The following is a 72,089-nucleotide window of genomic DNA, read 5'->3' as shown; positions in this document are numbered from 1 at the left end:
ATTGTTTTCTTGCTAATCATTTTCATCTGGTGTTTGTTGATCTTTTATAATAAACTCACCTTGCAATTTTGTTCTGTGTGGTTGGTATCTGTAATGATCGCGAACCTTTGTTCGTGGGAGCATATGAGTAGCAGTAGGTGATGTTGGGGGGAGATTCTCTTGTTGGAGCCGTCAAGCCAACGTGATAACATTGGAATTTATTTTAGGAGAGAGTTGTGTTTTGTTACCAACTCTTCCTTAGTTGGTTCCTTTATTTTTTTTATTGGGCGTGTAAATCCCAGGTTTAGATACATGTAAAAACTGAATTATATTCTGACATGTGAATGAAGTATAGTGATTTAATATATATGTATTTGTTCTCTTATTTGTGTGTTGTTTGGTGAATGTATATCGCAAAAAATTTACCCTTGTTTTCATAATCAAATTAATGGAGTTTTTACTTAAAATTGAAATGTTGCATTTTAAAGTAGTGATATCATAGCGATGAGACGGGTCGTTACAACCATTATCGCCTCCACCATTCCACCACCATTGCACATCACATTTCTCGCCTCCACTACAACCACATTGTCATTGCCACCACAACCACCACCATTGCTGCTGCCACCATTCCACTACTTCCATCGTCATTGTCATCGCCGCTACCACTATTTTACCGCACCACTGTTGTTGCTGCAACCACCACCATTTCACCACTGCTATCTCCACTACCATTGCTGTAACATCCCATTTTTCATAAACTAATTTAAAAAGAATTTTTATTTATAAATAAATAGAGTTTTAGAAAAATGATCAGGTTTTTATAAATAAATAAATAATGAAAAATATTGATTTGAAGGAAAAAAAAATTGATTTATTCATTTGATAGAGAATAAAATAGAGTTTCTTTTTATAAAATATTAAAAATAAATAAATAGAGTAATAATAAGTTGTGTGTACCCTAGGTATAAATAACAGCAATGTTAGGTCAGTTTTCAGACTGACGATGCATCCTCTTTCCCTCATTTTCGTTTTTCTCTCTTCTCCTCCCAAAACTCTCTCTTTTTCCCATAGGCCACCAAACCTGTCTCAGAAAAATGACGATCTCGAACTCATTCACCATTAGATCATCGTGAAATTTAAATACCAGGTTTTCAACCCAATTCCGAGAATTATCACCGTTGGGAATTTTGATATCATTTCTGAACTGAGAGAAATACCCTTTGCATCGTAGCCTTTTCCTTTCCCATAGAAACCCAGAGCTGTCTCGGTAAAACTACGGTCCCGGTTTCGTTAACCGTTGGATTATCATGAAAGTTTGATATATCGTTCGAAATTCAATTATGCACACCTTCACCGTTGGGATTTGTATGTTAATATTCGCGGAGGGAGAAAAAGGAATCGCATGAAGATAGTACAAATGGAGACTTCAATCACTTCTCAATCTCTCTAATGTTTGGGAACCCTATCAGAGCAATCAGAGAAAAAATTGATGAATCTCAGGATATTGCTAGAGATACCTCTATCGCTGTCGGAAGACACGTGAGTTCGCTTAGAGGTAAGGGATAAGTTATTCACAATTGAGGATTAGTGAGAATATGCGTAAGGATCCTTAGAGGGTCAAATTGGGATTTATTTTTGGATGTTTTATTATATTGAAATTCTTCTTGTTGATTATGTGGAATTATGTGAGGGATTTTTACTCCCCATGGATTGAGAAATATTCTTGTATAATTTGTTTGTGCTTTGAATAATATTAGTGTAATAAATAGTTATATTAGAATTATGAAATTATGATTGAAATTGTATATAAGTGATAAATCGAATATACGATGAATTGTAGAATAACATATTACTTTGATATTATAATATTGTTATAAAGATTGAATATAAGTGCAAATTTGAATGTGTTAAATTGTGAGATACACGTAAATATAAGATGGTTGATTATGACATTAATTGTGTTGTGAGCTGTGAATTATACAATAATTTGACCTGTGTTTATATTAAGAAAAATGTTTATGCACAGTGTTAAAGAGAAAGTGTAGGTTTCCTATTTAAGAACCAGTGTTAAATTATAACGCAGTGTGTTAAACGTGTTTGAAACACGAGTGTGAGGTTGTGAATATTGTATAATTCATTAGCAGTGTTTGTAAATGAAATATGTGATGAATTGTGGAATAACATGTTGCTTTGAGATTATGGTATTGTTATTGAGATTGAGTATAAGTGCAAAGTTGAACATGTGTCAATTTATGTGATACGTGTAAACTTGTGATGGTGGATTGTGACATTATGAGATGTGAAATTGTGAATGAATTTTGGTTGTGAATTAGTGTGTGGTTAACACTTGATGTGACATTACTTGTGTTGTAAGCTATAAATTGTACAATAACTCGACCAGTGTTATCTTGAGAAAAATGTTGATGCGCAGTGTTAAAGAGAAAGTGTAGGTTTCCTATTTAGGAATCAGTGTTAAATTGTAGCGCAATTGTGTTAAACATGTTTTAAACACGAGTGTGAGGTCGTGGGTATTGTACAATCCATGAGTAGTGTCTACATGCAAAAATTATTTTAGGGGTTGGACCTGAATTAGGAAGGAGTGGCCCTGACGGACTCTTTAAAGTGTAGGCCTTGGGGGTCACTGGGTTTGAGTGCTCCTTTAAGCCTATGCTGATCCCATATGGTTGGAGAATTCTCGCAAAACATCGTAACCCTGACTGGTCTCCCTATGATCTTACTTAGTGAGAGTGACCTGACAAACCCATTGTGTGGTGTGTCTTGTTATGTACTCCTAAGCGCCCCAGGGTGGTTTTTCACTGACATGGTACCACATTGCATATAGGATTGAGTCTTAGCATAACTGTTATATACGCTTGCTAGTTTTTTATTATGAAATTGATGTGTTATTATGTCTTGATCGGAGTGTGTGATTCTTGTGTAAGGTGATTGATGATTGAAAGGTGAATTTTGAATAACAAAGTGGTGGAATTATGTGAGTTATAGTTAAGTAAGTTTTATTTTGTTTATATGATATGTATATCTAGTTGTCTTGCTTCTCTATTAGTTAGGAATGTAATAACTCACTCCTTGTGTGTTGTTTGTGTTTGGATCCTGTGATGATCTTGAATTTTGTGTTCAGGGAGCAGATGGCTAGATGAAGTGCTTTAAGGAACCTTGTGCTGAAAGACGTCGGGACACAATGCTCTGATAGGATGTGACAGTGGGGCATAAGTTTTTATATTAATTGCATGATGTTAGTCTATTTTTATTTTCTCACTGATTTAAAAAAATATTTTTGTAAATTTTGACGGCCTTATTTTGAGCTGAATATGTTTTAATAAGTTTTAATTGATAATAGTAAAGTGAATGTGAACCTTTTACCCGTGTGAATTTGGTTATCGATATTTTTATATATTTTATTTATTTATATATATGCCAGGGTAGAGGGTGTCACAATTGCCGCCATCACCACCACCACCACCACCACCACACTGTTGTCGTCACCACCATCATTCCATTGCTACTACCACCACCATTCTATCGCCTCCATCATCATTGTTGGTGTCATTACCACTATTCCACCCCACCACCACCCATAGTTTTTAAAACCATATTGGTGATTTACCTGGTCAGGGAATTAGGTGATTGGTCGAACCAATGGGTCACTAGTTGACTTACATGACCTTGTCTTTATTAAATTTTTGTTTTACCCAACCTTAATTGACCTGCATGACCCAGTATGTTTCTTTCCTTTAGCATGACCTACCCTGGGTCAGTGGGTCACTAGTTTAACTGCAATCCTGGTCAAGTTATACCAAGTTCAATGCATGGTTGATCTAATACGCAACTTGACCCAGTCAAACCTTTGGGTCACGGTTCAACTAGTTCGACTAGTCGGATTAGTTTGTGTTTTAAAACATCGTCATCATCATTCCACTGCTACTACCATCACCATCATCATTCCATCACCACTACCACCGCCATAACTGTCACTGTTGCCACTCCCATCCTGCTACCTCTATGTTGCTATTATTTTATAGTAGAGCAAGATAAGATAAAATGGTTGACTCATTTTATTTATCTTCAACTTGTAACATCTTTCTAAAAACTAAGAACAAAGAATAAACCAAAACTCAAAACTGATTTTGATTTTTAAAAATTTCAAAACTAAAAACGAGAAACCACCCCAAATGGGGTCTTAGTTTTTAGTTTTGGTTTTTGATATTTTGCAATACCAAACATGTTTAATAGATGTGACATTTGTATTGATTGTTTTAGTCTAGGAATGGGTTTGGTAGATTAGTTTAGACTTTCTACATGCTTAGATGATTTTCAAGTGTGATTTTGGATTGAATGATTCACTAAGTTTTTAGAGCAATACATGGTCACCATAAGGTAATCGATTACAAGTTCATGTAATCAATTACATTGTGTTAAAACAACTACAAGAAATTTCTTCTATTGAAATTTAACCAAGTCGCATCGGGATAATTGATTACAACATATCGTAATCAATTGCAATGTTTGTTTCAAGAAGAAAGAAAACTCTATACATCGAGATAATTGATTACCACTTTCAGTTATCGATTACAACTACTTCTAAAGAGTTTTGTTTGCTCTTTGTTGATTGATATAATTGATTACTAGTTGGTGTAATTGATTACCACGATCCTGGAAATGCAAAACAAAGGGTATTTGATTGAAATAATCAATTACAAGATTTGGTAATCGATTATAGCGGTTTTATCATTTAAAATCTATAAATACCCTCTCTTGTTTTTTCTCTCTTATGAGTCTTTTTGCGATCTTATCTTCTAAAATCACTTTTAAAAGTCAACAAAGGAGATATTTCTGAATTTCTCATGAGAAGCAAAGATGCCTAAGGATCATGCAATCATCATCATGGTTAAAGCTTGAAGAGGTTCAATCTGAACTATTAGGTGTATTCTATCCTTTAACTGATTTCTTTCTTCAAGGTTGATCCTGGTTAAGGTTACCAAGCATAGAGTTGATAGGGTTTCAACTCTTAGGGTTCTCCAGTTTTAGGGTTCAAGTTTGAAGGGAGTTTTTGAATTTCTTTAGGTATGTATTGTGTTTGTAGTACATTGAAATTCATAGTGGAAATATCCAACTAAGGTTGTTGGATATAATTGGATGTAGGTCCTCTTGAGGACTGAATTAGTATAAATATTGTCTTTGACTCTCCTTTTCTTTATCCTTAGTTTTGTAATCAATGTTGACAATTGAAATTGAAATTCATTTTTGATTCAAACTTTGATTTTCAAGGTTTTTGTGTAAATTGATTTTCCTTGTTCATAAACTTTGTTTGAGAATCAATTTTTGAAAATATTATAAGGAAATATTATTATCAATAATCATCATTTTATCAACATCACCACATACACCTCATCATACAATGTTTATATCATCATCATCAAGAAATCAACCAACACGACTCATGACATTCATCAATCACCATAATTATCTCATCACCAGTTTGTTTCATCTCATAAAAAATAAGAGCATAGGCCAATCAAATCATATAATTATGCATCATTATACCGATATAACAACTTTCCACTTCATGTTTAAGGTTATCAAAACATCTCATAAGTTTTAGGTTATTATCTCATTTGTTTTCTATTATGAATCTATGACCTTCATAGCTTATAAACATGATAAATAAATATATAGTAACTCAGTTAAGTTGGTTGTTGTCTCATTTTAAAGCTAAGAATATTATTCCCAACTTTTATGTTCACCCAAAGACTTAGTTTGGAAGAATACTAAATTACAATCTATATGAATCTTTTACTTATTATCGAAAACTTGACCTTTCTTCACTAATTTAATTATTTCTAGAGTTATACACAATATTTTCAAGTGAAACTAAAGCCTAAAAGCTAACATCCAGGGCTACAACTTTCATGAAGATCATCTTCCCTAATTTCCACTGAAAGATTGAATTTTGGTCCATTTAGTTGACTATGTATTACTATAGTCGACTAAATCTAGCAGAATTGTTCCAAGGGCTTTTACTTATATAAATAGTCGATTATCAATAAACCACTTTCTGAGTGGTATTTTATGTGATTTTTTGTGCAATTTTTGCATGCATTTTCTTGGCAGAACTCACCTTTGGACATTAGTTTTGTATTGTAGAAGTACAATCGCTCAGTTGAGTGAAGGAGTTGAAAATTGCACAAATTTATGAAGATTTAAAGACTCTGTACTTAATCACTACCATGGTCCAATCACCGCAACCGTGGTAATCAGCACAACCATAGTAAGATGATAACAACCCTCCCAAAATAGCCCCAAGGATTCAATAACAGTTGTGGTAAACTCGCCATGGTTGTGGTCAATTCATGAGGGTCGTGGTCAACCAAGAAGGTCATAGTCAATCCATAATGACCCAAGGCTTTAGCGTCACTTCTGACCATAGTCATGGTGGATTCACCACAGGCATAATGCGCCTTTTCATGCAGTTATCTCTAGGAAGATATATATATGGAGGTCTTAATTTTTATACAAATCATCTTGAGATTTATTTTTATCTTTTGCGAATTTGAGAGAACCTTGAAGATTTTTTAGAGTTAAAAAATGTGAACAACATCACTAGGACGGATTGTGATCATCGTTCCTACCTATTGGTATGTCTATGTCTACTTTTTATAGCATTGCTAGTTTTGCTCTGATCATGAGTGACTAGTCTCCCTAGTCTGGAAGTTATGATGTAACTATCCAAATGTACTTCTCTTTATGCTCTTAATGGAATTTCTCATTGTTTTATGTTAGTTAATTTTCTTTCATATTTTAATGTATATTTGGAACCATCCATTCTAATACTTAATAAATTATATAGTAGTGATTATCTGCATGTAATTGGTAAATCTAGGTAGAGAATGTTTTGCACCAAATTGCATGATCAAACTGTTTGGGATATTGATTTAAGGCAAAAAGCATATTCTAACCTTGATCATAAGCTTTAGTTTAGTTGATTTTGGGGATAAGTAATTATTTAAGGAAGGAATTTTATTAGGATTAGGATTGGGGAAAAATTGGTACTAACCCCTGGTCACTCTTATTATAAATCAAAACCTTTCTTTATATCCATTTATTTGCTTTCTTTTAAAAACCAAAATCATAAAAATATCAAATTCTCATTTTAATAATCTCTATTGTTAGTTTAATAAATTTGACTAAATTGGAAATACAACTGATCTTTTGGGTTAAATATCCGAACTTTCAAGTCCATTATTACTATTGCGTAGGACACCCTTGCCCTTATGCAAAAAAACATATTTTATGCATTAATTATCACATCAAATAATTGACTATTTGCGAATCTCATTTAGAACACAACCTCTGGAACTTCAAATAGTCAATTACCAGGCTACATAATCAACTATTTGTGTGAGCTAAACCAAAATTCAACCCATGGAGCTCGTTTTAATAGATTATAGAACATTATAGTCAACTAAAATAATTCAAGGGAGCAAGGGCTACAAATTTCACACTAAAAACCTGAACTTTCTCAAACCTAATACCATCCCACACTATGTGAACATCACCACAATGAATTCAAGCATGCATAAGAAATTCTCAATCATCAAATTCCATTTATGTTCATACATATCATCAAATCAACACCCAAATCTCAAAATCACATATATCAACATCAGACCATCAACATAATACATAATAATCATTCTAATACATCACAAGGCAGCAAAAAACAAGAACAAGGTTAATTTCCCTTACCTCTATAAACCAAGGAGCAACCTTTGAGAGGAAGAAAGGGAAAAGGTGAGGGCTTTGGGTCCAAGATGAGACTTTTCCTACTACCACTCAGTCACCACATACCCAGAACACATAAAAAAATAGAAACAACATTAAAACCCCAAAAATGAGTACTTTTATGAATCCTCATGGGTGCTCTATGAAGGAAAACAAAAATAGAGTCAAAGGGAGGAAGAAGAGGTGCTTACCCCTCCATGACTTAGCCAAACAACATCAAAGGGAGAGAAAAAAAGGGCATCCTTTGATCACTAACACCAAACCTTAAGCTTCTAGCATTTGGGTTTCTCTTGGAGAAGAAAAAGATAATTTGTTGCAAATGCAAATATGAATTCTAAGGGTTTGGGAAGGTTTTATGACTCCTACAATTCTCCTTTCCACACCCAGGTTTTCTGTGAGCACACTCACCCCTCAACATATATTAAGGTCCATCATCTAAACTCACTAAATACACACAAACATAAGCACGACATCATCACATAAATAATTAATTTTCTTCAAGCACTAAATTTAAATTTAACTACACTTACTAATTAATTACGGTTACTAAATTATGCATTATGAAAATCACAGTGTTACATTAAAAAATAAACAAAGGAAGTAATAAAACCGTATTTGCTCTTCATTTAAAAGTAAATTTATTACTTTATCGAGTGGGTATAAAATAATGAAGTAATTAAATATTAACAATTTTTTAAATAAAATATGAAACTTGTCAAGGACTTGACAAGTTAATGAGGAGCTCTCCCGAATCTTATTCTTTTAATTGTTTTTAGATTCTGCTGTCGTAACAAATATCTGTTGCTTACATTTTTGTTTTGATTGTAGATTTTTGTTATTCCTTCTTCTTCTGGGGGGGATCCAACCAACTCTTCAACATCCACTGACACAATATTGGAATTTTATTATTTTAAGAATTATACTATAAATTTTTAATTACTTATATATATTTTTTAAAAGTTTGGTGCACTGATTGAAAAAAAAATATGATAGAAAATTGATTAAGATTGTTTTGATACATAGAGAAAAGGTCACAAAGAGACACTAATCAAAAGAATAGATGACATGATATTTAATCTAGTGAAAAGGATGAGAAAAAAAAATTGTCAAGACAAATTTTAAGTTAAATAATATTTTTTAAGTTTTGGTAGTCATGTCAAAAGATGTCATTTAATCTATATAGTCAACTTCACCTAGTATAAGATTTTGGTATTGATATTGTATTTTTAAAATTTTTCTTTTCATTTTTATGTTTTTTTTTTTAAATGAGTTTTAGTCTGAATAATTTCAAAATCATTATAATTCTTCCCAATTGTTATGCATAAAGTTTGTTTTTATCCCTAACCAATACCAGAAACCAATCTTCTGTACTTTTGAAACTATTAGGATTCAAAATTAAATTTTACAGCATAAAACCAAAACCAAAATTGAGAAAATTTACTAAGACAAAAATTTATTTTTTTAAGTACTTTTTTATTTGTTATAAAGACAGCTCTATCCTTGACCTTATGCACATTATACAAATCATTAGAATTTTTTTTAGTGGTCATGATCCTCTCGCATGAGGAGGCAGTATGGTGTACAACAATGCACACGTGAAAGTGTGGTGGAAGCAGATGACTCAGAGAGGCCCACAACACAGAGATTTGACCACAGAAGCATTGCATTTTGTTTCTTCCGTGAGCCAAATTAGGGTGGTGGTGTCTGCTGTTTCCAAATTTGCTTTTTTTTTTTTTTTCTTTCGAGTAGTAACGCGGAAAATAAATTTTTGAACCATTTCAATTTTTTTTTTCAAATAAAAGGTTGATTTGATGTTGTTAGGTTGAAGACAACATGCTCAACTCACATACTTATTATTACCAAGATTGCAAGACAACAATATCTGAATATCCATTAGTCGATCACATTCAATGTTTCCCACCGTATCCAACCATCATTTTTTTTCCTTCTTAAAGAAAACAAGTGCACAAATTAAACATGACAAAATATTAGAGATTCTTTTAATATTTGAAATTATTTAAGAGCTCTATCTATCTTATTATTACTTTGGTTAAATTATTTGGTTGTAACTAATTAATTGTCTTTATAAAAACCCCTTACATGAGTTGACTTACTTTGTGGATTTTTCATTCATGATGTAACATGACATCGGTTTGGTATAATTTTTTTTTCATTCATAACTGTCCTTTAATTCCATTTTAAATAATTTGCATTAAAATAAGTATTAAATTAATTTCTTAGCATCAAAAATATTTTTTAAAAAATTAAGTAGGTCTCTATATTCTAAAAGTTTGTTTAATTATTCATTTGATTTTCTGCACAATCTTTATCTTCTTCTCTTTACACTTGAAAACTATTCATTTTAATTCTTATGCATATATTTTTTAGTCTTCACACTTATATTTTTAAATTCATTTTATTCTTTACAATTTTGGATGATAATGACTAAAATAGATTATAAAATAAGTTTATAGAGAAGATTTTCTTATACATACCGACAGGAGTTTAATTCTCTAATTATGTATATAAAAAAAACTTTATTTAAAGAGATAAAAGTTACTTTAGTGATTTCTATACTTCAAGAATTAATCTCATAAATTTTGATTGTGAACATAATTATTATTAAAGAGGACCCAATAATGTTAACCAGTTCGAATGGGCTGAGTTGATTTCCTGATTAGATTGCTAACTAAAATCCTATAAAAATAAGAAGTAATAGCCACCCAAGATCAAACCCAGCACCCGCCCAACACAATCAGCCGGCGCACACCAACCACTAAGGCAAGACACAACAATTGTTATATTTTTATAAAAAAACACACACACACATACATATATATATATATATATATATATATATATATATATATATATATGGAAGGAGATTTTAAAAGGAAACTTAAACCCAAGATCTTGGGGTGTTTTAAATAACATCAAATATAACATGCTTAAGGATATAATATAAATTATAAATTATAGTATATATTATTCGTAATATGGTCTCCCTTTTATCGTTTATACTATATTAAAAATAATAGTAATAATACTATATGTCTATACTATAATATTATACTATAATTTTATTAAAATTTGAAGTGTGAAATCATCAAATTATGCTAATTATATTATTTTTTAATTTTTTTAATATATATCGTGTCAAACTAGATTAATTATTGATCCATCAACTTGATCACTGATTTAGTGTCTTAATCAAATTGATTTTTACAATATTGACAATAAAAATTATAACTAAGTAAATTAATAAATTATTTTAAATTGAGTCTTTAAATTAGAATGCCAAAAATCTAAACGGAATTTTTTTTTTATCTTATTAAAGTATAGGAAGTGGTTTAAATTTTTTTAAAATAATTGAAGTACTGAATAATTAGAGCAGTTATTAGTAGGTTGCCCCACAAAGACCCACTCTATCATTTCATTTTGGGTTTAAGCTGCCAGCACTTTGTGGATATGACACTTTAGGGTAGAGAGGGGAAAAAGAAAGTGGAATCCCTAAACTGTAATGTCAAATTAAAGACTGGCTAGCTGTAGCAGTTTCCACATTGCAGTCATCAACAAAATCTTCACTTCAAATGATTAATAATGGACCAACATCATTTACTAATTATTATAACACCGATTGCCATATTATTTCATATTTCTCTATGTACATATTATATTTGAATAATCTTATTTTAGCACCCTAATGCTGCCTTAATTCATAGCTTTTGCATAACTGAAAGGATACAAAACTTTACTTTTACCTGAAAGACTTCATTTACCCTAAGTCATTTCATGAGCCAAATCTTCTGTTCACACAGTTTTACTTAACAAATTATGCAATAATGAGGTTAGGACTAGGGACAAGTTAGGCAGACAAATGCTTTGAAAGATATACTCAAGTGTACAACTTGCTGCACTTCTGTGTAACTGTAGTAAAAAAACAAAAGGGTAATTCAAGCACTACTCTTTTTTCTTTTTCTTTTCCTTCTTTATTTATTTTTAATGAATATGCAAAAGCCAATCTATATTGGTGTTTTACTCTTCTTTCTCTTGAATCTTCCCTGCAAATCTAAGAAAACTGACAATTTTGAGAGATTCTTTCTGTTTGCATCCTCTGGTAGTTATGTGCTTGATAACATAACAACAGAACAAATCAAGCTTCCTTTTATAAAATTCTCACTAAAACTTGAAAGGTACATAAAAGATTCAGTTAAGAAAAATGTTTTGAGGGGACTGATTCCTGAATCAGTCTTCAAAATAACCATCACTGAGTTAACCCTTAAGTAACGTCCAATACCATATGCGTTGTTATCCAGATTCATAAAATGCACAATCTATAAACAAATTAAGTGAATTAATCAGATATATATAATATACCTTTCATGAATGCTTTTAGTCCAATGTTCTCTTGATTATACTACAAAGTAAACCAAAGAGGAAGATGAAGGTAAGAAAAGATGATGAAGGTATCATAATGACTATTCCAAGTTAATCAGTGCAAAGAACAAAGAGTGAGTAAGATGGATTTTGGAGATATGATTTGTTGATATAGCTATCATTATAATCCACGCTATTCCGATATACATATATAGCCCAGCCATGAAGGCCAGCAACCCCATAGTACAAAACTTGTTATACTCTCTCCCATGATATCTCGCCGTTTCTATTTACACTCCACCATGAATCAGAGGGAGAGAGCAAAGAAAGAAAAAAGGAAGAGAAAAAGAGGAAAAAAATAAACAAGGAATAAAAGAAAAGAAACATAGAAAGAAGAACTTTTCTTCCATTGCCATGCTGCTTGTGGAACTTCTTCAAGTCTTGAAAAAACTAGTCATGCCAACAGAGGAGCATGACAACACATCTTCTTATAATGTATAGCCTTGCCCTTTGCTCTCTGAGGACTCCTCCAATTCCTCTGTTGGATGATATCCTCCTCTTTGAGCCTGTCATGGAAGCACTATCCATCTTCATTTCTTCAATGAACTCTTTTAGAAATGGAAATAAGGGTGTTCTCTTTTCCCTTTTTTTTCTCCTCTCTCTAGAGCTTAGAACTTGTGTAACTTGGGTGTGAGACTTGGTTTAGAATTGGTGTGAGGAGAGGGTTCTTAAAGAGCCTTCAGGGTGTGGTCCTAACACACCTTGGTCTAGTAAAGGGCCAGTGATGGGGCATGAAAGGGAGTGCAGTGCCTCCAAACCCACCAGACAGACACCAATTGGACCCCACCCTCACCACTTTGGAATCCATACCCCAATAAGGGGGAATTGATGAAACAAATAAACAAAGAAATTGAATTCAAGCTTCTCTCTTTCTTGCATATTGCCATGTCTCACGCTACACTAATCCTACGTGTATAGGCAAGGCACTACCCACCAGCATAATGGGTCTGCCATTAAAAAAATAAGGTATTACAACAACAACATACCACATGGATCAACGGATCAACTCGCGTAAGATTGTTCCAACTTAATCAAATATCTCAAGTTCGAGTCTTGAATATACAACTGTGTTCAATACTCTAAGGGAGAACTTTGCTGTCCATAATGATCCTACCCAGTTCGATAAGATTGTCTTTAGTAAATGGTACATATGGTTTAAACAAATTAAAAAAAAAACTACCCTCAATTTGTGCATGGTAGATGATTTGTCTGGTTGTTCATGAGGACATCATGAGCATTATCTTTTTATTTTATATTTTATAATGCTTCTTGTTTTGTTTTCTTCTGCTTATCTTTGGTTGGATCCACATAATCAGGGAATTGACTGGTAGATAGGGGGTTGGTTTAGTTGAATCCTACATAACAATTCATAACAGAAATAACCATTAGAGAGTGCTTTCTTTTACCTTCATAATAATGGACACTCAAATGGAAAATTGAAAATGGCATGTATAAGTAGGGTAGGGGCTACGAACCATCAGCATCAAAGTTTGTATTTCCTTAGTTAAATAAAATTATGTTTATCCAGTGGTACAAAGTCCTGAAATTATGCACATGTTAGGTGATCACTCAAGACACAAGAAACCGAATTTTATGAGCCTAACCCCATAATAAGGAAAACTTGAATTTCCTTGACTTGTGGAAAGGAGGGGTAATAAGATCATCCAAACTACAGTATGACAGATAATTAGCTGCTTGTTAAAACCAAATTTAACCCTTTTGAATTTGATTGTTGAGGTGTGATCTTGCAGTTACAAAATGTTAAAACTCTACTCCATCATTTATTACTTTAATAATTCCACTCATTTGATGTGGCGCAGGTTTGGATCTAAATTTACAGAACCTCTTCACTGATAGGGTTATATACTGATGCTTAGATACTTCAGAATTGGTAACGTATCCGTATTGTACTTATACTAGATATATTATATACGCCTTCTTTGTATTAAATTAGTTTACTGTCTTGTCTTTAAACCTCTTAATGTATTTTTTTTTTCTTTGCATAATAAAGGGATCATTATCATAAGTTGAACATAACATATTGATTTAGATTTGACTACGATTATGCTTTTTTCCCGAAAATCTTCAAGAGATTGAAGATTAGAAATTATACCATGACAATAAAAAATTAATATAAATATCATTTATATTGAGAAAAATAAAGAAATAAAAAAAAAACAAAATGATAAAAAAATATAAGCAATTTATAGATGTAAATATATATTAATCAATATTTTGATGTATTCATATCTTAATTTTAAAAATAATTATTAGACCCAATGAGGACATATCATATGAAAAATATATATCTTAAATGAGATGGAGAAGATTAAATTTGAATCCTATAATTAACATGGATGACCAAGATTTAAAGTTAAAAATTCACATAATTATTATTTAAAAACCTCACATTTTTTAGTTGATAATTAAATCTTGAATGTTCATGTATGATTATACGGTTTAGATTTAATCTTTTCACCCTTATATAAAATACCTTTCTCTCATATCATATGTCCTTGTAGCCAATAGTCATATACTTGTATCCATGCAACATATTGATATGCAAATTATGTGGTTTAATATTTCAATTAGCACGATTTAAATTCTTTGGTCAATTGGCCTTTCTTTCTTTGTAAATACTAGTGGTTGATCATGGGATGTGTAACATCCCAATTTTTTCGTAAATAAGTTTAAAAAGTTTTTTAGTAAAAATAAATAAATAAATAAATATAGAGCAAATAATAGGCTGAGTACCCTAGGTATAAATAGTTATGTTAAGTCAGCTGCCTCCTTTTGGCCTCATTTTCATTTTTCCCCTTCTCCTCTCAAAACCCTTTCTTTTTCCCGCAGCCCACCAAACCAGTCTCAGAAAAATGACGATCTCGAACCCGTTCACCGTTGGATCGTTGTGAAATTTGAGTATTATGTTCGCAACCCAATTCTGAACATTCTCACCGTTGGGAATTTCACAATCATATCTGAGCTTAGAGGAAAACCCTTCGCATTGTAGCATTTTAATTTCCCGCATAAACCCAAAACTGTCTTGGTAAAACTACGATCCCGGTTTTGTTAGCCGTTGGAATTTCATGAAATTTGGATATGTTGTTCGAACCTTTCGGCCAGTGTGTTATGTGCTTACCATATTCTGGTGTGCACTCTGTGTGGTTACTTATGACTAGTTTTGTTGAACATGCTTGAATTATTATTTGTATTTTCTCCTACATGATTAAATGAGACTTAATAATAATGCTTGTATGTGCCTTGCATCCTTAATGTCTACTATACCATAAATCCACTGTTGAGTCATGAGTTATGAGACTGGCCATCTCTATAATTTGCGAAGTGCGGTTGGACATTATGGCAAGCCATTGGGTGATGCAAGTAGTCTTGATATGGATTGATAATGTGTTAATGAACCTTTATCATCCTGTGTGTATGTTGTTAGTTAGCTTATTTCTCCCTTGATGTGTGGATTAGTGTTGCAAGAACCTTTTGGACCATATATATATATATCTTGGATGAGTGTGTCCTTCTTGATGTGTAAACGCATGACTACTTAACTCCCTTTATTTTGTGTGTAGTCGTGAATGTAGTAGTTGAAGTTGTGATTCCTTAATACATCCTTATTAACTATTTAATTCTTACTTCTTATATGTACGTTATATACTTGTTATAGGAACCTTATAATTCTAAGTATATATAGTTGTAGTATGGTGTTCTGCCTTAATTGCATAGATAGTATGATTGTTTGAGATTTTGTGTTCTTAGTGATGCTAATATTCTATAGTTGGAAGACTCATATCAAGTTATATTTCATAAGGAATATTCTTTTGATCGTACCTTCTAATTCTAGTGCAACCTATTCTTTGTGTTGCATGCTTAAGTCAAGTAATTTGATTACACTTGAAAGCTTGAGTTTAATTCATTCGTTGTGTTATGAGCCTACATCAAACAATTGGATTACTAATGTTTCTGTCACAATCAAGCGATTGTTAACGGCTTCATATGGGTGTACATTGTGGTCATGTTTTCGTTTCTAGAATTCTTTGAGATATTGTTGTTGATTCTGAATAAGTGATCATTTTTTTTATTCAAAATTATTGTCTCCTAATCAATTGAGTGTTCATCTTGTCATTAGTTGCTCATCTTCCAATCATGTCTTGTTAAACTGCTCGATTTGTTGTCATGTGTTACTTCTGTTACGAATAGAGAGAGACTTCGCCCTTGTTAATCACGTTAAGGTGTTTTGAGGGGAAACACTTGAGTATGCATTTTCCTTGTTACCCATATACGAAAGTCAAACTTAGTAAGTCATGTACTTGTGTTCCTTGAAGATATGCTTAGTTACCACCTAAGTGCAAGATTGAGAATCTTATGAGTGTAGTACCCATAGAAACTTGTAACCGTAGTTCGTGAGAAATATCTAGTATAGAGTTGTTCGAGAACATAGTGTAGTTGGAAAAGTTGTGAAGAATAATTAAGAGGTTTAATGTGAAACCTTAAGAAAAGTGTAAGGTAGTTAGTAAGGCATTAATTGTTACGCATGAAAAGGTTTGAGAGTGAGTGTTCTTGGGTAAGGTAGGTGACCTAAAGGATTATGGATGATAGTTACATGATTAGCAAGATAAATCTTAGTTCTTTTTACCTTAATTTGGAAAAGTTTGTGAATGCTTCAAGGAATACCTTAGTACCTATTGTGGCCTCTATGTGTACCTGGTCATGACCACTATGTGTTTGTGGAATGCGTGACAGGATCTCCTACCCTGAGTGTTGTGGTTTCAATGATTAGTGTTTAGTATGTTTCCAGTTAATTTGAATTATGGGGTATACCTTAAGGTTGTTATAGACCCTTGGGAATCATGTTCGTACTAAGAATTTTGTATGCATTTTAGTTAGATGATGTTGACCCTTAGAGTATGTTATTTTTAGGTGAGAGATAACTTTAAATCCTTCTTGGGCAGAAGTTGTTTTGAGATGAATGAAACCTAAGATTAAGATAAAATTCCCTTAACCAGTAGTCGAACCAAAAGTTATTTTAGCATTCCTTGAATTAACCTTAATTCTAGTTGGAGATGACTCAAGTAAGTTTAAGTTTTCGGATGAGATCCTTGTAAGGAGTAATTCATAAGTTCATAGAAAAGTCGGTCATTGTAAACCGTTGAGTGATATCTTGGCCGCGTAGATCCTTATTGGAGTAGTAAAATAATTGAAATAATTTTTTTAAGTTTAGAGAAGTGCTTGTAGAAGGACAAATAGTGATCAATGTTTCTTGACAACTTAAGACTTATGAAAAGAGTTATCATATATGTGATTAGAATAGGTAACCATGGTGTTCACCATAATATTTTGGGAGACATTACCGTTAGTTTGATACATTGTGAGGATCTTTGGAGTTGAATCCGGAATAAAAGAGATGGATAAAATTCTCAAGAATCTTGTTGTGAGTTTAGTTTTAAACGTTAGAACTAGCTTAGTAGTTAGAGCTTGAATAGGAAACCGATGGTATGACTAGTGTCCTAGTTATAGAGTTAGATATTGTAAACAACAATCGAAACCTCAAGTTCAATTGCAAAGTTATAGGGTGACATGAGTATATATGTGTGAAGATTACCTTAAGGTGAACAAACTTACAGAAGTAGGGAGTAATCTGTATTGCTTATCTAATTAGCACCCAGTTAGTATCAAGTAGGCAACCTTAGAGTTGAATCGTTACAATTCTTGGACCTAAGTGAGAGTTATGAGTCAAGTGTACGAAAGTGAGAAAGATCATGTTGAAGGAAGAGGCTTAGACTCAAGGGTAGGCAAATCATGTATTCTCGATAGTCATTGTGAACTAGGATTGGTGAGCGTGAAAGTCTCGACAGTTTTCTTCTTCCTTCTATTCTTGAACCGTCCCATGTTAAAAAAAAAAGGGTCGACCATGTGTTTAGTCGCGTTTTCTTGTGTATATTTGTTTGTTTCTAATTGTTATTCGTGTTTCTTATGATATTACCCTAATCCAAATAGTATGTCTTTCACATTCTGTTATAGTTGAGATGTCACTCTCGTGAGAAGACTTACTTATGAAATACTATCATTGAGTAAACGAGGATCACCGGATTTAGTAGTTAAGTGCAGAAGAGTCTTGTGATCGGAGTAATGGAAAAAGAGTTTCAACTAGACACACAACTTGATATTGAGAATCATATGCATGATATCTTTTTTCTCGATCTTTCGGCAAGTTTCGGGGACGAAACTTCTTTTAAGAGGGGTGGAATTGTAACATCCCAGTTTTTTCGTAAATAAATTTAAAAAGTTTTTTAGTTAAAATAAATAAATAAATATAGAGCAAATAATAGGCTGAGTACCCTAGGTATAAATAGTTATGTTAAGTCAGCTGCCTCCTTTTGGCCTCATTTTCGTTTTTCCCCTTCTCCTCTCAAAACCCTTTCTTTTTCCCGCAGTCCACCAAACCAGTCTCAGAAAAACGACGATCTCGAACCCTTTCACCGTTGGATCATTGTGAAATTTGAGTATCATGTTCGCAACCCAATTCCGAACATTATCACCGTTGGTAATTTCACAATCATATATGAGCTTAGAGGAAAACCCTTCGCATTGTAGCATTTTAATTTCCCGCATAAACCCAAAACTGTCTCGGTAAAACTACGATCCCGGTTTTGTTAGCCGTTGGAATTTCATGAAATTTGGATATGTTGTTCGAAATTCAATTACACACGCTTCCACCGTTGGGATTTGCGAGATAATATTCGTGGAGGGAGAAAAAGGAATCACATGAAGACAGTACAAGTGGAGGTTTCAATCTCTTCTCCGTCTCTCTGATGTTTGGGAATTCTATCGGAGCAGTCAGAGGAATAATTGAAAGAATTTTCGGGAACCGCTAGAGATGTTTCTATCGCTGACTGAAGACACGTGAGTCCGCTCAGAGGTAAGGGATGAGTTATTTACAGTTGGGGATTAGTGAGAACATGTGTAGGGATCCTTAGAGGATTAAATTGGGGTTTTATTTTGAGATGTTTATTAAATTGCAATTTTTCCTTTATGATTATAAATAAAATATTGATGTTCTAATGAAAATTGCTTGATAAATTGTGCTCTTGATATTTGTATATTTCGACCTATGATTTTGATATAATTGTGTAATATTATTTAAGGGGTTTTAGTCCTAATGTTGTGATAGTCTTTTATATAAATTGTTATATTGAGGATATGAAATGATGATTCAAATTGTGAGTATGTGATGAATTGTAGAAGAACATGTTGCTTTGAGATTATAATCTTGTTATTGAGATTGAGTATAAGTGTAAAGTTCAACATGTGTTAATTTGTGAGATACGTGTAAACATGCGATGGTGAATTGTGATACTATGAGATGTGAAATTGTGAATGAGTTCTAGTTGTGGATAAGTGTGTAGTTAACACTTGATGTGAAATTACTTGTGTTGTAAGCTATGCATTGTACAATAACCCGACCAGCGTTATCTTGAGAAAAGCGTTGATGCGCAGTGTTAAAGAGAAAATGTAGGTTTCCTATTTAGGAACCAGTGTTAAATTGTAGCGCAATATGTTGTACGTGTTTAAAACACGAGTGTGAGGTCGTGGGTATTGTATAATTCACGAGCAGTGTCTGTGTGCTAAAATGATTTTAGGGGTTGGACTTGAATCAGGAGGGAGAGACCCTGACGGACTCTTCGGAGTGTAGGCCTTGGGGGTCACCGGGTTTGAGTGCTCCTTTAAGCCTATGTTGATCCCATATGGTTGGAGCATTCTCGCAAAACATCGTGACCCTGACTGGTCTCCCTATGATCTTACTTAGTGAGAGTGACCTGACAAACCCATTGTGTGGTGTGTCTTGTTATGTACTCCTAAGCGCCCCAGGGTGGTTTTTCACTGACATGGTACCACATTGCATATAGGCTTGAGTCTTAGCATAACTGTCTCATGCGCTTGTTAATTGTTCATTATGAAATTGATGTGTTATTATGTCTTGATCGGAGTGTGTGATTCTTGTGTATTGTGATTGATGATTGAAAGGTTTGATTGATGATTGAAAAGTGAATTTTGAATGACAAAGTGATGAAATAATGTGAGACATGCTAAGTAAATTGTATTTGGCTACTATATGTTGTCTTGTTTCTCTATTAGTTAGGAATGTGATAACTCACTCCCGGTTTGTTGTTTGTGTTTGGATCCTGTGATGATCTTGAACTTGTGTTCGGGGGAGCAGATGACTAGGTGAACTGCGTTAAGGAATATTATGCTGAAGGACGTCGAGACACAACGCTCTGATAGGATGTGACATTGGGGTATAGGGTTTATATTAATTCTATGAAGTCTCAGACGGCCTTGTTTGAGCCGATGACTTTATTATTTATTTGGACAAGTCTAAAAATGATGTAGAAGGAAGTGATTGTGAACCTTTTATCCCTTTGAAAGGCTTGTATTTAAAAATGTTTTAAAAAAAAATACTTTTAATTAATATTTGAATTTTCATTCCTTGTTAGTATATAGATGAGGGGTAGAGGGTGTCACAGGATGAATTTTGAATTTAAATAATTGTGCTTGGAGATTTTGTTAATATTACTTTAAAATCAGTACGAAAAGGCTGCAAAATTGATTTCAAACCAGCTAAGTATGCGGCATATATGATTCTGAGAGTTTTGGAGGAGACAGCAAGAAATGGAGCAACAATGAAATTTTTGCACGAGTTTAGGTTTGAGGCTTTGAATCATAAGATCCTTTACACATGATGATAGTCCAAAGTTTTCTTTCTCTTTCACACTGCCTCTTCTCCTTAACAGAAAATTCAAAATACTATAAGAAGAAAGAAAGAAAATCCAAATTAATATAATGGTTTAATATCCCTTGCCCCAAAAGGAAAATAAAATAATTAAGCCAAAGTGGTTTTGCATATGCCACAAAGCATTTTGCTAATGTAATAGATCAAAAGGGTAAAAAGTTGTTTTTTTCCTCTCGAAACATCACATAGGGGCCATGAAAAAAGTAGCTTAGCCTGAGGACGTAAGTTTCAAGCCTTTGACTAAGATTCCATAACATGGGGGTATTAGAATAAGAAGGCACACAAATTTTTATACTAAAGAAATCAAAACTTAGCTAAGTGATTAGTTAAATTATTAATAATCAAGTACACTTAAGTAAGGGCAAAGAAGAGCATCTACTTGCTCTGCCTCGTGCTCTCCCCAAGCCACTTTGGATGCCAACCTGTTTTCGATGGCTTGCTCATGCAGTTTTAAACACTTAATATCGAATTAAGCGCTTTGTCAGTGATTTTTTGTTGCTTTTATCATCTTCTTCCTGTGTATGAAATAGAGATTAGAGAGGGTCAAACAAAGGGAGTTTGATGCTAGTTTGTTGAATAAATATATCAGACAAAATTTTGAAACACCAAGTATTTTATGATAAGATAATATGTTTCTCATGTGAAAAACTAATTAAGGCTGAATACACTTTTGTGAGTAATAGTATATGGTTTATTTTTTATCAGCCAAGGAGTAATATTATATGTCCTCACAGAATAATAGTTTTTACATTTCAATCAATTAGAAACTATGTTTTCTATGAAAATTTTGTTGATTTTTACAATTTTAAAAGTTATCTCAAGCATAATTTATAATTAGTTGTCAATGTAAAACTTTTTATAATGTTAGTGAGTGATTTTTAATGCTATGTTTATTATTTATTACATTTGCTTGCTAAAGTGAAAAAAGTTAATCAGATGAATAAGAACTCATTGAACGAAGGTAAAAGAAAACAAAATAAATTGTTTTTGGTATAAATCATGGAAAATACCTAAATCAATATAAATTTTTTAAAAAAATTACAAATCATAATAATATTGCATGATTTATGTAACAGATGTCATGTAATAAAGGTTTATATATTAAACAATATATTAATATGATATAATATGATTGACAAATTTTATCTCTTAAATATAATCAGAAATTCAATTACTAAATTGGTATATATAAAAAAATATTTATTAAAAAAGTCACTTCTTAAATATATCTCAATAATATATTTATTTTTGGAAGGGTGTTACAATAATATCAATTACAAAAATTACTTGAACTTCTCTTTTCACTAATATCTTTTACATCTAAATTTTCATGACCATTTGTAAGTACCCCGTCTCCAAAGTAAGTTTAGATGAATTTTCAAATAACAAGATTAAATAATTTTCAGCACAAGTGGCATGAAAACAATTCATTCAAAATTCTTAAATAGAAGTGCCAGTAAAATTTAACCAACTGTTTGGGGAGAGAAATGAGAGAGGAAAGAACAGTTTTCCACATTTTGCTAAAGTGATGAGAAAGAATAATCGGATAAAGTCCACAAGAAGGGGAAAAAAAATCATCTTTTCCAATTTGTTTTTACTCTATTTTCCACTTCAATTCCCTAGTCCTTTTCCCGTGTTTTCTTTCGTTCTTATATCATCTATTATCCAAAAAGAGTATAAGATAATCATTCAATTAAAATGCCATTATCTGGAATTATGATCATTAAAATAACCTTATTACTAAATATGAAACAACTAATTATGATCATTAAAATAACCTTATTACTAAAAATGATTCTCACGTAAACTATAACATTTTTAAAATCCTACTCGTGTAATGCGTTTGAGCTATAAGTGCATTTTATTTGTTAATTGAAATCGTGAGACGAATTGAAACAGTGGGAACTTAACAACAACTACATTTGTAGGTAAGACAGAGGGTGGTAAAATTAATGTCTGAAATGCACTTTGATCAAAGTTGTCCAACCCATGGTATATCTTGAAATCTTACCTCTCGGGTTTTTGTTATATCTTGAAACTTAAAAAAAGGTTCGGTTATACTAAACAAGTCAGAGTTACACGTGAAGTTCTCGTGATTCACAACTCCATTGCCTGCATTATAATCAACATTAGAGTATTAATCTAATTGTTAACTAAACTTCCATTCTTTAAGCCACGTCTCATTTTCATTCCGGTTGTATGTTGATGCTTATTTATTAAGAAACAACCTCACCATATGTCCCTTCACCTTCAACCCACATGGCCATGTAAAGCTTGATTTGAAATTATTCAAATAGCCACCATTTTTCTCTATTATATATAAAATCATTTGTGTCTAACTCATCAAAAAAATCATTTGTGTCTTCACTCAGTTGTTTATGTTTTTGGGGTATTTGGATCATGACTTTGTGTCAAGGCTTTTATGGCTATGTACTAGAGTTTAAATCTTTGTTCTTCTAAATTAAAATTTCAAATTTGAGCACCATAGATGGGATGTCTGTATATTGTCCATGCTTTAAATTCAAAGGACTATTGTGTGAAGGACATGTTAAATAAGCTCTTGAAATAATGAATTTGAGCACCAAAGATGGGACGTCTGTATATTAGTTGTCCATGCTTTAAATTCAAAGGACTATTGTATATCTGAAGGACATGTTAAATAAGATCTTGAAATAATTAATTGATGATATTTTTAAGCATTTTGAAAGGAAGCTTCTACTGTGTGCAAAACCATACATCATGGATTTATAAGGTTAGTAATAGGAACAGTTTTGCTTATATATGAACTAGAACATTATTTGTCCATTGGTAACTATTATTTTACAAAGGTTGTGTTAGCTAGTTACATAGAAATGATGACTCTCTTAGGTACTAAATAAATGAATATGCATTTTGGGATTTGAAGTCAGAGCTAATTACTGAGTCTTTTATAAGTAGAAGAGGGTGTGATGTGGTAGCTACAAAGATTTTACCATAATTACAATAATATAGGTTCAGTTGTTTTGGTTATACATGGATGATGAATTAATGATTGACTCACGGCTATTGAGAGGTGAGATAACTTTTCCTAAGCAATTCAGAAAGATTTTTGGGGGTAATAATTATAGTATTCCATGGCCCTAACAAAGGAAGAGCTTTAGGAGTTTGTAAAACTATAAATTAAGGGTTTGAATTACATGTTGAAAAAGTTAGGTAACTTGAAACTTGTAATTTATTTTGTAAACCACAAGTATTCTACATTGAAGGCGATCTTGCTTGAGCGGGGTAAAACCATTGTAAGAGACAAAGTTCTCTCTTCAAATATTTAACCCAACTACATATTAAGTATTTGAACTTGAGACCACTAATTAAAATGATTGTAAAATTATTTCATTACTCTACAGTTAATCAATACTGAACTTATTCTCTGAAAAACTCTTGAAACTCACAAGATATCCAACATTAAAACATTAAACACTTGACAATTACCCATTGAAAACTGGAACACACTTTCCTTCTCAATCAAACAATAAAGCAATAAAAGGAGTAGTTTAACAGTGAGAGGTTACAAGCTCTTTTCCTGCTCTAAAGTCTATGGCAACAGTGAGGTTTGGTTTATCCTGTGGATGCACAACTGGTTAGAAGGAACTTTAAGGAAAGTGCCATAACATGTTTTTTTTTATCACGATTTCTGTTCATTCAACAAAACCCTTTTGAAAATACATTATATAAATGTGGTTGCACGTGCAGTCAAAAGATTCCAGGTATGCATCCATCAGATTCCAGTTAGCTTATGGTAAACAGTATAAAACTCCAGTTAGTTTTTTTTAAAAAAAAAAATCATATTGAACATTGTTATATCTGAATATGATATTTAACTTTGATATACAGACTATAGACAAAAATTTTGAAAAAGAAAAATGGGTATTTAGTATTTACAATTTTCATTCCTCTCTTGGGATCCATCTGCTCCACCAAAAGCTTTTCCGGCGTCTTGTGAGCTCATCCATACTCTCATTTAAGGTTCTTATAATTTTCCTCTGAAGTCTAAGGGCTGAAGCTAGAGCATTTCTCGGTGCACTAGCCTTCTTTTTAGGTTCAATTTCCTACATCATAAAAAAGGAGTGATATAATATAATAATTGGTATTTGGATAACCTTATTAGGGTTAAATATGTTTTTAGTTCATGTAAAAATAAAAATGTTTGCTTTCAATCCCTAAAAGCAATCAAATCTTTTTGGTTCATCATTTATGAAAATGTATCAGGCGTGATCCATGCCTTCCAAAAAAAAAATCATCTCCTTTTAGTCTCTTTGTTTTTGGAAATAGGGATCACAATAACACATGACACATTTCATAAATGAGAGATCAAAATGAGACGACTTTTTAGAGACTAAAAACAAATAAGGCCATATTTATAGGGACAAAATACATTTAACCCTAATCTATAACACGAAAATGTCAAGTTATGAGAAACAAAGCCACAAACAATTTTGTAGTAGGACTGGCCATTATTTTTGTAGGTTCATTAATTTTGTTTTTGTGCCTTTGTCTCTTGTGATTACTTGTTAACATGAGAATATCCAAATCCTGATAAATATAACAGAAAGTGATTTCAAAATTAAGATGCATACTCTCAGTTCCTGAAGCTGAGCTTCGGTGAATCCACCATCCTTCTGTGTCCCGGATTTTGCCATTAGCTGAATAATCCACCTGGCAGCTTCTGAATAGTCCTGCTGAGTTGCGCGAAAGAGCTGCAGTCTCAGTGTTTGCATGAAAGACAATGCCAACAAGCCTTCTCTGACAAAGTAAGGATGAGCTAATGCTGCTTTTGCACTCAACCTTTGTCTTGCTTTGTACCTTACCATGGATTTCAGAAGTTCCCATCCTATTCCACCATCCAAATCCAACAACTCAAAGCCCTTTCTAAGTTCAGATCGAGGCTCAGCAGATTTTCTCCATGCGACCAAGTCATAGTCACACCTCTTTAGTTGACGGTTGAATTGTATGAGGCTATTATCAGAACGTAAACTGGGGAATGCCTATAAGAGAATGGTATAAACTGTAAGCATTTCAAAATACCAGCTTGATGATATAGTTGTGGTTGCATCACCCTTAGCCACTTTTTAAATGTTTCATCTGATTAAAACAAACTCAGGTCCAGAATTATGAAAAACTATTCTACAAGGACCTTAAGTGATCAAAACAACCAAAATCCAACAGAGTAAATACATAGCAAAACTCATTTTAACTAAAAAAATACTAATATGCGGTCTTCATTGTCATCAAGTGATTTATATTGCTAATATACGTAATGTTCATATGAAATTGATTACAGATAGACTGATTAGTTCCAAAAATAGGAGCAGAAGCAAGTATTAATTTTCATCAATATGAGATACTTACCATTTGAAGGAAGATTAAACCAGCACTATAGATATCAAATCTGTCTGGCAAGTTCAACTGTTTGAAACATGAAAAACATCAAGTAACAAAAGCCAACATCATTACATGATAAAGGAAGCTATATGTGTGCTAATTGACAATGAATAGTTCATAAGAAATATTTAACCTGCCATAAGACTGGCGAAAGTGCAGTTGCAACTGGAACTGAGGGTGCCGATGGAGTTTGTGTGCTCATGATGTATTGTTCTGGTGCAGCATATCTGAAGTGGAAGGATAATACACATCATGAAATTCCTATAGTTGAATATCATATGTCTAACAAAGACAGGGATTCAATGAGAATATATAGTTTACATACAATACTTGTATCTTCTTAGTGTTATCATTTATCAATGAACCCAATGATGACTACTAGAAAAGCAGCTTTAATTTTCTTCTTTCGGAAATTGTAAGGAAATTAATGATTGTTTGAGTTATAGATTGAAGTATATACAACACATAATCTTCGTTCTCTCATTCAGTTAATACTTGAATCTAAATCTGCAGTGATATTAGTCATCAAATAAAAGGTAAAGCTGACTACAATAGACCTAAAGGATCCAACCCTACCCTAGACCTCTCCATGGCAGGAGCTTTATAACATTGGCCCCCTTTTTATTTGTCATCAAATGAAATAGGTGACTTAAAGCAGTCTAATAATATCCAATGAGTTATAACTGATGGAACATTCTTATGGTGTTCTGGTAAACATCTACTGAATGAAGCTATTTACATAACAGATGTATACTTTCATTGTTGCCTTTTAAGAGCAGAAAACAATTTTGTTATTATCTGGATCAGTTGTGTACTTGTAGAAATGATAAAGGTAATTCAGATTTAAAATTTCATTTCCAATACATATATATTTTTACATGGGAAACATTTCAATTAAGGTTGAACAAAAGTTTTCCCAAATTTCTTCACCTTCCTAAACTTTTCTTCAAGCATATTACGTGACAGTGCTTTTGTCTGTGATTATATTGACTCTTGTTCTGGTTGATATAATACTCCAACTTTTATTTGCAACCACAAAAGGAATCAGAATATAGAAGAACAACTTGGTAGCAAGTAAAATCAAATATGCTGAAGCAACCTATCACCTGTAATAATATATGCTTTCATTTAAAGTTATAAACATCATATATATATGTGTGTGTGTTAAATCTTGGCAAAATCTAAGATTTGTATCTAATATGACATCTATTTCAATTTCTTCAAGGGACATGTTTGAAAATATAGAAATAAATAAAAAATGAAAATTTTCCATCAATGAATTGATTATGCACATTAAACAGAAACTTCCAGCAGAGGATTAAGTTCAAAGTCAGTTGGCTACTTGTGTTATTAATGTCAAAGAAGATACCTTGGATCCAAAAGAAACTCTTTAGGAATGTAGTTGATTCCGACTCGCAGGTCTGTAGCAGCTCCAAGATCAATGATTTTGAATGTACGAGACTCTGATTCCCATAGTTTAAAAAAACTGTGAGCTTAATCTGGATTATGGATCTTTCTTTATTGGATAAAGTTATGCAATACTTAGATTATTTACCTTCTGAGAAAATAATGTTCTGTGGCTTAATATCCCTATGTACAATACCAGTTGAGTGAAGACCATCCAGTGCAAACAAGATCTGCCTCACAATTGTTTGTATGATTCTATTTTCTCTCTCCAATCCTTTGGGCAAGTCTTGGACCTCACCCAAAATTAATGTTTCAACCTGAAATTTGTGGCACTATCATTTGGTCTGATATGCAGACTTTAAGCAATCATGATTTACTATGGGAGCATAAAATTCAAATAGAATATAAGAACAAAATGCTTCAGCTCAGAAACATAGCAAAGTACAGTTGAAGAATATGAAACATTTTCTCACAAATTAATAATTGAAAATGGATGTACAATGAACCCCCACCACGCCTAACTAACTCACACAAGGAAAGGGGATATAGAATCTATTTGGATAAACCTCTCAACAAAAACTAACAAAAAAACAAAATAAAACGAATTAACAAGATAAAATGAATCAAACTTATTGCATAAGTTAAAATCAACTTCAACAATAAAGTTTTAAAATTGAAAAGCTGCCATAATTTAGATTCCAGAAGCTAATACAAATACAGTCTCTTAAATGTAGCACAACTGATATAGACTTCATTAGAAAATTTAAGGCCAAAATAGTATAAATTGACAATTTATCAAGTACAACCAAGCCAATTAAATAGAGTACCAACATTATATGGAAAGTCTCTACTCTGCATCAAGTCAGCTAGGGTGGCATCCCCTTCAAACCGCCATATAAGCCAGTATTCCGCAGCTTTCTTTGAAGAGCTCTGCAAACATTATGTGAGAACTTTTGTATTTGTCATGACTGAACTAAATTGTTAAATGATGTGATGAGTCTTTGATTTCCCCATACAAGTACAACAATGATAGCCAATAATCCTTAGGTCATATTAGTTTTAATAGAGCAACACCTCAAGAAAACCATAAACAAAATCTGCACAGCTGCTTGCACAAGCTCTTCGTACACGCTCATTCATCCAAATTTCTACAGCACCATATTCAGTTGCCTTCTTCAAGACTAAGTCACCTTCCTTCCAGTGAGAACCAAAAAGAACCATGAGTCATAATTATACGAGTCAAACTGTCTAACACAGTGAAATCTCAGAAGCACATATGCCATATCAACATGCGGGTCCCTCAATTTGTTTCCTAAAACCATGAGACTCAAAGCAATCAAAAGTGAAAACAATACAGATATCCAACTTTTATAAACAAAAATAACACTAACATAGACAGACACTAGACATGACGTGGACAAGGGCACTTCAATATGATTAATGTTCATATTATAGCACACCACTTGACAAAAGAAATTAAATATCAACAGACAAAAGAATTAAATTGACAATGAGACATTAGTTTTTGATACTTTGTATTATATCATGTCTCAATCTGACTGTTATGGATGATAAAAAAATGGAATGTCTTTTTATATTACCAGTGTCCTTTAATTGTCTAGCCTAGCCTACACTGGTGTCAGCTAAACAATTTCAGCAAAAACAATTTTTAAAAAGACACTAGGGGATATGTGCCATATGAGTGTCAGTGTCAGAAACATGTCACACCTCCGTGACACCTCAAGTGGGAGAAGTGTCTGTGCTTCATTATTGAAAATTAACTTGTGTTCATGTGAAGTAGTTCATAAAAAATGCAAACAAGAATCAGTAAGTCCAAAAGAACAAGCGGAAGTTTTCAAATATTTCTTCAGGAGCATCCAAATAGAATACAAAATAATACCTTTGAAGAGGGTTTGTTGGTCAGAGACACTCTATAAACAACTCCAAATGATCCCTCCCCCAACTTCTTCCCCAGAACAAAATCATCCTGCCATCACAAACCTACCTTAGCAACAACTACTAAAATCATTAAATCAACAACACTAGAAACAATATTATACAAAAATAGTTGAGCAGGGTGCCAAAGTTGTTGTAAACCCCTGGCACCTGTGTTCGATTCCTACGGATAAAATATATATATATATATATATATATATATATATTATATAAAAATTTCACACACCTTCTTGTAAGTGGGTCTGAACAGCCTCTCAACAAAAGCAAGAACAAACATGTCAAAGAAACCAGGTGCCACACCAGGTGTGGCCCAAAGGTAAGATAGGGTCCCCAAAGCCAAAATCACCCCAGGGACAGTGAGTGTCAAGCCATTTGACTTGGGAAGAGTGCTCCTATATATCACATCACCACACTGCATCACACTGCAAGGAAGTCCAACCCCAACACCCACAAAGAGGCTGTGAACAGTGTCAAGCCATTCACCACCCGCTAGTGCAAAAACTTGAACCACTCTTGGGGGGTTTGAGACACTGAATAATCTTCTTTCACTGCATTGAGGCTCCCCCCAAAATGGTCTAATCCTAAGCCTCTGGCCAAGAAACAAGGACTTAGACTTTGGTTTGTGGGGTTGGAGCTTCGTCACTCCTACTCCAATTCCTATAGTTGCCATGCCAGTTCCAAGTTGGTTTTGGTCTCCGTGGGAGAAAAATCTTGAGAACTTCTTCACCTACTATCTGCTCCAATTTTAGACCACAATTTTTCCTTGTATTTTAACTTAAATTACGACCGTAATATAAGATATGCTTTATGTTTACATATGTTAGCGGTTCGGTTATGTCAGGTATATATTGTGGACGTAGTGAGTTTGGAAGCTTGGAAATTGGATTGAGGATTAATATACGCCACAAGGAACACGTAGATACTGCTGTGGTTTGGGTTGGGCCTACTTGATTTGCTTATGGGCTGTTGCTAGGGGCACCCAGCAAAATTGCTGGTGCACCCAACAGTTCAATGAAGTACCGAAAATACCCTCCATTTAAAAAAATAAAAGTAACATAATAAAAAAAAAAGCTTGTTCTTCCGTGATAGCTTTCTTCTTCACCTTGCTTCCGCGCTTGTTTCTTCCCCGTGCACCCAGCAATCTCATTCATGCTTGTTCTTCCTCCTCGCCCTCATTTCGTTCTGAATTTGAAATTTGGAGAAGAAGCTGTTGTTCGTGTCCTCCATTGAAGTTCACATCCTCCATTGAAGTTGTTGTTCGTGTTCTCCGCCATCAAGGTTAGTCTTCTAACCTCCTCGTAACTATTTCAATGGCGTGAATGGTGTAAATGGCTGTAGGAACCTTAGGATAGACAACATTAATGGCTGGAGGTTGAAGATGAAGGTTCTTCCGTGAGAAGAACCTTCTTCTGCGCGTAGGAAAGGGGCTTCTGGAACTCCCGCGGAAGAAGTGTGGAAGGTTCTTCCGCGGATTCCTGCAAAAGAAGCTTCTGAAGGATCTTCCGCGTGATCCAACGGAAGAAGGTTCTGCAAGATCTTTCGCGTCATCCTGCGGAAGAACCTTGTCTTCCGCGGACCCGCGGAAGATCCTGCAGAACCTTCTTCCGCAGGCTACAATCTGTTGTCGCGGAAGAGCCTGCTGAAGCTTCTTCCGCAGGCTACTTTTTATTCTCGCGGAAGATCCTGCGGACGTTCTTTCGCGAATCATGTTTTGCTGTGTATTTTGATTTTTTTGCTTTTTTTTAGATTATACCTGAATTTGTTCATATTATTAGGTAGTTTGTGCTATTTAGTTGCTATTAAAAATGGCATTTGTATGTAAAATGAAATTATATTTGGTATGATTTATATATGCATTAGGATGTCTAAATTGAAGTGTTAGGATGTCTAAATTGAAATTATATTTGGTGTGATTTATATATGCATTAGGATGTCTAAATTGAAGTGGATGTCTAAATTGAAATTATATTTGGTGTGATTTATATATGCATTAGGAAGTAACTATGTGATTTTAGCATAATAATAGTCATCATTTTAAATAAAATATAGTTCAATTATTATTTTTTTTATCATAAATATTTCACATAATAATAGTCTGAAAAATTTCTTAATTTTTAATTTTAATTAATTCATAAATAAATATAATTATAACTTAATAAATAAGTTATCGATAAAATGTAACAATCTAAGCATTTTGATGAGACTCATTTAAGCACCTAATTCATTTAAGCACCTAAGCAGAATTACGTCATTTGTAATGACAAAGCTTTGTTATCAATTATTTGAATATTTAATTTGACCGAAAAAAATAAATGTTCTTCATGATTTCAGATCATGGTTAGAACACGAGGTTTAGGTCGTGCGTTAGGAGCTGGTAGAGGTAGAGGCATTAGTGAGGATACGCATGAGGCTGATGTTCCTCTGCGTCGCAGACCTACTGCTTCAGCACGTAGGCAACGGGTTCGTTTGCGTGAGGACATGACAGAGAGACCTGAGGATGTGCCTCAATTGCATGAGGATGTTCCTTATGTGTCTAATGCCACCCCAGAGATAACAGGCGCCGCCGATGCTGTTCAGACAGAGGGAGTGGCTATTGATGGGAGCTTAGGGTCACCTACTGCAAATGAGGGTTTCCCCGGTGGACCACGCGACCCATCGATTTTGACCGATTTTGTTGAGCATGTCGCACACAGCATCTGGAGTGGACGGGTACGCAGTTTTTAATGTTGACTAATTACATAAAAATTATTTGAAGTTGGATTGCTTTTTATATACACGTTATTGTAAATTGTTATTCAATTTAGGAACGACCCGATCTGAAGTTGGTCTCCCACGGTAGAAAAGTAAATAAAATTGGGAGACCAGCGCCTGAGATCGAAGGGTTGATTGTTGGCACCGGATTGAGTCCACTGATCAGGTGTTTTGTTATCACCACTGATCCTGGACTGATATCCGCCTTCGTCGAGAGGTGGCATCGCGAGACTAGCACGTTCCACCTGCCAGTAGGCGAGTTGACGATCACGTTGGATGACGTGGCGTCACTCCTACACCTTCCCATCACTGGCGCGCTACATACGTTCGAGCCGCTTGTTACTTCAGATGCCATTCGTCTACTGACGGAGCTTCTTGAGGTCAGTCATGAGGAGGCTACATTTGAGACCCGACAGGCTGGTGGGCCTCATGTCCGGTTGGGGTGGCTTCGAGACTTGTATCAGAGCCAGTGTAGGACCAGATGATGGGTTGTAGCAGCCCGCACGTATCTGCTCCACTTGGTGGGTTGTACTCTTTTTGCCAATAAGAGTTCAACCCATGTACATGTCATGCACCTGGAGGCTTTCAAGGACCTGGCCCAGGCAGGGGGATTCGCCTGGGGGGCGGCTGCATTAGTCCACATGTACGACCATCTGAATGACGCGTCGCAGGCCTCTACACGGCAGCTGGGCGGTTATATTACACTTCTCCAGGTACATATTATCACTGATAATTTAATATGGAGTAGCATTCAATCTGTTTTTTTGTATTGATGTTGACTATGTCTTTGTAGTGCTGGATATACGAGCACTTTTCTACAATGCATACATCCGTCGTTGATGATGCTTATGATGAGGGGAGCCCACGAGCCTGCAGGTGGCTTACGGGTAAGGCTCATATTACGGGGATCAAGGGAGCCCCGTATCAGAGACGTTTGGATGCCCTAAGTGTGACTAACGTGTGCTGGATGCCCTATGGTGAGCACTGGCGAGTCAGGGCCTTTGACTTGATATCGTCGTACACCGGCCAGCTCAGATGGGGTCAGATTGTGGTGTACGTTCGACCTGAGCGGGTTCTTTGACAATTTGGCTACCTTCAGACGGTCCCTCCGCCGCCGGTTTGTGATTCTTTGACGGGTGATGATATAGATGACCGGTGGCTGAATTTTCCAGACCATTTGGTTCCTTCAGGGGAGCTCTGTGTAGTTCCTGGACAGGTGGTGGCAGACTACATGGAGTGGTTTTTTTGGATATCGCACCCATTCGTCACGCGGACCGAGGAGACTGCTGCGCCGAGACATCCGCCTCCCCCTCATCATAAGGAGTTCGTCGAGCCACCCATCCCCGAGGTTTCAGTCGCGACCGATCTCCCTACGCATTCAGTGGTAAGCATAACTTCTGTAGTTTTTCATAATTTAATTTTTTTTTAAATGTGATACTGACTTTGTTATTTTGACTGTGATAGGTTCACTGCGAAGGATGTCAGGGGATGGCTCAGAATTTAGGAGCGATTGCTGAGGATTTGGAGCGGGTCATCAACCTCAGGATGGTCACTAAGGGCACTGACTTACATGACATCATGACTCGTTGTCTGAGGAGAGCTAGAGGCGACACCGCAGATGGAAGTCTTAGGCCGCGCCAGAGAAGCCGCATAGATTAGGATTTATATTTTTATTGTACTTAAATTATTAATTTTGTATTTGTTTATGTATGTCATAAAACACATTTACTTACATCATTTATGATTTTTGTTTGTCTCTCTATAAATATATGGTTTGAAATTTAAATATAAACCACACACATGAGTCACATTTATAATGACATTTGAATATATAAAATAAAGAAGATAAAATAATTTGTGCCTTTTAGAAACATGCCTAAGTACTCCTGTTCGGGCTTTTTTTAAAATTATGTGGGAGCCGCTTGAGACTGTCCAGGGCCCCTATTTGGCATGTTTGCACGTCAAGGAACCCAAAAAAAATAAAAGCAGCGCCCCGTTCTATCGAATCGCACCTCAAACGAAGGCACAAAAAATAAAAAAAGTTGGTTTTTGGCTTATTAGGAACATATAACTACCATTCAGTTCAACACAAATATAACAATTTGACACAGTAACACTTGTTCACGGAACAATTGATTAATTACATGAACATAAATCCAATGTACATATACATACATAAATATTACAAGTTCAGTGTCCGCTTAGGTCTACATGCGTTGTATTAATTGTCATTAGGCTTAAGTATTGCTGCATTCTACCTACATATGCAGTTGGCCATTGTTTTGCCTCCGGATACGCATTGCTTGACCACAACAATGCCATAGGCGGTAAGGGACAACGATCTTTCAGAAAAACCTGTTGTAAGTGAAATTACAATAATAAGTTAAACAAACAAACCAACACATTCAATAATTGAAATTATCTGAGTAAACGAATTTGCAATGGACCTGAACAAAATGACTGCCATACACATGGCCGACGCATATTATGCGGTGCACAGCAGAATTGGCCGGTGGTCAACTTCTGAGAGGAAAAAATGTGAAGCTCTGTTGTCGTGACAATGATACAAGTATTACATTATATCTTGACGCAATTACATATCCCATATCCGTTATATCCATCCATTTGTCCATACTAACCTAAATCAAATAACAAATACACGTGTCAGTCATGTAAACATTACTTATATTTTTAAAAAGCATAAAACACATACCTTGGATAACCCATCCACGTGTAGGGACAACCTCAGCTGTTCATATCTCTCCGTGCCACCAAAGATCTTTATGTAGTCTTGCGACCATTTGCCAAGTTCTTTAATCAATTCATTACGCATCATGGCCCAACACTCTTCTCCCATACCTAACAAAGCGGAAACTGACCGATATCCATAATTACCCTCCGCTTTCACATCAACAACATCCTCAATGAAACCATGCATAAATGGCGGAAATTGATCCAACATGGGGATCATCTTTGCTGGCTTCGGTGGTGTAAAAGATGATGCACTGGGTCTGACTAAGGTGTTTCTGTTTTGAACCAAATGATAAGCATCAACATACTCCCAATAAGATGGATCACGCTTTGTCGATCTTTCGCTTCTTTTCATTACCTTTTTCGGGGCACCTTTCATCTTAACCTGTGTTGGAGGAGGACACATAGAGGTCTCATCGGGAAACGCGAATTCTCGGAGTTTACTCTTGAAAGTAACTTTCCCACAAACATCAAGTTCATCGAATCTTTTATATATTCTATCCATCTCTTCCTTGATGCTCACTTCAGCCTCACATAGCCCCTGGTCTAAAAAATTAAGTCTCCCCCAGTACATATGGACTGCATCCAGTGGGATGCTGCCACCCTCATACCTTTGTAGCTCGCATGCACAAGGAAGACCTAGCGTGGTTCTCAAGACACACCCACAAGAAGACACATTGTCTTTCAAATGGCGTACACGCTCAAACTCAACAGAAATTTCATTTAAAGCGTACCTTGACACCATTCCAAGAAGCCTCTTGTATAAGGTTTTCTTAAAAACATGACCAACAACATGTGTACTTGTTTTGAATGATGCTCTAATTTCAGTGTGCTGCAGCATCATCATGTTGTTCATTGCATCCCAAACACTACAGAGGTCTCCAACGTTATTCTGTAATATCCTCTTCAAAGACCAATGAGCATATTCAACCCTACATTTAAAACACACAACAGAGAAGACAAATTAATAACAATAATGTTCCAAAAAATCATTAAAAGAAACTTGACTAATATAATAAAACATTTAAATACCTATTTGTTTTTGTGTTGCCTAGGTGCATCACCTTATTCGTCCAGGCCAAGATAAATTTCTCCTTGTGTGGGACAATCTATGTCTCACATACGTAGTCAATGAACATTGGCCACGGGGAACACGCTACTTGAAACCTTTGAAGGTGCTCAGGAAACTCCTGTTCCGAAGGACAATCTACCAGGTTACCCCAGCTATCCATTACGTAGTCCCAAGCATTCTTCTGACCAACAAGCGATTTACACTTTGCCTTCACATTCTTGTCTATGTGAAACCTGCACAACAAATTCTTACACTCCGAAAACACAACTTTCACAGCATTCATTAGGGCTAGGTCTCTGTCTGTGACAATAACAATAGGAAGGCGATCATTTCTTAAAAAAAGGCCTCGAAACCGTTCCAATGCCCATACAAGATTGTTCATGCGCTCACCCTCCAGATATGCAAACCCAGCAGAGAAAGTCATCCCGATTGGTGTCACCCCCACAATGTCAAGCAAAGGAAGCCTATACCTATTTGTTTTGTAGGTACTGTCTATCAAAAAAAACAATATGACATGCGTTACATAACTTAACTGCATCTGGGTGACACCAAAACAAATCACGCACCACATCTTCATCCTTCAATCTATGCCAATGAATGTATTGGTCACGTTCAAGGAGCCTCATTAAGTGTTGCATTTCACTGTCATCTCCTCTGATTGAAGAACGGTATGCACTTCTTGCATTGTAGATTTGTTTGATTGTGGTGCAACTGCTGCTGTTGTGCTCCTTCAACGTTAGCAGGATGTTTCTTGGTTTCACATTCGACTTCGTCATATCAGCAATGATATTCTTCTCATCATCTGTCAATCTCCCAGCATATGGATGTCCAACTAAGGTCTTCGCCAATTCATGGTTGTGAATCCTACATATCAGCTTCACCGCCCAACCTTCACCTCCATGCACTGGTTTTCCACGAATCTTAAATGGACAACCACATTTTCTAGCACCTGTGTCTTTTCTAACAAATTCTTTCTTCCTACCCTTGTACTTACCGCTCCTTTCACACCCAATTAAGACAAATGAAGTTCTTCCTCTGCTGGCAGTATATGTATCAGACCTCATAATTACTGCAACAAAACCATTTTCATGGGCAACCGTTCGAGCCCACTTCAAAACATCTTCTCGGGTTTCAAAGACCTAGGACACAACCACGACATATTAATTTTTACACAAATCATACATTAGACCAAACAATTAAAACTGATCGACATGATTACCTGAGAAGTATTAAAAGCATATGAACAATCAACATGTGCTTCATTCACACCACAATCTTCTTCTTCATTTTGAAAATCCATATCAACTTCTTCGGACATCGCACTGTAATATGCCCATTGATCTTCGTCCATCTTAATTCAAAGTATAACTATCACCTGATTCAACATTCAACTAAATAATTTGAACAATGTGACAACCTCACACAAATATTTAATCTACATATACATAACCAAATTCAACTTTTAATTACATAATTCCAAAATTATAACCTACAAAGCTCATTTAACCAAAAAATACCTCAACCTAGGAAAAAAAAATCAACAATTCAACCAACAAATATATTTTTATGTTTCACATAAATTACAAATAGAATTAACCAAAATAACATTCAAAATAATCTTAAAACAAAAAAATCATAAAATAATCTTACTACTGCGGAAGACTGCTTCTTCCGTGGAGTCTCGCAGAAGACGTCTTCCGTGAGATTCCACGGAAGAAGCAATCTTTCGCGAGACTCCATGGAAGAAGTTTTTTTCTTCCACAGCTGTAATATCTTCCCCGGAAGAAAATTTTTTGCGTCCAAACTTACACCATTCTACTACCAAAAATAAACAATCAACCACACAAATCAGCTACGTACCTTACTTGACAAATATCACACCAAAGAAGAGCACAAGCACAACCAACACCGACAAAAATGGCACAGCACAAGCACAAGAACGGAGAAAACGCACCAGAATGGAGAAAACGCGCACCGGAGTGGAGAAAATGCAGGAGAGAGAAAGCAAAAAGGAAGAATGAAAAAAAAAACAATTTTTATATAAGGAAAAAGTACAGAGGCATTTTTGGGTTTTTTAAAAATTGCTGGGTCCACCAGCAATGTTGCTAGGTGCCCCTAGCAATTGCCTTGGTTATGGGTTTTGCTTTGGGCCGGAGCCCAATTGCTGGTACACCCAACAAATTAGGTAAAGTGGCAAAAATGCCTTTCACCTATTTTTTAAAAGTGTTTTCCTTTTCTTCTCCATCTACAGTGCTCCTCCATCTCTTCTCGCTCTGTTTGCGCCTGTTCTTCGTTGCACCTCCTCCGCCGCCGCCGTTCACACCACTAGTGACAGCCACCGTAGTCATCATGTTGTTATCCATTGTCGTCGTAAGTGTAATTTCCTTTCCTCTCCATTAGATTTTTTGCGCAGTCACGGTTGGGGGGATTGGGAATCCGTATAAGGCATACGGATTGGCAATCCATATGCCTTATACGAATTGTTAATCCGTATGCTTGTTTTTAATTTTAATTTATTAACTAATAAATTATTAATATAACAATGTATTAATTTAAAATTAATTTAATAATTTAGTTTAAATAATATTTATTTAATAAATATATATTGTTGTGTTTTTTAAATATGCATTCATTTAATTTATTATATTTGTTTTTGTAAGTTGATTTTTAATAATGGATTGATTAAATAAATAATGATTGTATGTTTTTTGTTTAAGAAATTAAATTATATTTGAAATTTGAAATATTTATTTGAAAAATATTTAAATATGACTGATTCAAAAACTGTATAAGTATATATTGTAAATGACAATATTTATATAAGTATTTTGCCACTAATAGTAATAAATTTTTATATAAATAGTATTGGGTAGTGTAAAAAAAATACTCATCTATTGGAAATTTTAAAATTTGTCGTAAGATTTTTATGATATATTTAAGTGTACAACAATTAGTGTTGTCGTGTCTTAAAATTCTTTTAAAAATTTGTGTATTGATTTATGAATATATAAAATTATTAAAAAAGTTAAATAAAAATTAGTAAATATATATTTATGAAAGTGTACTATTATTTGAACGATGTCATTAATTGCTAATGATGCTTTTAATATGCAAATTATGATTAAAACCAGAGGTTTGGGTCGGACTTTAGGTAGAATTATAGGAAGAGCCTTAGGGAGAGAAGTAAGTCGTGATGTCGATGAAGGACCCCAGCAGCGAAAGCCCACAGCACCTACATGTAGGCAATGAGAAGTTGTACTTGTTGCTAAGGATGTTTAGTATGTGGATCATGCAAATGACGAGGTCCATGAACAACCTGAAGAAGTAGTTGTTGATGATGTAGTTCCTGATGTCGAGAGTTTTCCAAGCGAGCCCCACGACACATCAGTGTTGATGGACTATATTTATCACGTGGCACTGATTGTTTGGAATTGAGAGGTATTTATATTTTTAAATAAATCATATTTTCGTAAGTATTTGTTATTATTGTTGAAATAATTTAAATTGTGAGTTTCAGGAACATCCTGAGCTGAAGTTATCCTCCCATTTTGGCAGGCCTACTCCAAAGATTGAAGGCCTAGTGGCTGGCACAAGATTAAGTCCTTTGATCGTATGTTTGTTGGACACTGGTGATCGGGACTTATGTGTGCTTTTATGGAGAGGTGGCATAAGGAAACTAATAGTTTCCATCTGCTGGTAAGAGAGGTGACTATCACCTTGGATGATGTAACATTGCTGCTACATTTGCCCATTACAAGCGTGTTCCATAGCTTTGAGCCTCTTCATGTGGACAATGTCGTCTTTCTCTTAGTCGAATTGCTTGAAGTGAGTTCTAAAGAGGCAAGAGCTAAGACAGTACAGTGTCATGGGGCATATGTTTGACTATTCTGGCTGTGAGATATATATCAGAGCAAATTTGACGCAGCACACTAGATTGTAGCAGCTTGAGCATATTTGTTGCATCTGGTTGGTTGCACACTTTTTGCTAACAAGAGTGCCACACAAGTTCATGTGGTATTCTTGGACGCATTTCACGACTTGATGCGGAGTGGAAGCTACGCATGGGGAGTTGTTGCACACATTTTTTTCTTTTTCTTTTTCTTTTTCTTCCTTCTTTTCTACATTTATTTCTTTCTCATTCTTATTTATTTCTCCTCCTTCTTTTTCTTTCTCGTTCTCATTTATTTTGTCCTCCCTCAACTGTTCTTCTTCATTTCCCTCTCTTCTCCTTCAACAGCTAGCTCTTGGTTATCCTCGGTTGTCCTCTCCTCATCCTCAATCATGGTGGCCATCCTACCTCTAGTCATCACAGCCTTGTATTCTTCTTTTGGATTTTGCTCGGTGTTTGCCACAAAAGTGCTAGAAGATTTTTCTGCAATCTATTTGGTCAGCTGCCCCACTTAGATCTCCAGGTTCTTGATTGCAAACTTTGTACTCTTGTGATTGGACATTGTGACCTGCATAAACTGAGCAAGTGTCTCCTCCAGCTTAGTGGTTCTGTCGTATAGGCTAGGCCCTTGTTGCTTAGGCCTATTAGATGGTCCGCCCTGGTCCTTGTTGAATTGATTTCCTGGATGGGACCTCCATTGCCCTTGATGTTGGTTATAATTTGAACCATGCTGAAAACCTGAATATCCACCTGCATTAAAATTGAGTCTAGGCTGATTCCCCGTGTAATTTACCTCTTGAGCTGTGTCATCTATGGGAATACAACATTCAGACTCATAGGCTCCCCCACATATGCTGCAACTTCCAACCTGCAAAACAGCTGAATGTGAAGGTTGATTAACATGAAATTGATTTGGTAACTTACTTAATGTTTCAGTTAATGTCTCAAGCTGCTTGGACATCAACTTGTTTTGTGCCAATAATGCATCCTGAGATGAGAGCTCCATCAGGCTTCTTTTGGTGGGAATGTGCGTCCGATCATGCAAGATTGCATGATCACTTGCAGCCATATTTTCAATGAGTTCCATGGCTTCTTCTGGGGTCTTCAATTTAATCTTTCCCCCTGCAGAAGCATCAAGCAGCTGCTTGGACTGCGGCCTTAACCCGTCAATAAATATGTTCAACTGAATTGGCTCTGAAAATCCAAGAGTCGGAGTTTTCCGTAGCAAGCTATTGAATCTTTATAGAGCTTCACTCAAAGATTCGTCTGGGAATTGGTGAAATGAGGAGATGGCTGCCTTTCCTTCTGTAATCTTAGACTCGGGAAAATACTTCTTCAGAAATTTTTCTACCACTTCATCCCAAGTCTTAAGATTGTTCCCTTTAAACAAATGTAACCATCTCTTCTCTTCTCCAGACAGTGAAAAGGAGAACAAACTCAGCCTTACAACATCTTCCGGCACACCTGCAATCTTGACTGTATTGTAGATTTCAATGTAAGTCGCTAGGTGTGCATACAAGTCTTCATTCGGTAGGTCATGAAACAAATTGCCCTGTATTAGCTGAATCAAAGAATGAGGATAAGTAATATTATGTGCTTAAACCTCTGGCCGTGCTATACTGGTGAAGAATTGCGGCACAACAGAACTAGAATAGTCTTCAAGGGTCACTCTCCTAGGTTGATATGCAGCCATTATGTTAGCCTCAGATGCACCTAATTCAGGTTCCCTTGGTTGTGGAAAGATGGAAGATGACTCAGATGATTGAGGTTCCTCTAGAATTGGTGGTGTTGTCCTGTCCTGCAGTGTTTTCCTTTTTCTTTCTGCGTTGTTCCTCCTACAAGTGGCTTCAATTTCCAAATCTAATGAAACTAAATCACCTGCAGAAGATTTACCTTGCATACAAAGCACTAGCAAGAGCAGCAGTTAACCAATTCAAGAGAAAATAAATTCTAAACTAAATAACTATTCACACAAAAATTAATCAAAGAATAAAGAATCGATGCCTACAAACTGAACTAAACTTTCCCAAATGGAAAGAAATTCCCCGGCAACGGCGCCAAAATACTTGTTTCACCTCTCGGCAACTGTGAAATTTATCAGCAAGTGTACTGAGTCACAAGTAATATAAAACGGTAAGAATTGAGTATCGAATCACAAGGAGTTTGTTTCATTCAGAAAAGCGTTCATTCAATAAGTAGACATTTGTATACATCATGAAATGGAGATAAGCACAAGATGTAGTTGCAATTCTAAAGATAACTACAAAATTAACTATCTAAATATGAAAGATAAACAAATGAATTATAAACGTTGGGTCCTTCTACTAAGTAACTTGATGCAATTAAAATTTTTTCTCTATCTAATGTTGTTTATGTGTTCAATGTTGAGGACAATTGTCCCAAACACCGATGTCTCGCATGATTGGGCTAATTCTAATTAAACTTTGTTCTCGGATCCCTCGTTGAACTTGGCCTAACCGAACAACATAATAAAAACTAGAGTCCCTGCACTCCGTATCCAGATAATACAGTTATCTAGCCCTGCTCTATCCAGTTCTAAGGATTCAAAACATTTTCCAATGCTAAAAATCCTAACTTTACACACAAATGGGTGATCAGACCAAAAGCATGCTAGAATTAAATTCAGATAGAGGCAATGAACACATCAAAACAACATTAAATAGATAGTAAAGAATATTTACATCAAGACTCGGCAGAGATTCCCAACAAAAGCTTTAGCCTTTCATGGCAAGGTACCACCTTTCAGCTACAATAGGGGTTTTGAAGCAAAATACAGATTACACAGTGTTGGGGGTGTCTCCTCCACCTCTAGGAACCTACAAATTACTCTAAAACCTAGAATCCTCTTGAATGCTGAGGTTTTTGGTGCTCCCTTTCCCTGTTGCGTCTCTCACGTAATAGTTCTATGTGTTTTCTGCCAAAGCTCCCTCCTTTTTTGCCAACTTTAGCTTTTAAGGGCTTTCTGTCCTCGAAGGCTCGCTTAGCGCCATTTTCGCGCTAAGCGCGAGTTAGTGATTTTTTGCTGAGCGAGCTGGGCGCACTTAGCGCGAGAGAAGACAAACGACTCGCTGAGAAAGCTGATGACGCGCTGAGCGCGTAGATGCTTGACAGATTCTCCCCCAGATTCTCCCGACTCGCTAAGTGGGCTGAGTGTCTCGCTTAACGGATGATTCTCACTAAGCGTACTAGCCTTGCTTAGCGAGACACTAGCCACTGCAACCTTCTATTTCTTCATTTTTTTCACATGGAACTGAAGTTGCAAACACATTAATTCTCATTTAAGGGAATATCTCTGCATAAAAATCAAACTAAACCTAAAAATATGTACAAACCTACAAAAAGAACCAAAAATTGGGGGAAAGATGTGATTTTCATTAAGCTTTTCAACACAAAAGTTAGTCGTAAATGACAACTAACACTTTGTCATAAACACACTAAGACATACTCCTAATAAATACCATTTGAAAGTTAAGTGAAATACATAACTATATCAACGTCGAAGGAAACACGCATATATTATTGTATTACATGACAGCTGCATAAGTAACTAAATGTTCAATCTTCACCTAAATCAACAAAGCCTGTTTTCAACCTTGACAAATTGGTATATTGCTACATTCTACTAATATATGGTATGGGTCACTGCTTTGCCTGATGATAACAATGTGTAGACCATAACAAAGCTAGTGGTGGTAACGAACAATGGTCTCATAGAAATATTTGTTACATAAGGACATACACATTGAAAATATCAGAACATATTTTTTTACAATAATTACACAAATAGGATGATCATGCATTTAGCTGAACAAAATGATTGTCATACACATGACCGATACATATGACGCGATGCACAAAATAATTTATTGGTGGTTGACTTTTAAGAGGAAAAAATGTCATGCTTTGTTGGAGTGAAAGAGAAACAAGGATGACAATATACCTTGATGCAATGACATATCCCATGTCGGTTATATTCATCAAATTGTCCATGGTAACCTGCATGTAATAGTTACACTTATATTTACTTAAAGCAAATATAATCAAGCAAAATGTAACAATAAACTTATATACCATGGATAATCCATCAACAGGTAGGGACTGCCAAAACATATGGATTGTCTCAAGTGGTATGATACTAGCAACATATCTAGATAGCTCACATGCACATGAAAGACTGTGAGTAGTTCTCATGATACATCCACAACGAGAAGGGTTTCTGCCAGCATAATGTACACGCTCAAACTCAGTAGCAATCCGATTTAAAGCATACCTTGATACCATGCCAAGTAGTCTCTTGTATAAAGAAACTTTAAAAACATGTCCAACCACATGTGTACTTGTCTCAAAAGATGTCTTAATTTCATTGTGTTGTAGTGTGATCATGTTATTCATGGCTTCCCAAACACTACATAGGTCTCCAAGGCTATTTTGTAGTAGTCTCCTTAAGGCCCAATGAGCAAACTCAACCTTGCATATGAAATACACAACCATGTAAACAAACACAATTTTTTTAATCCATTCAATCGTAAACCCTAACAACAACAAAAATTTAGAATTTTCATACCTGTTAGTTATTGTGTTTCCTAAGTGCATCACCTTATTCATTCAGGCTTTAACAAATCTTTCTCTGTGAGGAATCAACCATGTTTGGTTGACATAGTCAACAAACATTGGCCATGGTGAGCAAGCAATTTCAAACTTCTTAAGACACTCATGAAACTCTTGTTCAGAAGGACAATCCACCAAACTCTCCCAGGCTTCCTGACATAATCTCATGCATTTTTTTACCAACCAGGGTTTTAGACTTTGCCTTCACATTCTTGTCAATGTGAAACCAACACAACAAATTGGTAGCCTCAGGGAATACAATTTTCACTGTATTCATCAATGCTAGATCTCTGTCGGTAATAATAACTCCAGGGAGTATATCACGTCTGAGGAAAAGACTTTGAAACCGTTGTAGAGCCCAAACAACATTATTCAGACGTTCTCCCTCCAAATAGGCAAAAGCAATAGAGAATGTCATCCTTATTGGTGTCACACCAACAATATCAAGTAATGATAGCTTGTACTTGTTTGTTTTGTAGGTATTATCTATCAAAAATACTAAATTACAAGCATTGGTTAATTTGACTACATTAGGATGACTCCAAAATATGTCACGTACAACATCTTCATCTTCAATCTATGTCAATGAATATACTAATCTTGTTCAAGAAGCTTCATTAGTTGTTGCATTTCAGTATTACTGCATCTTATGGAAGAACGGTAAGCATTTCTTGCATTGTATATTTGCTTGATTGTTGTATAACTATTGACATTGTGCTCCTTCAACGTTAGAAGAATATTTCTTGGTTTCACCTTTGACTTTTTCATATAAATTCTTTTCATATTAATATCACTTTCAAACTACAACTTTCACATGAACATTCAAACTATATCTATTTTAAAAATTTCAATTAACAATTCTATTTTTTCTAATTAAACAATAAAATAAATTTATAAAAATAACAAAAAAATTTAAAACAAAATTAGAGATTGAGAATCCGTAAGAAGCATACGAATTGTTAATCCGTATGTTTTTTACAGATTGCCAATCCGTAAGTTTCTTACGAATTATCAATCCGTAAGTTATATAAAACTTACAGATTACCAATCCGTAAGTATTACGCGAAAAAAATCAAATCAAGAATTTACCTCCATCATTAATGGTCAAACCAACCATCACCACAATCACCACTTGCCGATGAACCACCAAAAACAATGCATCTCCACCAAAGAGGACACAAGAATGAACGGCAAACTCTCATGGAACACCTCTCACGAGAACGAAGGTGAAGGAAAAAAAACAAGGTCGCGTGAAGAAACGTGAAGAAGGAAAACGTTGAACAACAACTTATAACGGAGGGGTATAATGGGGATTTTAAAAAATTGTTAGGTGTACCATCAATTCAGTTGTGCCCAAAGCAACTCCCTTTGCTTATCTTATATACTTGCTTCCACGTTTCATCGTTGGGATTTTCTTCCTACACCGGAAGAATTTCTTCTACACCCAATACTTTTATTAATGTTCCAAAATTATCCCTCACCACACCATTCGAGAGTCCATCCTTTAGCCTATTTTTTTATTCTTTCATATATCAATTGTATTTTTGGACAGATTGGGTCAGCATATCTCAACATCAATTATCTTTGACTCATAATTCTCTTCATCAAGTATACCTTAATCCCTTCCATCATGTTGATAATGGGCTTGTCCCATAACTCTAACATACATTTGTTAAAAGCCTCACACATGTTATTTACCTACAAATCACATTGGGTATAAGTTTCGTAGGCTAACTTAGTCCATAAAGATGCTTTCAAATCATTCAATTCTTTTCAAGAACTCTCATCTATCTCTTTCAAATTTTGCATAATTCTCTTAAATTGTGGTTTACTAGTGGCTTTAGCCATATTAGCTCCTTTAAATAAGCCCCAGGGTGCCTCTTTCTTAATTACTATATAGATTCCTGACACATAAACGATGTTCAACATTTCACCAAGGTCCCTAATGAGATTCAACAATCCTTGTACAAATGAAAAAGGTAGCAAAATTATTAACTAACAAAGACCATAAAAAAATTTACAAAAACGTCACAAGTATTTAGAAATATTACCTTTTGTTGGTCAGAGATAAAAGCCCACTTTTTTTCAGTAATCCCATCCAAGTCTTTTAGTAACAAGTCAATAAACCATAATCATGAGTCTATGGTTTCAGCCTCGACTACTACATATGCAATAGGAATCATTTGGTTATTTCCATCTTTCCCAATGGTTGTCAACAAATGGCCACCATAATAACTTTTCAGAAAACATCCATCTAACCCAATCAAAGGTCTACATGTTGTTACAAAAGCAGCCTTACATGCCTCAAGACACTTATAGAATCTTTCAAAAATTGGACCCTTGTTACTCATTCTATAGGTGATTATTAATGTACTATTCTTGTTAGATTCGATCAACTCATCACCATGACTTCTTAAGTGGAGGTATTGACTTCTAGTAGCACCTTGAATTTTCTCAAGTGCCCTACAAGCTTGATGGATAGACAATTTACAACCCTATCTCTCAAGTGTCATAGCAACTAGCCCTTAGGTCTTCATGTTCGGTGTATGCCTTAATAAACTTATAAATTTTTCAGCTAACCATTCTGTAGTCACCTACCATTTTCTAGCAGTCCTAAAGCATATGTATTCATCTATGAAAGACAACCTACCAATGAGTCTTCTAATTCAACTTGCTAACCCTTAACTTAAAACGACACCCTAGCATGAACTTCACCACATATCTCTTCAAGTCATTTTGCACAACTTTCAAATTTTTCTTATTGACCATTGCAATTGTTTTCACAACTTCTTTGATATCTTTTTTGGTGTTAAAAATCAGCCCCCTCTCAAAATGAATATCCACATCATCCCCAGGTATTCTAAACCTAGAATATTTCTTTGTCTCATTCTCTTCATCATCACTTCCTAGTGAGGTGTTAAGCACATCAATATCACCATCCTCATCATCAAAGTCTGCAACTATTGTTGGTTCCTCATTTCTAGTGAATAGAGCATCAAACCCCCAAGTGTCAGAAAATACTTCTTCATGTATAGGCTGAGGTGGAGGTTGAAATTCAAAAGCAGATGTGGATCCAACACACTGGTCTAGTCCCAATTCTCCTCAAAGTCATTATCATCTAATGATGTATACTCACTTTCATATTCATCTCCACCATTATAATCCTCATCTTCAGTTTTTGAACCATCACCAACACCCTGTGTTTTAGCCTTATCATGGACCTCACCAACACCCTCTGTCTCAACAACCCTTTCTTTGCTACCATCACCAACACCCGGTGTTTTAGCCTCACCACAGACCTCACCAACACTCTATGTCTCAACAACCTCTTATTTTATACCCTCACTAACTACCTGCACACCATCCTTATCACCTGCAGCATCATCAATGACAACAACTTCCATTAGTACCAAAAAAATTTCTCTACCTTCGGGCAACTCTTCATCAAGTATAGGAATATCAATAAGGTGCTCTACATAGATTTCTACCAGATCAAACCCTCTAATGTCAAAAACTAGTTGCACACATTGCTATCATAATTTAATGGCTTAAGCTCACGACTGAGTGCATTTCTTGGATATCGATATCGTAGACATTTGAAATGCTTGTATCACATATTGGCAACCAGCTTTATGATGTCAATATATGACATCTCATCCACATCCCAGCTCCATTTTTCTTCACGATAAGTACCCTTCACACACATGTTACTTGGCTACTAAATGATGATCCTAGAGTGGTGTATCTACAACCTTACTTCCTGCACTTCAGTAAGCTTGAAAATAAATGCAGATACCAACCACACAACACATGACAATAGTTCATTAATACAAAAATAGTGTATAGACATCAGATTTAATCAACCACAAAATGACAATACAGGAGAGTAAACAAATTCACTTTTCTGCACTGAACGAGTCAAAAGAGGGACTTGTCTTACAATTAATTAATCATCCATGGCTCATTTGAAATATTTCATAAACACAAGCCCTAAAAATGAACAACAAACCCTACACACACTGCTTAGTGTCCCTACAACAAAAATGCTTCACGAAGATCTCCACCCCACCCCCGAGTTTCATTATTAAAACACCCAAACCCTAGACCACATTCAATAAAAAAAACCCTAAAAATGGACCACATGCAATAAAATATCCACAACAACCTAAAAATTCCCTTTACAGTGTCAAGAATCTTACCTCGCACAGTAAATTGACTCATGATTCTTCCTTCCCGTCTTCACAACATGAGATTCACGTCCACCACAAAACTTGTTGTCGGCCATCAATTTTGAAGATCGACGCTGACGATAGTAGTTGCATTCCAAATAGTGTTGTCAGTCACTGAAGGAGCGTCAATGCCTCGCGAGTCTCACTCAATGAACACAAGAATGAGTGGTTGTATGGTTTCTATTTGAGTCTATGAAATTTCAAAAATCTTGCTTTAGTAAACAAATATCACATTTTAGTCTCCCATGGTAATTTCTATTTTGTTAAAATTTTGGTTCATTAATGTCAATTAGTAATTAACGAGGCACCACAAAGCTAACCAACACAAGATTTACAAGTTAGCATGGGTCAACGTATCTAGGTAACGGTCAACGCGGGCAATTGGATGGAAAAACTAAAATCAATAATATTGGAAACCAAGGGCACCAAATTCAACAATTAGAAACCAAGGGGATGAAAATCGTGGATTTTGGAAACTAGGGGGACCAAATTACAATTTAGCCACACAAAAATCTACATTGATTTGTGGCAACAAATAACTTGGTAATAAATCATTTTTAGTTTTTTTTTTACTCTTATTTTCTCACCTTAATTTAGTTTTGGTCTTAAGCAAATAATTGGGCTTAATTGATAATTGTTGCTTATTTTTGAACCATGCTTAATTGACCTATCTTCCTTGTGAAGGACCTATAGGATGCTACAAAACTCCAAATGGAGCATATGAGTAGTCCTTGGAAAGCTAAGGAAATGAGCTACAATTTTTCCATATATGAGCTTGTGCCAATTCTGCCGTTTCGAGGGTCATTTTAGACTTCAAAGTCAGAGCCTTTGCACTTGAATTTTGGGTTGCAAATTCTGGGCCTTTGCATTTTGTAATTAGCTTAATTAGAGAGATTAGGTGGGCCTAATCAGGGCCCACCCATTACTTCTAATTAGTTAGAGTATATATTAGTCTACTTAGTGTATTTTTAGAGTTAGTTAGTTAGTTAGAGTCATTTTGTACAAAACACACTTTTAGAAACTTCTAGTGCAAGTCTTAGATCACACTCTTCTCTCTCTTTTTCTCTCACTTGTTATTCATGTCTTCAACTTTGTTCTTCTCTTTTCCTGTTCAATTTTCACTATTCTTTCATTGGTGATGACTATGGAAAGCTAAACAACTAATCAATCCAAGGATCCAATTCAAGCAATGACGAATTTGAGTTCGGGTTAATTATTTTGAATTCTATTGTGAATGTTCATCCTCTTCTCCAATTCTATTTTCTTATTCATGATTATGAATGTGTTTAGGATTGGAAATGAATAAGGTAGTTGATTAATATCCTAATTTGAATTGTAATTACAGATTAATTGAATCATACTTCAATTTGATTTGTGATCTCAATTTAATTAGAGATTAGTTCAATTGAATTACCTCTAATTAGATTGACTGAACCTTCATAATAGGATCATTATCTTTGGAAAATTATGATAATTTGAATTGTTTAGATTTGGTGAATTGGATTGATTCTTCTTAAATTTGTTTCATAATCCCGTTAATCTTGTGACTTTGTTTCTACATTTTAATTGTGTAAATTGCTCAATGAAATCCCTTGCTTTGACTTATAAATGGATTGAAGTTGGAACCTAACTGGATTGTGTCTCTGAGTCAACCTAGACTATTCCTATACTGCAGAATTGTTGGAATCCTAGTTTGTTTTGAGACGATTCGGCATCGTTATCACTTAGAAAACAAATTTCTAAAATAGTTGTAGTCACAACCTATCAAAAATATCACTTTATAGATTGATTTTGAAACATGTCTAGAAGGTTCAAACTTTCTATATCTACTAGTTTTACATCTAACCATAAATTATTTAGAATGTTGAAAATAATTAATCTTAAAAGCCTTTTTTTTCTACAATTGAAGGAATTACATAAGAACCTAAAAGATAAGGATTGAAACAAGGAATGGTGTAGGTGATCGAGGCCATACCCAAATCAAATAAACATTAAAAATGCAGTATCTAGGAAGTGATCTTAGGTCATCTCCCAACGAGCAATGATCAACCAAACGTTCATAATAGATAATAATACAACAGTAACGAATTGGGGGCTTATTTGTTGTAAATTAAACAGCAAGCAAATTTGAATTAGAAAATAACAAAATTAAAACATGTTGTTTCCCCTTGATTCACAAGCAAGTCTCTTATCCTAGGTTACGAGAATTTATCCTTATTCAATTCAACCACTTAATCCAACCCTAAATTAAATTACTAAGCGAAAATTAACATAAGGTTGTCATTATGTGACTAAGCAACACATACACCAATTAATCATGAACGAAACTGATCATTAAGCATGAACGTAAATTAAGCGCAGAGACAATTAATCAAGCACTAAGCATGCATGGATTAATAGCAACAAATACAGAGTAATTGGAGAAGAGGAAAAACTGATCAGAATTCAATAGTAATAACAAAACCTCAAAGAGAGTTGTGCTTGATCCTCAAGAGAAAACAACGTTGGAGACTTAGCCTTCCATTAATTAGTAGAAAACGAAATTGTAGATTGAAGCATAAATAAAATTGCAGAAAATGAATTTTATTCTATGTGAATAGTGCGCATGAACCGTAATAAAAACTGGAATTGCAAAACCCTCAAATTATTCTCCTCTCCAAAAAAACTCCCTAAACTAAAACCCTAGTGTTGTTATATAGGTCCTCAGCCCCAAAGCTTACAAATCTATTTTAAGTCCAAGCTCATAAACAAAATAAAATAAAATCTAGACAAGATAAGATAAGATTGGATGAAATAAAATCTAGATAAAATCTGGATAAGATAAGATTTGATAAAATAAAATTGTCTGCTCTCTTCAAGTCCAAGCCCAATTCCGGATTCAAGACCAATTGCTTATAATTCTCCTGAAATTAAATTAAAAACACAAAATTAGTCAAGTAGGCCCAAATGATAAAACTGCATAATTAATTTGACAATTAAGGTTAATCAGTAATTAAAATGGTGACAAAAAGGGTTAAGAAATAGGAGAAAATAATGAAACATCAATAGGTCAACCATTGTTTGCCTATGCTCTTTGTTGTAAGCCCACCTTATTCTCCCTAGGGGAAAAAAATTCTTCAACCTCCACTTAATATTAGCTTTAGTCGATATTCTTTTACTCATGAGTGGTTGTTATTAAGCTTCTAGCATATGTTAGTAGAGAAGATGACTTGCTATGAGAGCAAACTTTCTTCCTTTTCATTTCTTCATCAACTAATAGCAATAAAACATGGAATTTGTCTAGAAGTAGCTTAAAAATGGTATAAAGCCTTATACTTGCAAGGGGTCAACTTCTTAAACCATTTTTCTTTTTTCTCTAACATTTTTATGCATATACAACCACTTTTATTCAAAACATAGACAAGGAACAACATCAATTGTAACGACCCAATTTTTACCTTATAGGAATTTATCTTTTGTGTTGCTATATGTAATATAAGAGATTTACTATTTTGGTATTTTAGTGAAATCAAACTAATAATAATTTATTAAAATGAAATTTTTTGGTTTGAAGGAAAATTAATATGCAAGGAATTGCAATTAATTTCATCTTATGTTTGACGTTTTGACATTTAAGGCTTTTATTTGTGATGTACTAGTTATTTTGCCCAATAATGTCTAGGATTTTTTTTCTATTTTTTAAAATATAAAGAATCTAATATAATATGATGCAAAATTAAAATAATATTTTGAGCTAGATATCTTGCGGTGAATAACTCAACTTTACATGGTCAAGAAGTGACTTTGTTGAAAGCACTTAGAAAAGACTAAATCACCATGTGACACCCTATACCCCGATATACATATTTATATAATATCATACATGAAATTACGAAATTAATTAAAGAGATTTTATTCAGTGAACATAAAAGAGTTCATGTGGGTAAAAGGTTTACATCCACGTTAATCATCAAATTAAAAACTTATCAAATAAGGGTATGAAAATATCTCTGGCCCAAAACAAGGCTGTCCAATTTTTACATAAGGGAACAAGTTAATAGCAAAATAACATAAAGTAACATGTTCAGAACATTATGCAAAAAATATAGAAACTCATGTCTCAATGTCACATCCTATTAGAGCGTTGTGTCTCAACGTCCTCTAGCACGAGGTTCTTTAAAGTCATCCACCTAATCATCTGCTCCCAAGAACACAAGGTTCGAAATCATCACATGATACAAACACAAACAACACACAAAGAGTGAGTTATCACATTCTTGAATAGGTAGAGATAAACGAAAGCACATATATATAATATAAGTATAACAAGCTCAACTTAGCACAATTCGCTTCATGTTACCACTCATTGCATAACATCACTTGTCCTAATGATTTAATCACAAAATCACATTCCACACCTTCACATTAATCACATGTTCAGAACAACAAATCTCAAGTACAACATAACATCTCACATTCACACAATTCATTACCTACCATCACATAAAAGGTCAACAGATACACTAAGACTCAATCATATATGTAATGTGGGACCATGTCAATGAAAAACTTTGTCGAACACCTAGGAGTACATGACTAGATAAACCACACATGATAAGTCAGGTTACTCTCACTAGGTAAAATCATAGGAAGACCAGATAGGATTACGTTTTTTTGCGAGAATGCTCCAACCATGTGGGATCATCACAGACTTAAAGGAGCACTCTAACTGGGTGTATTTACCCCCAAGGCCTAGACTCCGAAGAGTTCGCCAAGGCCTCTCCCTCCTAATTCATGTCCAACCCAAAAAACATTTTAATACGTAGACTCTATCTATGAACTGTATGAAACACACAACTCCTCAATTCTTCTCAAAATAGTTTTAACTCGTCGCGTCTCAAAGTGATTAAACTCATCGGGTTCCCACAGTGGATCCCATCACAATACTCATTGCACATTAACTCGTCACCCTTAAAAGGTCTTATAGTTGTGTGATTATACGGTTCATAGCTCAAAACTCAATGCACACAACATCTCAATACACGTGTGATCTCACAATTTAATACATATTCAACTTATTACACACACCCAATCTCAATCACAATGTTATAATCTCAAAGCAACATGTTATCACACCTCATGAATCATATACACATCACATAGTACTAATAAATACATCAACAAACACAAACTTTACCTATGAACTATGCAATACACACAACTACTCAATTGTTTTCAAAATCATTTTGACTCGTCACACCTCAAAGTAATTCAACTTATTGGGTTCCCACAGTGGATCACATCATAATACTCGTCGTGCATTAACTCGTCGCTCTTAAAGGATCTTACAATTGTGTGATTGCACAGTTCATAGTTCACAACTCAATACATATAATATCTCAATACACACGTATCTCACAATTTATCACATATTCAATTTATCACTTACACACAATCTCAATCACAATTTCATAATCCTAATATAACAATTTATAACGCTAATCTAGTAAATCTTGTCCAAAACACAAATGAATTATACAAAAATATTTCTCACAATATGAGGAGTAAAATCCCTCAAACAATTTCACATAATCATATCAAAATCAAAGGAATCAAAATCATAGGTTCAAAAACACAAAAAAGAAACACCAAGAGCACTCAAGTTTTATTAACCAATTTGCATTAAGACATCAATTGGCCTGTCAAACATAATAATCTTGTGATTATAATCATAAAGTTAGAATTAATTCAATAAACATCCCAAAATAAATCTCAATTTGATCCTTTAAGGATCCTTACACATGTCTATTCTAATCTCAATTGCGATAAACTCATCACTTACCTCTAAGCGGGCTCACGTGTGTAGTTCGGTAGCAATAGAAACATCTCTAGTGGTTCTCTAAGATTCCTCAAGATTTTTCTCTAGTTGTTCTGTTAGGATTTCCAAGCGTTAGTGAGAAGGAGAAAGGATTGGAGCCTCAATTTAACTGTCTCAATATGAGGGGTATTTCTCTCTCTATAGACATTATTTCGCTAATATCAATGGTGGTAATGTGTGACAATGAGTTTCGATGGTGGTGTCCAAATTTTAGGGCGATCCAATGGTTAACAAATTCAGGATCATAGTTTTACTGGGACAGATTTGGGTATATGTGGGAAAAAAAGAATTTTGGGAGAGGAAGAAAGAATGTAGAAACATGTCGTAATTGTAAAATATTATCTAATATGTCTCTATTTATACTGAGACTATTATTTACTCTATTTTTCTTTATTTTATTATTTTATAAAAAAACTCTATTTTACTCTTTCATTAAATAAATAACTAATTAAAATATCTTTTTATTTTCTAAAACATCATTTTACTCTATTTATTTTCTAATACTATGAAATCCTTATTTTAATTAACAAAAATTATTTCCTCTCATTTATTTAATTTCAAAAAACTCTATTAATTTTATATAAAACTCTTTTTATTTATTTTACGAAAAATGGGATGTTACACACCCAGCCATTTTGCAAGAAGTTAAACGGAAGTTGCATGCCTATTGTGGCCTCTGGGTCTAATTTGCTACCTTGAATTATTAACCAACTTTCATGATAAGCAACCATGTGACATGATCTTATAGAGAACTCCCTCCACTACATTTTTCCCCAACACACCAAGCTCTTAATGCCATTGTGATGAGCACAACTTTTAAAAACCAATTTTCCTTCAAAATTGTTATTGGTGAACTTCCAAATCTCCAGTTTAAAGTCTAATGTTCAAGCTATGATTGTTAAAAGGGTGAGACTAGATTGAGGATAAAGATTGAAGATAATTCCACAAAACATGAGGATAAAGATCAATACTTATGAAAGTCATGAATTAAGTTACATGCAGTATGTAGAATAAAAATGGAATGGAAGAATTCATGCTCTGATATTAAGTCTCAAAACTACACTGTCAAACTTTTTTTTAATCTTACAACATATGCATATCATAAATGTTTATGAGACAAACAAAAAATGTTTACAATAAAAAAAATATTTATGAGTTGTATGTGTGAATTATTCTACACTATGAAATGGCCTAGCTTGAGTGGAGAGATAAAGATATAGCAGCACATGATTGATTAATCACATCACAAAAATTTGGTTCCAGATGCAACATATTTGATTGAGATCAATAATATTTAATAATATAAAATTACATAGTGTTGAGTCATAATTCAAATTAGAACCCTCAATAATTTTGATTAGATGCAAATAATTACAAAATTTAAAAGTTGCATCTTATATGTCATCAAACAGATGTATTGTATCTACATTTGATAGACCAGATGGAAGCAGATGTTAAGTTTTGTTAAGCATTTAAGACTGCATTAATGCTCTTTGTCTGAGATTTGTTTTGCAAAGAATGTTTTGAAACATTCTTTCTTGGTTCTATCAAAGGCCAAAGAAGTAAGAAAATAATCAAAGACTCAAAGAATAACATATTTATTCTTCTTAAAAGATGCACCTGCTACACCTGTTATGGACAATACCTTCTTAGAGAAAAAGTGTTTTGACCTCTGCTGAAGTGTGGCTCAAGAAAGATAAAAAAAAAAGTTGTGTTTCAACATGGATTGGGCATGCATTTAATGCATCGATCGATATCTCTTTTGACACAAGTTCAATGAAGAAAACAAGATTGTTTAGAGACAACAATGACTTTTTAAAAATGCCTATAAATACGAGAACCTTTGAAGAGTTGAAGACATGAACCTACAAGCAAATATTTGAAATCTATTTTTTCCTCTTCTTTGAGCTATCTCTTTGAAACTTCTTAAGTTGTAAAAAGATCTCAAAACATGTTGCATATTTTGAGAGAAAAGACTAGGTGCTTAATTTGTATACTCATTTGTAAGGTGTTAAAACTAGCCAGTGAGCAAATCAACTTCAACAAATATGTTTATTTATTTAAATCCAGTAGTGACTTTGTAGAACAAAGAATACTAGGTTTGTTTTAATCTTGAGGATAAGCTATGTTGTAAGAGTCAAAAGTGGCCATGAAGAATACTTGTAATTTTGTTAAAGTTACTGAATTCGGTAAGTTGCCAAGAACTAAACGTAGTTTTAGTGGTAGCAACGAATCAGTATAAAATTTTCTATTTTTGATCTATTTATCTCTTTTGCTTTAATTGCAAAAGGGTTTGAATTTGATTTTGTTTTTGAAAAATGGTTTTGCAAAATCTATTGGATATCATCTAACCAAGTGTTTTATGTGAAAATCTCCTTATGTATCTTTTTGCTTTATTAGACAATAATCTCGTTTAAGAAAAAGGTTCACAAAATTTTTTAAAATCACAATTCAAACTCTTCTTATGATATTTGTCTTACACATAGCTTCCTAAAACATATTTCTAGTAAAGCGTGCATGCAGAAAAGAAAAGAAGACAATAAACTTAATTTATCTAAACTGAGGTTGCAGGCCAATTCCCTCTTAGAGCTTGATTAATTGCATCACAAAAAATTATGCCCATACTTAACAGATTTTATTGACCAATTTATCAAGTTATTAGTTTTATGATAGTTTTATAGGGTTCATAGAAGGCAAACATTAAAGAAAAACCCAACAATCAACTTTACTAAAATCAAAAGTAATAGTATGCAGTATTCAAAGCTGATACAACTTTAAATTATATAAAAGTTGTACACTTAAGACTTCGATATTTATCTAAAGTTGTACACGCATATAGTCATGTTCGTCAATCTTTAATTGTTATGTAGAGCCCATAAAGTTAGAGTCTAAGAGACCCCATGTTCTATGATATCTACAAACAAAAAGACAAAATCTAATATTAACAAAAATGAATTTTTCTTTCCAAAAGTAGGAAATCAAATCATTGCAAAAACTCGAAAATAATAATTAGAAAAAATCAATGACTAACCAACCTTTCAAGTAACTAAGAAAGCAAACAATTGTAGCTTGCTCTTCAAACTTCAAACAAACAATCACATACTTTGGCTCTAACTCAAACACACATTAATGAAGGAACATAAATGGCTCAAAGGATCACCAACCAACCACCCCAAGAACTTTGCTTTCACAAGTCTCAACAATATTAACTCATGTAAATATAATGCTTTCAGAATCAACAATCATGACAGACCCTGATCTTCCGCAAAATCTCGTCTTTCATGCTCATGGATAGGTAAAAGACACGGCTAGTATAAATAACTTAATACAACAAATGAGAAAATAATACAATAATGTTAAAAACTTCTAAAATTAAGGTCAAAAGCTTTAGAACAGATCATGCAATAAAGAGAATCAAAATTATAATGTATGCTTTAGAATACAATAACTCTTTCCAATAATTTCTTATTATCCATTATTGATTCTTCTACAACTGCATTTTAACAAAAAATCATAGTTTAATAATTAATATGAACTAGTCTGCAACCCGTGCGTACGCACGGGTCGCTTGGTTAGTAAAATTACAATCAGAGTGGTATAATTGAAGATTAGATAGATATATATTTATAATGTTGGTAAAAGGAAGATTGTTCAGAGAAAATAAATTACATGTAAAATGAAAATTATTGCCACTTCCTCTCTTTTCTAATGACTATTTCCCAAATTTTTTTGCGATAGTCACTTTGATGACAACAAATTGTAATAGGCTAGATGTGTGTTGTGGTATTTGTCTTTGGTAAGCTGAGTTTTAAGAGGCATATCAAAAGAGGATTTTATTTTCCTTTGGTAATCTTTCCACCGCCCTTTTTTTTGTTTGTTTCTATGGGGAGATCTTCCCTACTATTCTTTTAAACACACCAAACAAAACAAAAACATAATAAAAACATAGACTATAAGAATATGAGATTCTCTACCTAGAAAACAATACCTTATGCTCACTGCTCTTCCTACCTTTTCGAAAATAGTAAATGCAAATCCAGGCTCATCTCTTGTACAATTCTAAATACAAATCTATTAAAATGCTGGAATGAAAATATGTCCCATGTGAAAAATAAATAATTTTAAAGTGACACAAATTCAGAATTAAAATAAGAAATATGAAAATATACCCAAAAATATCATCTTGACATTTGATCAAAGACATAACCTGCAACCAATAAATGTCCCAATGAAGATGATCAGAAAATGCATAACTTGCAACCAATAAATGTCCTAATGAACATGATCAGAAAATGCATAATTATGAGCACAAAAAATAATCCTTTAAACAATGGGAAGAGACATGTCAAAACAGGATTTCATATATAAATTCATAGTGCTCGAATATCAGTGTTATTTAAAAAAGAAACTATACACATATAAATATACAATTCTAAATACAAATCTATTAAAATGCTGGAATGAAAATATATCCCATGTGAAAAATAAATAATTTTTAAAGTGCCACAAATTTAAAATTACTCACTATTAATTTTTAAAGTGCCAAATAGATAATTTCTTGTTAGCTTAGCTTAGATATATAAGTCCCCCCCCCCCCCCCCCCCTCCCCCCGCCCCCCCTCAAATAGAATCAATATATATATATATATATATATATATATATATATATATGAAAATAATAAGATTATGGATTGCACCTACTGAAGACAAGAGGTAGTGACTCAAAGCTTAGCATAAGGCAATGTCAGAACAGAAGCCACTTATATTTTACTGCTTTATTATTGAGATGACAAGCAGACCTAAAATCTTGTAGTTGATTTACAGGACCAGTCGCCAGTCAAAATGATTGAATTAGCTAAAAACAAATTTCGATTGTGTTTAGATTTTAGAAAGACATCGCATAGTTGGTTATCTATTCCTTGTTACATTAGATGATAATATTATTCATCCAAATGTTATATGCAAATATTTCTCGTCTAGCCATCTGTTTGTATTGCATGGGACCATACTTCCTTAAGTTCTAAATTGTTTTGATTGCTTTGAGAAAATCAGTACCTCCTTATCATCTAATTGTTGGTTAATTTGAAAATCGAGATGATACTGGATAAATCTGAAGTCGTGTATAACACTTTCAGATTGAATCAAATTTCGGGGTTCAACCAAAATTGTTCAATCGGATAAAATCAGAAGATTATAATTCAAGAGTTTTGTTTTGGTCTTGTATGTTTTGTCACACCCGTTATGCTTTCTGAACCAGAATGATTATTTATGATCAAAGAAAAGGTGGTTTTTGGCGGTTGATGGAAGTTATTTCTTTTTAAAAACTGTCGTTGATGGAAGTTTTAGTAACTTCCATGTAACTTCCAACCGTTGATGGAAGTTTTAGTAACTTCCAAAATTTTGCTAAACCGAACATCTCGTTATTACATTAAAACAAGCGTGCACTCTTATTTTAACATAATAAAGAGATCAATTACACTAAAATGTCCAACAAACCTCCCCCATTTTAGTGTAATTACCGATCAAATCACCAAAGTCATAACATACCACAAACTACTGCATAGATGAAATATCGTGACGATTGAATTTCATCTTAGCAAATTACACGTTTCAAATATTCGAATATCAGGGTGTCACTAAGGATTGAACTCTTTCTATTCATAATGAATACATGAAGATAATCTGCACAATAGTTTATAACATTACTCTTGCTCGACACTAGTTTACTAGCCTGTGTCCCTATCCTTCATAAGCATATCAAAGCCAAGTCCCAGCTTCTTGAAGCGGCTAAACTTCATGCTTATATAGGTAGTTATTTTCTTTCTTGCACTTGCAAATGCAATTTTTCAAAAGAACCATTGAGGAGTTATACTCCAACCTCCTTAAGTTGCAGAACCGAACACATACCTTTTGGGATACTTTCGATGATGTGTTCCAATCTCTACATGTTAAGCTTTCCACATTGAATTCAGCACCTAATGTCATATTAGATGGGAATTGGGTATCTTAACATAAGAGATTTCAGATGGACTTTAATCCTAATCCCACAGCCGACCTTTTCACGAGATCTCTACTTAACCCTTTGGTTAAATGATCGGCCAAATTATGCTGAGTTCTCACAGCCCTACATCCCCAAATTTTGAGATAACTCAAATTTGGTGTCTTTTTGTGCCAAAGTTCATATGGGGTAGCCTTATTCCTTTTGTTAGGAATTCGGTTCAACAAGTAACAGGCTGTCAACATAGCCTCACCCCAAAATCCTTCACTTAAACCCAAATAGGATAACATGGAATTCACCATTTCTTTCAAGGTTCTATTCTTCCTTTCGGCTACACCATTCTTTTGTGGTGTATAGGGAGCTGTAGTTTGATGTATTATTCCAGTAGATTGAAAATAAACCGGATCATAATACTCACCTCCCCTATCCGTACGAAGAGTTTTGATTAGCCCATTTTGATGAAGTTCTACCTCTTTCTTATAAATTTTAAATTTATCAAGAGCTTCATCTTTTGTATTTAATAAATATACATAACAATACCTTGATGCATCATCAATAAAAGTAACAAGATATTTTTTATGACCTAATGATGGAGTAGCATGCAAATCACACAAATCACTATGAATAAGGTCTAAGACTTTAGTCTCACTTTTAACATCCTTAAAAGGTTTCCTAGTGATCTTGGTCAACATGCAAGTTTTGCATTTTTCAATGTTCATATCAAAAGGAGGAATCATACTTGTTTTTGACATATCTTTTAATCTTTTGTAATGAACATGTCCTAATCTAGCATGCCAAATTTCTGATTTTGTAGTTCTTTTCTTTCTTGCACCTGCAAAGGCAGTTTTTAAAAAGAAATAACTTCCATCAACCGCCAAAAACCACCTTTTCTTTGATCATAAATAATCATTCTGGTTCAGAAAGCATAACGGGTGTGACAAAACATACAAGACCAAAACAAAACTCTTGAATTATAATCTTCTGATTTTATCCGATTGAACAATTTTGGTTGAACCCCGAAATTTGATTCAATCTAAAAGTGTTATACACGACTTCAGATTTATCCAGTATCATCTCGATTTTCAAATTAACCAACAAAAGATTGAATCAAATCTTTCGAGATGATGAACGATAGTTCGAAGATGACAAGCAAGTTTGCGAAGTTGGAAAAGTTTGAAGGGCAGGATTTCAGAAGATGGTAGAAGAAGATGCACTTTCTCTTGACAACATTGAATGTGGTGTATGTGCTGAGTACACCGATGCCGGTGTATATGGAAGACGAAACTCTGGATCAAACAAGAAAGCGTTTGAAATGGGAGAACGACGATTACATTTGTCGTGGACACATTCTGAACGGTATGTCTGACTCTCTCTTTGATATTTATCAAAATGTTGAGTCTGCTAAGGAATTATGGGACTCTCTTGAATCCAAGTATATGGCAGAAGATGCTTCAAGTAACAAATTCTTAGTTAGTAATTTCTTTAATTAAAAAATGATTGATTCGAGGCCTGTTATGGAACAATATAATGAACTGCTGCGGATTTTGGGTCAGTTTACTCAACATGATTTGAAAATGGATGAATCCATTGCAGTTTCATCTATAATTGATAAACTGCCTTCTTCTTGGAAAGACTTCAAGCATACCTTGAAACATAAGAAGGAAGAGTTGACTCTGGTTCAACTCAGTAGTCATTTCATGATTGAGGAGTCGCTGAGGGCTCAGGAAATTGACAAAGTCAATGATAAAAACGTAGCAGGTTCCTCTTCCGTTAATATGGTAGAGGAAAGTGGAACAGTTAAGCAAAATTATAATGCTAAAGGTAACAAACGCAAATTTCAAGGAAATAAGAACAAAGGTCCAAACAAACAGACAAAATTTTCATGTTGGAAGTGTGGGAAACCTGGTCATTTAAAGAGGGATTGTCGGGTGTTCAAAGGAAAGAACAAGGCTGGTCCAAGTGGGTCTAATGATCCTGAAAAGCAACAAGGTCAGATTGTAGTGAATAATTTTAATTCGAATACGAATTCAAATTATGTATCACTAATATCTGATGCATTCTATGTGCAGGATGATGATGTTGCTTGGTGGTTTGATTCGGGAGCAACAAGCCATGTGTGCAAAGATTGTCGTTGGTTCAAGGAATTTAGACCAATCGATGATGGCTCTATTGTGAAGATGGGCAATGTTGCAACTGAACCAATCCTAGGATTAGGTTGTGTGAATTTAGTTTTTACTTCCGGAAAAAGTTTGTATTTGGATAATGTCTTATTTGTACCTGGTATTCGTAAGAACTTATTGTCTGGTATGGTTTTAAATAATTGTTGTTTCAAGCAAGTACTTGAAAGTGACAAGTACATCTTGTCAAGACATGATTCGTTTGTTGGATTTGGTTATCGTTGTAATGGAATGTTTAAATTAAACATTGATGTTCCTTTTGTTCATGAATCTGTTTGTATGGCCTCGTGTAGTTCTATAACGGGTGACAAAACATACAAGACCAAAACAAAACTCTTGAATTATAATCTTCTGATTTTATCCGATTGAACAATTTTGGTTGAACCCCGAAATTTGATTCAATCTGAAAGTGTTATACACGACTTCAGATTTATCCAGTATCATCTCGATTTTTCAAATTAACCAACACTAATCATATCTAGTAAAAGAAAATTGCATAAGCTTATCTAACATTCGCCAGACTCTGCATACGTTTTTCCCCCTTTGAAACTTGATTCTTCTCCACCATACACTCTGCGATATTGTAAAATATAAATCCTCATACTATGAAAAAAAAATAATCAACATTCACCAGATTATGCATAAATTTCCCCCTTTGAAACTCATTCTCTCCACAGTACACTTTGCAATATTGTAAAATATAAATCTTTGATCATATTGTGAAAAAAAAATCCAACAACAATCTTGTCATCACATTTTAGTTTAATTAATGCAATAAAAACACAAGCACACAAAGCCCACTTAAAATACCTATACAAAAAACAATTCCAACAAAAAAATATATAAAATATAAAAAGAGGGAGAGAAAGAAGAATGAAGCTTTTATTAATGACCATTCCTCCAAAAGAACACAAATCAATTTGTATCGCAAACATTCACCTTAAATTACTCCCGATTCAAAACTCGATTAGATTACTTCAAGTGTTGTGTACACGTGTGTCTTATAGCTCCTAGTTGGATTCTACAGTAGCCATCTCTAATCATAGGTTATTTTTTATTCATTTATTCACCAATATTTTCTTTAATATATGAATCGTGTGACTTAGAGGCCTTACAAGCTCTTATTAAGTAGTCTCAAATTATTATTGAGTTGTTAGTTCCTCAAAGCTTTACTCTTCTAAATGTATCAGGTCTTTAACAAGTACAATCTACGCGAATTCTTCATACATTTGTTGATAGAGTTCTTTAACCAATAGTTTGTCAATCTTTTCAACAAACATCTAATTGACATGTGAGTTTTCAAATCACTAAGAGAATGTTCAGGAATCCGTTGCAAAATTATGTTAGGGGTAAAGGTAATTTTACGAGCGGATTAAAACTCTTACTTTTGCATGTGTTTTATTTTTATTGGTTGGATTTGCATTGAATGCACACCACAACATTTACAACGCAAACCAAACATACACTAGGGCCCGTTTGGTGGCCAAAATATAATAGGATAAGATAACTATCATATCGTGCTATGAAAGCAACAAGATAAGATAGTCATTTTCTTCCCCTCACCACCTCATATTATCACCATCATCATTGTAGTTGTCACCATTGTCATCGTCACCAACCCTATCACCATCGCCGCTACCTCCAACACTGTCAATGCCACCACCACCCCTGTTACTATCGTCATTGTCGCCACCACCATCTTTATCATAACAACCACTACCACCATCATCACCGCCATTATTGTCACCATTCCACCATCGTCACCGCAATCACCATTGCTACCATAATAACCACCATCACTATCATTGTCACTCCTACAATTGTCTCCACCATCATTTCCATCATAGTCACCACCAGTGTCTCACCACTCATCACTATCATTGTCGTCATCATTGTCACCATCCTAACCATCACCATTACTACTATTGTCACCACCATCATTACCACCATCATCACCACCACCATTGTCGCCATAAGAAACACCACCATTATCGCTGCTATCACTCATTACCATTGTCGTTGTCGCAGCCATCATCACTACTAATGTCACCACCATTATTGTTACTGTAACTATCACTACTAGTGTCATCACCATTATTGTCAGTGTAACTATCACCACCATTGTCACTATCATCGTCGTCACTACCATCTCACTATAGTTATTTGGTTCGTATCATGGTACATATCATATATTGGATAAGATTAAAGCTTATCCTATTCTTATCATATCATGTTTGTATATTCTATCCTATCTTCACATCTAAGTTTCTAAAGGAACTTCAAATTAAGGCAATATGAGTGACAACTTCACCTTTTTAAGACTTGATGGTTGTCGTGACACTTACCTTGGTGCTTGTTTTGCTTACCAACAATATGGGCAATACTTGCTCCATGTGCAATGTCATATAAAAAAATATTTAATTTTTTTCATATACTAGTACATAATAATAGTAATAGAGTTTGAATTTAAAAATCTCATGCAAAATATATAAAATCTTCTACCACTAGATTGATTGACCTTAACAAATTTTCCTAAAATTATAAAGTACAAAATTAAATAGCTTTTAAAAAAATGACAATTTTTCAAAAATTTAAATACCACTAAGAATGTAAGAAAAAAACAAGTCCTTTCATAAAGAAGATTACTTGGACATATTTAGTTTAAACTCAGTGAAATGGCATCTTGATTAGGACAAATTTAAGATCTATTTTGAGTAATCTGTTTTTTAAGAAAACATTTTCAGAAAATATAAAAGAGTAACCAATTTTTATTTTATTATAATTCTAAAAAGATTATCTTAAAATTTCATGATCATTTCAATTGTTTATTCCAAAATAACTTCTCAAAATTCAAAACAATATAAATATAACCTTGTTAAAGTTCAATCCTTAAAGAAATACACTGGAAATTTTCAAAAATAATTTTCCTAAAAACTAAAATAAACAGATTCTTAACACTGCTTATGACAACAGTGTTTTTAATCTGAAAACATTGCTGTGTCGAACTCGTATTTTGATATTTTCTATTTGGTCTCACTGAAACAAAATGATAATTGCCCCGTCAACCATACCACCCGCCACACTACACTCTTTTAGTTCCTTTTATTTGAACAAAAAATAAACGAACACTAGAACTTAGGCGAAGAAACCCTCCATCCAAGTGTAAGAACTAAGAACCGGTGAAGAGTGCCTAACGCGCATACCCTACCACAAGGGGCAAGAGTGTAAACTGCACTATCTACCTACCAATACTGTACAAAATTAATAACCATCGCAACCCAATCATCATCATCATCATCCAAACTCAAAATAGGTCACCGTATAATATCATATCATCCAAACACATAGCCACGTCACCCTTTATCCACGTATCACATCTCCCTCACACTCGCGTGTCCTTTTCCGTCATTTCCAATCACACTTCCTTTCAGCTGGACGACGACGACGAGGAGGAGCAAGTGGCAGCAATCAAGTGAGGCACTCCCCACGTCAAAAGCCCATGCACCCGCACCAAAACCCTAGCTATGAATCGGAGAACAGCGACGGCAAGTGACGGAAGAGATCGTACGGAGCCCAAAGACTATCCAACGGACACGGCTTCTTTGAATCGATTCGCAGCCACGGCTTCCCCTTGCCGCTCCAGTGAAGCAAACTCACCGGACCGGGATGCAGATCTCGGCAGAGACCTTCGAGGTTATCGCCGCCGAGGCCGTGCTGGTTCCACCGGTGCTCCACGCGCTCCACGTCGCCGGCGAAAACAAGCAGAAACGGCGGCAATGAACCTAGCTCATAGATGCGGTTCCGCTTCTGGATCCGCATCCACCTCTCGAGCTTCTCCGTGTACCTTCCCTCGCGCCACTTCCATAGATCGATAACCATTACGCCAGTGTTGAAGTAGCACGCGTCACGTCCCTTAAACGACGCCGCGTAGCTAGGGTTCGACCAGAAGCGGTGCGTGAAGTAGTTCGTGAAGTTAGCGTGGCAGTACTCGGGAGCGCCGAGCACGCGCGCGTGGAGATCAATGCTCCATAGCTTCGCCACGTCATCAACGACGATGAGGTCGGAGTCGAAGTAGATGATTCGCCGGACGGTCGCCGGAAGAAGATCCGCGAGGTACATGCGCGCGTAGTTCAACGGTTGATCTAGCGCGCGTCGGATTGAATACGAGATCTTGCCGCGGACGAGGTTCGCGTCGAATTGGTACAGGTAGAAGGCGAGGTACGGGAACGTCGCGGTAATGATGCGGCGGAGCTCCGTGCTTCGGCGCGTGGTGCCGATAAAGTGGAACACGATGTTCTCCGGACATGATGCGTGCCGCAGGACGGAGAACACACCGGCGACGGAGCCGCGGAGGTAGGTCGCGTCCAGCGTCATCGCGATGTGGATCACGGAGTCGCTCCGCGCGCGGTTGCGGCATTCTCTTCCGTTGCGGAATGCCGGCGCCTCGCGGAACGTTGGAAGCTCTCCGGTTGCCGGAAAATGCGCGTCAACGGGGGCGAAAAACAGCACCACCAACACGAGTGTGAGTTTCGGTGGCATGGTGAGGAAATGGGGGAATCGAAACCAGAGTGAAGAGTGAGGGAGAGTATTTTTGTGAAGATCTAGGGGTATTTTGGGGATTTAACTAGGGTTTTGTTGGGGTGTGGGCCCCGAATAGAACAACATGGTAAGAAGCCAGGCTGGAAAGACGCGTCTCTGGCTTTATATAGTATAGCTTCGAAATGTGTGCGTTGTTGTTATTATTATTACGTGGTTTCGCGTCTGAATCTGTCGTTGTTGACGGAAGTGGGAGTTGGAACCATTAATTGTAATTAAATAATTAAAAATCTTGTTAATCAATATCTTTAATTAAATAATATCTTTAGTTAAGGACATTGATTAAAAAATGTATTTACTTTAAAAACATAAGAAAATATAAAAAAGAATTATGAGTAATATAATTTTGTATATCTTAATAAAAAATTCTTAATCAATGTCATTAATTAATTAGTTAGTTAATTGTTATTTAATGTGTAATCACGCGCGAGGTACAGTTATTTTTAAAAAAGAAAAATGCATGGAAGAATTATTCTAACTTGGCCGAGGTTACATTGGCACGTAGGATATTACCGGTGTGACGTGGAACATTATATTGGGAGTGTCTTTTTTAATGTCTTTGAAACGTTGTTAAAACGTAGCTATATTTACGGTTTTGCCCGAGATAATGTTTCATTCAAGGGTGAGAGCAGGCATGGTATAGGCTGCGCGACCCCTTGTGTGATCTTTACTATGATTATCATTTTTTTATGAATTAAAAACATAAGATAAGGATCATGGTGGAAATTACTTTTTGTCATTTATACGAATGTTTTAATTTCACCTTCCAATATTATCATGCTTTATGTATTTTCTATTTATTTTTTTACTCTTTTCTTCTCTTTTTGCAGAATTTCTTACTTCCTTCTATAACTCATTATTATTATTATTATTATTATTATTATTATTATTATTACACTATCAAGATTCAAAGATTTTTACACTGTTAAGTAAATAAAAATTATTATAAATATATATTTTAAAATAATTATTATAAACATTAATGATATTTATTATATATAATAATTTATGATCGAATGATAATATAAAAAATTACATTATTAATATACACTATAATTGAATTGTAATAGTTGATAGTAAATTATACGGATATTTCTTTTAAGTTTAATATAATTACATACTTTGCAAAGCCTCTCACTTCATACTTCTTATTGTGTTTGATACTAGGAAAATTTTTAATTGGAGCTAAGTGTAATTGGGGTTAGGAATTTTTTCTCACTCAAAATTCATTCAGAACATAAGTTTCGTACTCCTCTTCTCCTTCACTTGTTGGTGGGGAATTTGGACATGAGTCACTAAAAATGTTTTTGTTTTACCTTAACATACATTGATTTTTTTTTGTCTTGCTGCTAGATTTTTTTTAATAATTTAAACAAAACAAGTAATTATGGTAACTAAGGTGATTACTACGAGTATATATTTTTTAAAATAACATGCATTATTAGTTTTTGACCAAATAAATTATGGAATATCCCTGATTTTTTTATCTAGGACAAAAAAATATTTGAATGATTTTATTATAATGTAGATTTGATTTTGCCTGTGAAGAGTTGAAGAATTTTAAGTTTAAAATTGAAAAGGGATTAAATTTACATATTTTAAAAAGTTAAAGGATTAAAATCCACAACTTGAAAGTACATATACCAAAACCAAAGTTAACCAAAAATATAAGACTAAAAACACATTTTTCTCAAACGATAATCTGTCTTAATGAAAACTTTGCAATCTCAAACCTAAAAGGTAAAAACTTATTAAAATATCTGCTCATAATTCTTGATATTATTCTAATACGTTATTACAACCCTTTAAAGCAATGTTCAACCACCAAAATAAATGAATTGTCACCTTATGAAAGGTAGTCTAAAGCCCTTAGGTCTCGGAATAAAAAAATGTCATAATCAAAAATAAAAAAGCCCTTAAGTCTAATAAGAAAGAGGTTCTAAACTATTAAAAAAAAATATAAACAACAAATAAAAATATCAAATTATTAGATTATTAGAAGTCCAAATTTTTTTTGACAGAATTAGAAGTCCAAATTAGATCTTATTAATCATGCATTGCCGCTCATATTAATGTCAATACATATTTTAAGCCTTGTTGTACTTTTAGCCATTTAATCTTCCAAAGCTTCAATTAATTATACCCAAGTTATACTATCTAAGACTAAATTTGTATAAATTCTAAACGTTTATGTTTAGTATAACCTCTTTAACTCTCTTCACGCAAGCTCTTGTAATTGGAACCCCGCAAAACATCAATAAATCACTTATATTTACCTCTTGTTTAGATCATTGATCTCCATCACACACCAGCGAACAAACTAGCGCCACTGATAGCAACCAGAACCTAAGCTTACCTGATACTGATACTGCAAAGGAAGCCCAAGCTAGCAGGCCCAAAAGGAGTGCAAACAGACCAGCATACCTTGAAGATTACGTGTAGCAATCGTAGTAGTGCAATGATAATTCTGTTAACAATGCAATATTGTTAGTAGTGGAATTCTGTTATAGGATCCAATGAATGATCAGCACCATAGCCTATATAAATAGAATACCGAAATGAATAAAAAGTAGAGTATGAATTTCAGAAATTTACTTTGCCTTTAAAGAGGTCCCTTATCCCTCATCTGACCACAGAATGCGCAAAACAACCACCGATAGGCTTGAAGATGCCTTATCCCAGCTAAATCCCTTGCTTCCAAACACTCTAACTTAGCTTTTAAAGTCAACACCTTTCTCGACTGCTCAACCACCTCACCACCATTTATGTGCCACCAACCCCATCCACTCTTCCCTCACGTCCTCACTCACGTCAAACTCGAGGTTTCGAGATGTGACGGTCATGACCCATTGGGATGGATCTTTAAGATCTCCCAATTCTTCGAATACCAAGGTACTCCTGAAGAAGAGCGCATCACGGTAGTTTCCTTTTACATGGACGGCCCGACCCTCAGCTGGTTCCAATGGTCACACCGGAACAGTTTTATCACGCCATGGCCCGAATTTCTTCAAGTGTTGGAAACCAGGTTTGCTCCGACATACTACGACAAGTCCAAAGGAGCACTGTTCAAACTCTCTCAATGGGGAACAGTCAATGAATATTTAACAGAATTTGAGTGCCTAGCTAATCATATAAATGGGTTGCCCCTTCCTTTCCTCCTTATTTGCTTTATTTTCAGTCTCTCGCCAAAAATTCGTCAAGAGGTTCAAGCCCTGCAACCTATTTCCTTACCACAGACCACAGCACTGGCCAAATTGCAGGAGGATTTCCTTGACCGTCGTCGGAGTTATAAAACCCCAACATCATATAACCCTTCACCAAGTCCATCCTCAGTCACTCCCACAACCTTTAACATTCTCCAACCTTTTGTTCATCACACCTCGAACGAAATGGCCCTTCACCGTGAAAAAGGGCTTTGCTACGACTGTGATGAAAAATGGAACCTGCCCCCACAAATGCCAAGGTCGCATTCTCTTACTTATCTCGGAGCCAGATGATTCTGAGAACAACCTTGACCCCCATCACCAGAACCACCAGATTCCATTGTCGTGTCCCCGCCACCACAACCTCTCCCGCATATTAGCCTTCATGCACTTTCTGGTTTGTCTGCACTTGCGACCTTTCAAGTTTATGGGTTTATTCGCCAGACTCGCCTCACTATCCTCGTGGACAGTGGCAGCACCCATAGCTTTTTCCAACCTCATATTGCCAAATTCTTGGCACTACCCATGGAGGAGATTTCACCATTAAGGGTCATGGTTGGTAACAGGTCTATCCTCGAGTGTCGCCAACGATGTACCATCATTGCTCTTCTCCTGCAGGGCCAAACTTTTGCGGTTAACCTCCATGTTCTACCCATTAGTGGCATAGATGTGATATTGGGTGTAGATCGGTTAAAGGAATTGGGCTCCATAGTTACTGACTACATCTCCCTTTCCATGAAGTTTACCCATATGGGCCATTCAGTAGAGCTTCGCGCTGATGTTAATTATGGGCCTGTCAACTCTTCACCAAAACAAATTTGAAAGCTGATCCACAATGGTTCTACCTCCTCCCTTTTCCATTTGGCCCTCCAACCCAGACCCGTGCCCAGAACCGCCCCACCCCATACTCGAAATCCTAACTATAATTACCAAATGTGCCCTCATCTTCCTCACTCCCACGGACCTTCCCCCACCTTAACAGATAGTACACCATATCCCTCTTGCCCCACCCACCAGGCCCATCAATGTCTGCCCATATAGGTACCTTTACTTTCAGAAGTCTGAAATCGAGAAACAGGTCTCGAAATTGCTTCAATCTAGCTTGATTCGTGTTAGCTATAGCCCTTTATCCTCCCCA

The 72,089-nt window shown here is 34.7% G+C and overlaps 5 protein-coding genes across 5 annotated transcripts; 2 read left to right on the top strand and 3 right to left on the bottom strand.

Annotated features, from left to right (window-relative positions):
* Positions 1–12,249: 12,249 nt before the first annotated feature.
* LOC114413847 lies at positions 12,250–13,097 on the bottom strand. The gene has a single exon (XM_028378360.1). The coding sequence runs from the start codon at positions 12,751–12,753 to the stop codon at positions 12,610–12,612; it is 144 nt and encodes a 47-aa protein (XP_028234161.1). The 5' UTR covers positions 12,754–13,097; the 3' UTR covers positions 12,250–12,609.
* Positions 13,098–24,789: 11,692 nt separating this feature from the next.
* LOC114413836 (serine/threonine-protein kinase STN7, chloroplastic-like) lies at positions 24,790–30,602 on the bottom strand. The gene is made up of 10 exons (XM_028378359.1): positions 30,027–30,602; positions 29,745–29,831; positions 28,919–29,038; positions 28,676–28,774; positions 27,993–28,161; positions 27,807–27,900; positions 26,571–26,664; positions 26,405–26,461; positions 25,633–26,040; positions 24,790–25,104 (listed from the first exon to the last, which is right to left on the bottom strand). The coding sequence occupies exons 1-10, from the start codon at positions 30,468–30,470 to the stop codon at positions 24,943–24,945; spliced, it is 1,734 nt and encodes a 577-aa protein (XP_028234160.1). The 5' UTR covers positions 30,471–30,602; the 3' UTR covers positions 24,790–24,942.
* A 1,676-nt stretch (positions 30,603–32,278) lies between these two features.
* Positions 32,279–33,036, top strand: LOC114418143 (protein MAIN-LIKE 1-like). Its single transcript, XM_028383372.1, has 2 exons — positions 32,279–32,509; positions 32,605–33,036. Exons 1-2 carry the CDS (start codon positions 32,279–32,281, stop codon positions 33,034–33,036), a joined length of 663 nt encoding a protein of 220 aa, XP_028239173.1.
* An 84-nt stretch (positions 33,037–33,120) lies between these two features.
* LOC114418062 (protein MAINTENANCE OF MERISTEMS-like) lies at positions 33,121–34,210 on the top strand. The gene is made up of 4 exons (XM_028383250.1): positions 33,121–33,264; positions 33,345–33,623; positions 33,651–33,935; positions 34,016–34,210. Exons 1-4 carry the CDS (start codon positions 33,121–33,123, stop codon positions 34,208–34,210), a joined length of 903 nt encoding a protein of 300 aa, XP_028239051.1.
* Positions 34,211–66,001: 31,791 nt separating this feature from the next.
* LOC114413831 (probable galacturonosyltransferase-like 3) lies at positions 66,002–67,888 on the bottom strand. The gene has a single exon (XM_028378356.1). The coding sequence runs from the start codon at positions 67,689–67,691 to the stop codon at positions 66,675–66,677; it is 1,017 nt and encodes a 338-aa protein (XP_028234157.1). The 5' UTR covers positions 67,692–67,888; the 3' UTR covers positions 66,002–66,674.
* Positions 67,889–72,089: the final 4,201 nt, after the last annotated feature.

This window comes from Glycine soja, chromosome 1, assembly GCF_004193775.1.
Source record: "Glycine soja cultivar W05 chromosome 1, ASM419377v2, whole genome shotgun sequence".
NCBI classification, from domain to species: domain Eukaryota; kingdom Viridiplantae; phylum Streptophyta; class Magnoliopsida; order Fabales; family Fabaceae; genus Glycine; species Glycine soja.
This window is presented reverse-complemented; position numbering and strand designations above follow the sequence as displayed.

What these genes read in the sequence shown, in the direction of transcription:
- LOC114413831 (XM_028378356.1), bottom strand. Translation starts at nt 67,691, where the DNA reads ATGCCACCGAAACTCACACTCGTGTTGGTGGTGCTGTTTTTCGCCCCC.
- LOC114413836 (XM_028378359.1), bottom strand. Translation starts at nt 30,470, where the DNA reads ATGGCAACTATAGGAATTGGAGTAGGAGTGACGAAGCTCCAACCCCAC. An exon ending in TTGTTTATGGTTTTCTTGAG is followed by an intron (nt 28,775 to 28,918) that starts GTGTTGCTCTAT and finishes TAATGTTTGCAG; the next exon opens with AGCTCTTCAAAGAAAGCTGC. An exon ending in GAGTTTCTTTTGGATCCAAG is followed by an intron (nt 26,665 to 27,806) that starts GTATCTTCTTTG and finishes CTTCCACTTCAG; the next exon opens with ATATGCTGCACCAGAACAAT.
- LOC114418143 (XM_028383372.1), top strand. Translation starts at nt 32,279, where the DNA reads ATGACAGAGAGACCTGAGGATGTGCCTCAATTGCATGAGGATGTTCCT. An exon ending in ACAGCATCTGGAGTGGACGG is followed by an intron (nt 32,510 to 32,604) that starts GTACGCAGTTTT and finishes TATTCAATTTAG; the next exon opens with GAACGACCCGATCTGAAGTT.
- LOC114418062 (XM_028383250.1), top strand. Translation starts at nt 33,121, where the DNA reads ATGCACCTGGAGGCTTTCAAGGACCTGGCCCAGGCAGGGGGATTCGCC. An exon ending in GTTATATTACACTTCTCCAG is followed by an intron (nt 33,265 to 33,344) that starts GTACATATTATC and finishes ATGTCTTTGTAG; the next exon opens with TGCTGGATATACGAGCACTT. An exon ending in ATCTCCCTACGCATTCAGTG is followed by an intron (nt 33,936 to 34,015) that starts GTAAGCATAACT and finishes TGACTGTGATAG; the next exon opens with GTTCACTGCGAAGGATGTCA.
- LOC114413847 (XM_028378360.1), bottom strand. Translation starts at nt 12,753, where the DNA reads ATGAAGATGGATAGTGCTTCCATGACAGGCTCAAAGAGGAGGATATCA.